The 60,948-nt window shown below is 38.2% G+C and overlaps 2 protein-coding genes across 5 annotated transcripts in view; both read left to right on the top strand.

The window, feature by feature from the left end:
• The first annotated feature begins 1,345 nt into the window (after window positions 1-1,345).
• On the top strand, window positions 1,346-39,437 carry HIPK1 (homeodomain interacting protein kinase 1). 4 transcript variants are annotated; one of them, XM_083359206.1, is made up of 16 exons: window positions 1,346-1,631; window positions 9,784-10,861; window positions 17,093-17,216; window positions 18,179-18,298; window positions 19,375-19,461; window positions 19,827-20,011; window positions 20,561-20,723; window positions 21,035-21,257; window positions 21,813-21,934; window positions 23,202-23,336; window positions 27,095-27,237; window positions 28,045-28,227; window positions 28,630-28,845; window positions 29,697-29,929; window positions 32,547-32,680; window positions 33,808-39,437. In XM_083359206.1, the coding sequence occupies exons 2-16, from the start codon at window positions 9,786-9,788 to the stop codon at window positions 34,276-34,278; spliced, it is 3,615 nt and encodes a 1,204-aa protein (XP_083215332.1). In that variant the 5' UTR covers window positions 1,346-1,631; window positions 9,784-9,785; the 3' UTR covers window positions 34,279-39,437. The 4 variants fall into 4 exon arrangements, with proteins under 4 accessions (XP_083215332.1, XP_083215334.1, XP_083215331.1 ...); XM_083359208.1 differs by having other exon boundaries at window positions 1,346-1,794; window positions 27,098-27,237; XM_083359205.1 differs by having other exon boundaries at window positions 1,346-1,794.
• A 19,651-nt stretch (window positions 39,438-59,088) lies between these two features.
• The window catches only part of OLFML3 (olfactomedin like 3), a 6,740-nt gene continuing 4,880 nt past the window's right edge, over window positions 59,089-60,948 (top strand). The window contains exons 1-2 of the mRNA XM_083357975.1: window positions 59,089-59,271; window positions 60,125-60,410. Of these exons, the coding sequence (XP_083214101.1) occupies window positions 59,167-59,271; window positions 60,125-60,410 (391 nt within the window). The 5' untranslated portion in view covers window positions 59,089-59,166. The remainder of the gene's footprint in view (window positions 59,272-60,124; window positions 60,411-60,948) is intronic.

Raw genomic sequence — 60,948 nt, 5'->3', positions numbered from 1 at the left:
ATCAAGGGTGCCTATGGGGGCCTGGGCAGGAGTGGGACAGATCTGAGGGTCTCTGGAAGGAGGAGGGTCTCTGGGCCAGGGCCAAGGCAGTGGGGGCCGTTCCCTCACTGTTTCCAGGATGGCTTTGCAGGCCACATGAAACCACTTCGTGGGCCGGATCCAGCCCCCGGGCCTTGTGTTTGACATGTCTGAGTTAGGGTAATGAAACGTTTGCAAGAAAACAAGCAAGCTCAGAGAGCACAAAGAACTCATTTCAACTCTGAGCTACAAATATTCTCCTTCATTGGTTGTTAAGTTAGTAACAAGGTCGTTAAGTGAATTTGGCTTCCCCATTGACTTGGCTTGTCAAAAGGTCACAAAAGACGATCACATGATCCCAGGACCCTGCAACCTTCATAAATATATGCCAATTGCCCCAATTTTGATCACAGGGGTGCTGCGACTGTCGTGTGAAAAATAGTCACGTCACTTCTTCCAGTGCCTTTGTAACTTTGAACGGTCACTCAACAATACATAAGTCGAGGACTACCTGTACAGTAGAGTGAATGACAGTCACAGTATGGGAAAAAAAAAAGGGCAGCAGAGGTTTCGGTTCCTTACTTCGCTGAATACAACCGAGAGCCACGTTGCTTCTGAAAAAGTTAATTAAAACGGCTTATTTGCCATGTCCTCAGAGGTAAGGAGCTTCTATTCAACAAAGAAACAAGTCTGGCGGGAACCCTGACGCCACTCGAGCCCTTTCCGATGGGTCTTAGTCCAGCGTTTCCCAACCTTAGGAACTTGAAGATGCGTGGACTTCAACTCCCAGAATTCCCCAGCCAGCTATGCTGGCTGGGGAATTCTGGGAGTTGAAGTCCACGCATCTTCAAGTTCCTAAGGTTGGAAAACGCTGTCTTAGTCCGAATAATGGGCCCAGGACAGCAGAAGGGCAGAAAGCCGCGAAACCCGACGAATCCTTTCGGCGCGGCAGGCGATCAGTTCTAGGGCGAGCTTCCTCGCTCGCCTTATCGGCCTCTGCCTTGCAGCCCCAAACCCACTTCGGCTCTTAAGAGACAAGAAAACCGAGCAGACATTCGGTTTGATATCGTGCCAGGGCGAACCGAGAACAAATTCGCATTATCACTCTACGGCTGCGGACGCTGGAGAAAACGCAGGCTCGGCTTCCCGGCTCCACAAAACTCAGCGCCGGCTCGGCAACTCCCTCCCCCGTCACGTGGGTTCCCGTCATCCTTTCCGTCTCTCCCTCGGCGCTCGGCTTCCTTCGCCTGGCAAGCCCAGAGCGTGCGGGGCAGCTTTACAGTTCCGCGCTCGGCAGGTTCAGCCTGATTTAGGCGAGGGGCGCGGAAGGGAGCGGGAGCAGCTGGGTTGAACCGAGGGGCCCTCGAGGGCGCGGCGGCTAGCAGAGCGGCGGGGCCGGGGCCGGGCTGGGCTCGCTGGCGGGCGACGGGGGCCCAAGCCTGGCGAAAGCGGAGGCCGAAGGGCTTGGGGGTTGCCTGTGGGCTGGCCGGCTCGACAGGGCCGCCGCGGCCTCACTCCCCTTCGCCCAGGGCTAGGATGCGCCCGCTTGTCCCCCGGCACCGGCAGGCAGCTCCCGGCCCGGCCCGCCGTTGAGATACCCCGAACGGTGGCGAGTAAGTACCTTCCCTCGGGGCGGCCGTGAGAGGGTTAGGGTCGAATGGGACAGGCCGCTGGGCACGCCATTTAGCCCTGACTTGATAGGTCGGTGACCGCCATATCTCTGGGCGACTGCTGAGGCCTGCTAGGAAAGACGACGAGGCAAAATCGTCGCCAGAAGTGAGTAAATTGTTGTAGGTCTACGGAAGACCCCGTGGAAGAGTTATCGTCGGTAGACGATCAGGTGTTTTTTTTTTGTTTTTCCCCTAATAATGGTGTAATCGGCCCTTTCCCCCTCCCCGGTTCCCAGCGACTTAAACTTAAATGAAGCAACTGGATTTTTCCATTCTTCGAAGTTTAGTTTTAGTTTAGTTTAGTTTTATTTAATTTGTATACCGCCCTTCTCCTTGGTAGGGACTCAGGGCGGTTCACAGGGCATATATAAAAAAGACAATACAAAAATTAAAAAAGATTAAACCCATGCCCAAGTTGTTTGTTCTCTCCTGCTTAATTCGCTTGAGCGGATTCCTCAAGCGTGTAAATTGCGTCAAACATTCCCGAAAACGTTCTTGCGTTGTGCGCAGGAGGCAATTTTGTTAAGCTGAAATACAGTTGAAGCTTACAAAAATTACACAGAATTAGCAATTAGCCGGGAGCGCTTCTTGCGGAGAAATATTTTCCCAGAAAACATTTAAACACACACAAAACAGACCCATGGAAAATCAGTGGATTTTTTTTTCCTCTCGTAGCACAATAACTTTAGAAAAGTTGCTGGATTTCTCAGTAATCTTGTGGCATTCTCTCGTTGCAATTATAATCTTTTGTCAGTTTCCCACAGTGATTGTACCTAGAGCCAAAACAGGTTTTTATTGGTATTTCCAGATAGTGCTTAAAAATGCTCTTTTAGATTAAGAAGTAACTAGAGATTTTAGATTTAGATCTGTAAGGTGCTGTATAAGTAACTCATCTTGAGGCGTTCCTCAGTTAATTTGATATGAAAATAGTAATGGTTTAAAAGTTTTCACTTAAGTTGCTAGGATTAAGTTACTACATATGAGTGTAAGATGCTAAACTTAAAATGCGGTTGGCTAGTTATTGATTGTTATTTGAACATTGTGGTTATGGTACAGAAAATTGTATGCGCATACTTAAGTTATTGGATGACAGTGTCACCTTCAACCATTGAAGCTTATTAGGTGACTTTAAGTGAATCATTCTAAGGCCAGCCTACCTCACAGATTTGTTGTGAAAAAAATGGAGGAAATACTTTTTTTAACTACATGAGTACCTGAATGAATGGTGGGATATACATTAAACAAATGGATACAATGTTTTGTAGTAGAGCTTTCTTAGAAGATAAGCAAGATGTAACTGTGTCAGCATGTAGTTCAGACTTAGATTCAAAGGCATGTTGGGTTTGATGGGGTAGATATAAACCATGTTTTCCCGAAAATAAGACCTAGCTTGATTTTTACACATTCACCCAATATAAGCCCTACCCCCAAAATAAGCCCTACTTAAAAACCTGCCCACTGCATTGCACCTGGTTGCACGAGGTGGGGCGAGGCGTACAGGTTAAAATCAAGCTAGGGCGGGGAAGGGGTGGAGCTGTCCCAGACGCCCCACACATACTTACCTTAGGACAGTTGCAGCCAACCCTCCCACGCTGCGACATCTGCCTTGCCTCGCCTGTCCTCTTCTTTTGTGGCCACTTGCTGCTGATCATGCTGATCTGGCTTCTGTTTGGCCATCGGAGGCCTTCCAGAAAGGTACCTGCAGTAAAGAAATGGCATCCGGATTGAAGTGCACGGCATCCCCTGGAAGGCCTCTGATGATGATACGGAAGCCAGGAGCCACCACAAGAGGGTGGGCGAGGCGAGGTGTGCCTAGGCAGATGGGGCATGGGAAGACTGGCTGTGGTGGTCCTAAGGTAAGACATCCTCCCAAAATAAGACCTGGTGCCTCTTTTGGAGGCAAAAAAAAATGTAAGACCGGGTCTTATTTTCAAGGAAACAAGGGTATGTATATTATGTATGTGTATGTACATATGTATAAAGTGTGTGTGTGTGTGTGTGTGTGTGTGTGTGTATGCAAACACACACACATACACGAGGGCAATTTGGAAATAAGCCTAAGTGTGATTATCAATGACAGACACAGATACAGAACTTTTATTGCACACATTACAACATTACATTACTTTAGACATAATCACCATTCAAATTGAGGCACTTGTCATAACGTCTTACAAGATTTGAAATTCCTTAGTAGTAGTCGCTCACTGCCAAATCTGGGCTATGGCAGGGTGATCAAAAACATCCCAACGGAACTGCTTTAAAAGTTCTTGGGTGCATTTAGCGGTGTGCAGGCGAGCAATATTGTGAACCAACACCACACTGGAAGTGGTGCCATAGAAAAACCCGCCAAATGTGAAGATGCCAAAGGAGTGCTGCTAGTGAAGTTCATGGAGCTTGTTCAACCATCAATTCAGAAGTCTACTGTGAAACATTACGAAAACACAGACGAGCCATCCATAACAAGCATCGGGGCATGCTGACTTCCAGTGTGGTGTTGGTTCATGATAATGGTCACCCGCACACTGTTAGATGCACCCAAAAACTTTGGAAACTGTTCCATTGGGATGTTTTTGATAACTACCCTCTATAGCCCAGATTTGGTGGCGAGAAACTACTACTAAGGAATTTCAAACCTTGTAAAAAAAATGCCTCAATTTGAATGGCAATTATGTCAAAAAGTAATGTAGTTTTTTAATGTGTATAATAAAAGTTCTGTATCTGCGAGTGTCTGTTATTGATAACCAAATGGAGGTTTATGTCTGAATTGCACATATGTGTGTGTGTGTGTGCGAATGCCCGCCATAATACTACTAACAATTTGGTAGATACATTTGTGGAAAATAAGGCTTAAATCCCCTTTTAAAATTGCCATAATTTGCAGCTATTCTAGTATAATGATGTACCTTCTACAAGTTAATGTGTATTTTGTTTTCTTTTTGACAAGATTTTCCTAATCATTTTGCTCCACTGCTCCCTTGTTCACTGGCTTTTACTTGTTAATTTGTTTGCTTATGAAGAGAATTGCTGTAAAGGATCAACATTTTACATCTACTCCAGTCTAATACTCACTGATAAGCACAATGTGTTGATATAATAATTGAGTAAATAGTTTAAAAATTAACCACTATGCAACACTGACTGAAAACTAGGTATAGGTCCCTATTTCTTCTGTTGAGATTATACCTTTAGTATAATTCTTTAGTATTAAATTCATGCTGTGAATTTCCATGTTTTAAATTATTGGAGAAGTGATAGTAGCAGCAAAACAGTGTTTTATCCTGGTAACAGTTTGCATTTAGACCAATTTTATAACACATAATTGATGCTGATGTGGCATTAGATCTAGCTTATATGCAAGCTGGAGAGGGTTTTAAGACAGTTTCCTGGATACTGATAAAAGTATTCTGCTGAAACGTGTTATGGTTGTTCTACGAAACTTGATACAATGCCTTTAGTAGAGCAGTTTTCCTTGGGCAGACTTTTGGGAATAAAAATCTGAGATTCATTTCTTGGAGCCAGATTTGATTTTCTTGCTACTGTTTTTTATTCATTGAGCTAATATGCTATAGAATTGGAATAAAACCTTTGGAATGGATGTTAGCTCTTCAAAATACTGGGTTCTCTTGGCAATCAATATTCTAGAAAAATATGTATATGATACTCCTGCTTTTCGTTTGCATGAAAAGATAACACTGGTAACTGGCATCTGATTATTGCTTAGTATATAAAAAAAGGGCAGTATAGGCTAATTTATACTGTATTATATACAAGAAGCTTGCATTTATGTTCATTATTAAAAGACAGTAGCTACAGGGGAGAGGTTCAAACTTTGCAGTAGCTTGAACAAATAGATTAATAGCTTAGCTCCTAAAAGTCCAAACATATTTATGTTGTCAGAATTGGAATATATTTTACTTGGCAAAACACTTGTCTTAAAGTCTAAGCCTTTGTTCGATCTGATATTAAAAGAGTGAAAAAAGAGTTAACATTTTGTTAGTGGATTACTAACATGTAGGAAGTTAACTCTTCCTCTGCCCCTAGAGTTGGGGATGTTTTGTTGTATAATACATTGCTATAGTTCAGGGCTTTTCAAACTGCTGGCCCGCGGGCCAGATGCATCATGCCAAACCCGCGCCCACTCCATTGCCAGCAATGGGAAAAAAGTTGCGACACATCACGTGACATTGTGAGTTTGACATCCCCGCTATAGTTAGTAGTTAAAATAGGATTTTAGTATTTAAAAATACTGGAAGTTACTAAGGAATATTTTAATTTTATGTTACGGACCATGCAAAATTAATGCAATCTAGAGATGACTCAACATTGAAACGGCATTTGAGATAGTTAATATGAGTTAAATGCACATTTTTTCAGAACTCTCTTCTACAGTTAGTGCTTGAGTTACAGCTTCATTTAGTGACCAAAGTTACAAGTACTTACAAGTGACTTATGACCGTTTTTCACATTTACGACCTTGCAGCTTCCCCTTGGTCACATGATCAAAATTCAGACTCTTGGCAATCAACTCCTATTTATGACTGTTGCAGTGTCCTGGGGTCATGTGATCATCTTTTGTCACCTTTTGACAAGCAAAATCAATGGGGAAGCCAGATTCATTTAACTTACTAACTTAACAACTGCAGTAACCCACTTAACAACTATGGTAAGAAAGGTCATAAAAGGGGCAAAACTCAATTAACAAAAGCCTCGCTTAGCCACAGTAATTTTGGGCTCAATTTTGGTCGTAGGTTGAGGACTACCTTTAGCTATTTCTCCACTGCCATTTTTTTACTGGATATATTTCTGTTGGTCTGTACGGATGGCATAAGAAAGTATTTGCACCATAGGCAGCATTTTAAAGAGTTTAATATAATATTGCTGGGAGGCAAGATAGAAAAATAGTATTAACTGGTGCAGGTAGCATCAACAGCATTGTGAGTTAATTTCTTTGTTTAAATAGGGAAGTTAGTTACAGAATGAGATTTTATTAGCATTGCAAATAAAAATGCATTTATGAATTGACTATGGAGTATTTGTACAAATATCTTGCATAAAGCATAGATTGTATAGTTGTGGACATGTGTTGTATCTTCAAAATTTAAAAAAGTTCTCATAAATTGATTTTTTTAAAAAATTGGGTAGCTCTTGAATAATCTCACCTTATATAGTTGGGGAAAGCCAAATAATTAAAAGATACTTTTTAACTATTAAAGGTTAATATACAGTTGCAAGAAAAAGTATGTGAACCCTTTGGGATTACGTGGAGTTTTGCATGAATTGGCCATAAAATGTGCTCTAAACGTCATGTAAGTCACAACAATAGAAAAACACAGTCTGCTTAAAATAATGCTACACAAACATTAGCTGTTGTCATGTTTTAATTGAACATAAGATGGAAACATTCACAGTGCAGGGTGGAAAAAGTATGTGAACCTTTGGACTTAATAACTGGTTGACCCTCCTTTGGCAGCAATAACCTCAACCAAACGTTTCCTGTAGTTGCAGATCAGACCTGCACAACGATCTGGAGTAATTTTGGACCACTCCTCTGCACAAAACTGTTTCAGTGTAGCAATATTCTTGGGATGTCTGGTGTGAATCGCTCTCTTAAGGTCATGCCACAGCATTTCAATCAGGTTGAGGTCAGGACTCTGACTGGGCCACTCCAGAATGCATATTCTGTTCCGTTGAAGCCATTGTTTTGTTGAATTACTTGTATGCTTTGGGTCATTGTCCTGTTGCATCACCCATCCTCTGCGGAGCTTCAGTTGGCGGACAGATGGTCATACATTTTCCTGCAAAATGTCCTGATAAATTCTGGAATTCATTTTCCCATCAATGACAACAATCCATCCAGGCCCTGAGGCAGCAAAGCAGCCCCAAACCATGATGCTCCCTCTGCCATGTTTTACAGTGGGGATTAGGTTTTGATGTTGGTGTGCTGTGCCTTTTTTTCTCCACACATAGTGTTGTGTGTTTTTCCCAAACAACTCAATTTTGGTTTCATCTGTTCACAGTATATTTTGCCAGTAGTGCTGTGGAACATCCAGGTGCTCTTTTGCAAACTTCAAACGTGCTGCAATATTTTTTTTGGACAGCAATGGCTTCCTCCGTGGCGTCCTCCCATGTACTCCATTCTTGTTTAATGTTTTCCTTATTGTAGATGTGTTAACAAAAATGTTGGCATGTGCGAGAGATTCCTGTAGGTCTTTAGCTGACACTCTAGGATTCTTCTTTACCTCATTAAGCATTACGCGCTGTGCTCTTGCAGTCATTTTTACAGGACAACTACGCCTAGGGAGAGTAGCAACAGTGCTAAACTTTCTCCATTTGTAGACAGTCTGTCTTACTGTGGACACATGAACATCAAGGCTTTTGGAGATACTTTTGTAACCCTTTCCAGCTTCATGCAAGTGAACAATTCTTGATCGTAGGTCTTCTGAGAGCTCTTTTCTGCGAGGCATGGTTCACATCAGACAGTGCTTCTTGAGACCAGTAAACCCAAAACAGGTGTGTGTTTTTAAAGGGCAGGACGGCTGTCAGCAACACATCCAATATCATCACACTGATTGGAGTCAAGGTTGGCTCACTCCTGGCTCCAATTAGCTCCTGGAAAAGTCATTAGGTTAGGGCAGGGGTCAGCAACCTGAAACAGTGAAAGAGCCACTCGGAACCGGTTCCCTCACAAAAGGAAAAACTGGGAGCTGCAAAAAAATGTGTGCACATGTGCATACATGCATGCATGCGCAGAACAGGGTTTGACTGAAGAGTGGAGCCAAGGCGAGATGTGCACCTACCCTGCATATTTGAATTGATTGGTTGAACTTTTTTAGTCCCACTTATTTATTTATTTTTTGGACTGCACATGGCAGAGGACTGGGAGCCGCAGGAGATGGCTGAAAGAGCCGCATGTGGCTCCGGAGCCGTGGGTTGCAGACCTGTGGGTTAGGGGTTCACATACTTTTTCACCCTGCACTGCGAATGTTTCCATCTTATGTTTAATTAAAACATGACAACAGCTAATGTTTGTGTATTATTATTTTAAGCAGACTGTGTTTTTCTATTGTTGTGACTTACATGACGTTTAGAGCGCATTTTATGGCCAATTCATGCAAAACTCCACGTAATCCCAAAGGGTTCGCATACTTTTTCTTGCAACTGTAAAGGCCAAATTAAAGGCTAATTTAAATATTAAACAAAATGAAGTTTTAGTATCCTAAGACAGAGGTCCCCATCGCTGGGCTGTGACTATTGTGGACCGGGTTGTGGCCTATTTGGAATTGGACCACATGAATGGCTGGCTGGAGCATGTGCATGCGCGTGCATAGCTCAACTTGTGCAAGTAGCAAGCTGGTCATTCAGTTAATATAACCAAGATAAGCTTTAATTAAGAGCTTATTTGATGTAGTGCTTAAAAACATCTGGCTAGAAAGTAGAAACTGAGTTCTAGTTCTGCTCTAGGCACAAATTCAACTGGGTGATTGTCTCACCCAGAAAGAAAGCAGTGGCAAACCCCTTCAGAAAATACTGCCGAGAAAGCTGTGTGGATTTGTCCATGTAATCATCAGGAATCAAGATTGACTTTATTTATCTGCCTATTTATTAAATTGTTTGCCTCCCATCTCACTGCAAAACTTGAAGACACAAATATATGCACACAAACACACAAAACCACATACGCACAACTTTAATTATGTGAAAAGTAGAATTTTGTATATAGTTATAGTAAAATTATGATCTGAGTTAGATCATCTTCCTCCAGTGTACCACTGTAACATTGACTTGGACTTTTCTAACCTTCTGAAGAAGGTGAATGAATATTCCAATTCAACTGGATTTTCCCCTCTCCACAAAGCTATCTGTTGCAACTAATTGGCTCTGTTGGCATGATTCCAGAATAATAACTATAGCTTCTTTTCCTGCTTCTAATCAGGTTTTGTAGGATAGATATCTAGAGAAATGGGATGTAATTATAATTGCTAATAGCAAATTTGGGGGAAATGAATGATGAGTTGGCTATTCTTATTCAGTTGTAAAAGATATGTGATTTCTATTTCTGCCAATGTGATGTCCAGGTCTTTGTTTCCTCTAGGTATGGCCTCACAGCTGCAGGTGTTTTCACCTCCATCAGTATCTTCGAGTGCCTTTTGCAGTGCCAAGAAACTGAAAGTGGAGCCCTCTAGCTGGGATGCTTCAGGACAGAGTAACAGTGACGAGTATTACAGTCACAGCAAAAATCTCTCTGGTGCTCAAGGGCCAGCAAGCTCTTCTCACCAGGTAGCAAACTTCAGTATCCCTGCTTATGATCAGAACCTCCTTCTCCCTGCTCCTTCAGTTGAGCACATTGTGGTTACAGCAGCAGACAGTACAGGCAGTGGCGGAACAACATCCTTTCAAAACAGCCAAGCCCTAACACACAGGGCTAACATTGCTTTACTGGAACCGTATCAAAAATGTGGCTTAAAAAGGAAAAGTGAAGAAGTTGACAGCAACGGTAGCGTGCAAATAATTGAGGAACATCCACCTCTCATGCTGCAAAACAGACCTGCGGTGGGTGCTGCGGCCACTACCACCGCTGTAACAACCAAAAGCAGTAGTTCCAGTGGCGAAGGTGATTACCAGCTAGTCCAGCATGAAATTCTTTGTTCTATGACAAATAGCTATGAAGTCTTGGAGTTCTTGGGCCGAGGAACTTTTGGACAGGTGGCAAAGTGCTGGAAGCGCAGCACAAAGGAAATTGTTGCTATCAAAATTTTGAAAAATCACCCTTCTTATGCCAGGCAAGGTCAGATTGAAGTAAGCATCCTCTCTCGACTGAGTAGTGAGAATGCTGATGAATATAACTTTGTCCGTTCATATGAGTGTTTTCAACACAAAAACCACACATGCCTGGTGTTTGAGATGCTGGAGCAAAATTTGTATGACTTCTTAAAACAAAATAAGTTTAGCCCTCTGCCTCTGAAATACATTCGACCAATATTGCAACAAGTGGCCACTGCTTTGATGAAACTGAAAAGCTTAGGTCTAATACATGCTGACCTAAAGCCTGAAAACATCATGTTGGTGGATCCTGTGCGCCAGCCATATAGGGTCAAGGTCATAGACTTTGGCTCTGCTAGTCATGTCTCAAAAGCTGTGTGTTCCACCTATTTACAGTCACGATATTATAGGTAAGTATCAGTTTTCTATGTTCAACCATATCTTTTGTATCAAATCTTGAATCAATAGAAAACTTTATAGATAAATAGATGTAATTCAACTCACTAAATTAAAGTGTGAACTGCGTTTTTTTTTAATGAAATGCATCCATATCATAGAACAGCTCAAATTAACTTGACATTATATGCCCACGACGTTAAAAAAAGAAGAAAAATTGACCTAAGAAATCCATTACAGATATACTCAAAGTTATAGGAATTTCCTTCTGGTTCCTATTTGATGTTCTGTTACTTCTTTGTTATGGTTTGAAGAACCTGAAGGATGGTTTTCCCATAACTTAAGCTCTCCAGAGGAAGATCATCCTTTTGTTCCTTAACCTGGCTAAATTTAATTATATAAACTAGACAGATCAGCTTATCTATGATAGTGCAACATCTCTAGAATGGCCTCTTCATTTCAATGCCAAGTTTAAATTATATTTTGTTTCATCTTTCAGTTCAGCAACATGTAAAACTTATTGACAGGCATTTTAAGTTGTCATACTAGATTATTTACTGTATATATGCATTTTCAATTCTAGTAATTGTAAGTTTATTTCTGCTTTTGTGCTGTAACATATTTTGATTTTCATGTCATCTGATGGCAAAAGAAAGTGATTTAAAAAAAATAGGCTAGTTTTCTTGAACTTGGATTTGAATATTAGCTTTAGAAACCATGGATTAATTGAATCTTACACAATCTGGTATTTTAGATTACAACTGTCATCTAGTACAGCATGCAAGCTGGGAATTATGATAGTTATAATCCTATTCATATAGAGAACATTAGCACATAGGATACTAACGTGGTATCTGAATTTTCATTGTAGAAATTATAATATTTGTGCCAAGCACAGCATTAACAGGTTATTGCAATAAGTAAATACTCAGTAGAACCCAATTTACTTTATTCAGGAAAGTGATTATCCATTTTTTAAAACAACTTTCCCCTTTTTTCCTTATATGCATTCACTTCATAATTGCCCATGAGTACCCCTGATTTTGAAATCATGCTATTGTCAGCAGTCCTCCTTATTATATTTCTTATACTACTTCATGGCAAGTAGTCATTTCAGGCCTTATCAGAAGATGCAGTTATCCTTTCAAACCTAATAGTAGGAAATTGACCATACATAATATAAACTAAAAGATAGTTTATCAAATCATACTCTCCCTTCAGTTGAGGCTGTTACAGTCTCAAATATTTTGGGTTTGTGAGCACATTATTAGTGTTTTCACAAAATGTCCCTGTGTCAATTTGACCAATTACAAAACAAAACAAGAGAGAGAAATCTAGCAATTCTTGCCACAGTTGCCTTATCAAAGACTTCTTATGACTGAAAAGTTGGAGGATTTCTAAACAGATCATTGGATTCCAAGCATTATTTTTTTTAAAAAAGACTGAGAGTCCCAAGCCATTTTTCTATGTACAGTTAATCTTAGAAACTGACACCTTGCTTTGTATTTATTAGTGTTATTACTACTATTAATGTTATTAAAGTCTGGTAGGATTGATAATCTACACATGAATTAAAATACTCATTTCTGTTCTAATTCTTGTGAAAAAATTCTTGTGAAAAACTGCCTTTTTAATCAAGGAAAAAATTTCAGTTACAGTACAATATTGTAGCGCCATAGTTTTCTGCCATTTATTGTTGGTAGGGTTGACAACCTATTTCCTTGTCTATGTATGCAAGAAGTGAGGATGTGGCAAAAAAGTAATGGGAAGTGTACCCTGCATCTGTGCGTACTTCCCTGGCCAAATTATAGATCTGTCAGTCCTGGAATAATAAAAAGTGTGTTATATTTTTCTAATATATTGGAGAACGCAATATGAAAAAGTGGTGAAACACTAGTACAGTTGTTTCCTATGTATAACCACAGCTTCACAAAGTGAGAAACATCTGTTGTAGGAAAGAGCAACTCTGCAAGTATTAAGTCTATTGGATAAAAAGATTCCAATATTGGATCAACATAACTGTAATTATTTGAAATGTGATTTTTGTTCCCACATATAAAACTGATTACTAATCAACAGTAACATATACTGCATCCCATATGCTAAGCAAGCATTATCTAAATAGTGTGTTTTTCTTGGCATAATTATGTTCCAAAATTATAACATTTGGAGTCTTTTTCAAATAATTAAAAATCTGCATATCACAGCAATCCACAATTGCTTAAAATTCTTTATCAGTTTTAAAATAGATTTTACTAGAAAAATCCAGTAATTTATCTGAGCTTAAGAAGAGGTTGTCTCATTTCTTTGATTTTATGCTTTTTTATTTATTACCCAGCATATATGTTCCTATCAAAAAAAATCTTGATACTTACTTGTTCCAATTAGATATTTAATTATTATGTAGTTGAGAGTTTGCCAAGCTTTTTTTATTAAAATAAGAATAGTTGTGACTGATCCTGTTGGTCATGGTGACATGGAGCAGATGAAATAACATATACTAGTACAGTCATTTTAGTCTTATTGGCTTGTCATCTCTCATATCTGCCTTATTAACATAGTTCCAAGAGTTTTGGAAGAGTCTGTAGAAAGCACATGAGTCATATGTTCAAAAGGGGATAAGTACGGTACTAATTTGTTAAACTTCCTTTTTAACCACAGTGTATAACAAATGTCTAAAGTAAAGTATTAGAAACCCCCCCACTTTTTCTGATGAAAAATATAACTATGATGTATTGTTTGTGCATCTCTCTTAAGGACGGGGAAATTACTGGTACTAAATCTAGTCTGTCACTTCCATCTTACAGAGTAATTTGCCTAGACTTATTTCAGACTTACATAATGCTAAGAATAGACATTGTACCAAAATAAATGAAAATGATAAGATCTCTTCACAACCTTCCTAGGGTTTTTAAATATTTCATGAATCTCAGGTTAGTATATTTGACTCCAGCTTTCAGTTGTATGAAAGAATTCCTTTCATTTTCACAACAGTAAGCTAGAGTTCTTTTCTTTTGCCAGAGTTAGTGGGATCCAACATAGGCTTCCTGTTGAAGTAAGATAGGACTTGTCCTTCATTAATCTCTCCCTTCCCACCTTCCTTCATTGGAGTGAAAGAGACGCTCATTGGATGGTCTTCCAGATTTTGTGAGCAGTTTTTAAGTTGACTTTGCATGTTGTAGAAAAAATAATATTTAAGATTCTAACTACCAGCAAGAATGAGTCCTTATATTTAAAGAGCACCTGTCATCTCAGATCCATCAAGCCTCTTTACTAGTGATTTAAATCATGATTTAAACCGCGATTTAAATCGACTTGATTTAAATCAAATCCACCCTGCTTTCTGTTGTTATTTTTCCCTAATAAAGTCAGCAGTAACCCAATGGAAAAATTTATTCCACTTTTGATTATCATATATTGTTGCTCATTTTAAAAAGTTCAGTTATACAAAGCAAAACAGTTTCTCTATAAGACTAACTCACTTGTACTAAACCAGGATTTTAGCCATAGCTTATTGAAAAAGCCATAATTAATGTATAAACCAACATCAAATAAAACAGTGATATCAGAACGGATTTTAGGTTAATAGGTTAATCACACATAGTTGGAAAACTACTCAAATTCTTTAATTAAAACACTTAGAGCCTCCTACAGATGCATTTCTCTTCAAACAATCATATAGTTTGTAATGTACATAGATTTGCAAAACAATGGGATAAAGGAATATTCCAGAACTTTGTTTTATGATTTATCTCATGGTTACTGTGAAATTGTGTGAATGCATCAATGCAGTGCATGTTATCTCAGCTTGCAGAGCTTGGATTCATTCAATGAGTTTACCAAAAATGTAAATATTGCAGAATATACAGCCTCATACTATATAATTAAGCTCCATTTCATGCTGAATAAACTAAACTATTAATTTATCTTAAAGCATTTTATTAAAATAAATTGGATAAAAATTAAAAAATCCAATTTGAATTTTAAAAATCTGATATTTTTTTATTTTTTTTTTAAAAAATCGATTGTTATCCACCCTGATAGAAAGTCTTTTTCAATATTGGCATAAGCGTCCTAGTGTCCCTCCTATGCTTCCATTAGCAACAAAAACATGGACACAAGTTAAGGGGTTATAAAAACTATATTATTATTTGGAGGGTATAACTTTTGCTGGTTATGGTTTTAGAAAAAAAGGCTAAATGGACACAATGTTCCTTTATTTAGAAGAAAAATTATTTATGTATCGCATTAAAATATTACCTTTTGTATTGAAAACATTTAGTTGCAGGCAATATTCCTATGCTTAATAACTTAAATGAATGTTGTAGAATCTTGTACATTTCCCTCCTTGCTAAAATTTCAAAGCTCTTTTTTTAAAATACTTTCTGGCTATAGGCTTTGTAAATTCCTTTAATATAAACATTCTTTATCCCTCATTTAAGGACATGGATAAAATAAACTGCAGCTACGGTAGTTACCTAGACAAGAGTGAGAGGAATTCAGTTTTTTCTCCTGTAGCTTGAAAGGTCAAATTAAACTTGACTGCTATTTTTTTGTTAGCATGAACCATCAGATGTTTTATTGCTACTTTCTTTGGATTGTGTTATCATCCTGTGTTTGTAACATGTATTGTTTTGAAACATTTTGCATGATTATTAAATTAATACAGGCAAAGCTGAAATTATTAGTTTTTGTTGCTCCTTCTGTGTACATTGAGCAACAATTCTGTTAAGATGTGGTAGAGCTAGGAAGGACTCCTCTATTAGATATCTGCTTTTTTTGCCTGGATTTGTCCATATGGATATACCAGAAAAAAAAATATACACTATAAAACCATATTCACATGGTACCGTGAAACACAAAATAGACAGCCACATTTTAGCCTACTACGTTAATGCTTGTCAGTTTAAATTAGGCTAATTGAGAAAAATGTTAAGTTAATCATGGGTGAGTTGTTCACATCAAGAGAGCCATTGTACTACTTAGAAAATCTTTGTTCTTCAATTTTTATCTATGCATGTCTGAAAAGGAAATGTACTCTTAAAGTTGTAAAATAGATTATATTTTCCATATGAAAAATGTTCTAAAATTCTCACCAATGTTTTCCACCTTTGCAAATTTATCAGTTCTCATTATCACACTTTCTAAACCAATATTCTGTACTAAGGTGAATCTCGAATTGGCCAATCCTGATCTAAAAGAGCTAGTGAAGCAAAAAAAAAAAAAAGAAAAGGAAAGAAAAACTTTCAGTCTCTTCTACAATTTGTCTATAAAAAGTTTTTCTTCCCTGTTTAAAATAAGTGAAAAGTTTAGGGATTGTATCATCCTCTGGTCGATGAAATTGCTGGACTATAACATAAGACTGAGGGAAAGGAGCAGCTGAGATAAGATGTAAATGAGGCAAAAATCAGTGGTTATGGTCTCTTGAAAGAGGATGAGAGTATATAGAAACTGGGTAGAGAAATAATGAATTGAGGAAAGAAGTTGGATCTGGTGCTTAATCACAACTCATATTTGCACTTTTCTCAGTGGTAGAAAATGTTGCTAATTCATTTTATCATTTTGTGTTGCTCCTAGTTATAAGTGCATAAAAAGTAAGGTTACTGTTACTACTATTTTCAGAAGTAATTCCAAATGAAGTCAGTGCGATATACTTTGAAGGGGGCATATATCACTTTACAGGAATAGGCTGATTTGGCTAGAAATTGTCTCTTCCAATTTAACAAGATGTAATCCACAATCACAGTGGTATATATGCATCTAAAAATATTTATGTCAGATGACTGTAATGGAATATCCTTAAATGCAAAATTGCTGCCAGTGTTATAGAAATTAAGTGAATCAGTATTCCTACCTAAATAAGAAAATAAGAGTTTGTAAATAACAGTATCAGTTTTGTCAAATCTCATCTATTAATCTTTTGTAACAAATATCCCAAATTTTTGTATCAATGTAAATGTTAAAAGTTAAAAATATTGGAACTCCTGATTGTCAGAACTTAGTTTATTAGAAGTTATATGTCTTACAGGTTGTCATAATGTAGTTTTCAAGGTTACAGGATAAATTTGCTATTTTTGTCAGAACCTTTATGCATTTTTCTTGGAAAAAATAATGGTTTACTATGGAAAACTCTTCTGACTATACATGTAATAATTTACAACCTTTTAATTGCCATTCAAGTTAGTGGGATTTGTGAATTCGTTGGTGAATTCTGAATAATAAATAAAATATTGCATATTTTGTAGAGCTCCTGAAATCATCTTGGGTTTGCCATTTTGTGAAGCTATTGATATGTGGTCACTGGGATGTGTGATAGCTGAATTGTTTCTTGGGTGGCCTTTGTATCCAGGAGCTTCAGAATATGATCAAGTAAGTCTTTGCTTGTATGCTGATATTCAAACAATACCAACTTTAAACTATTATGCTAGGCAATAAGTTTCCTTGAATCCAATAGGATTTGCTTTTGAGTAAATATTGATATTTGTACATGGGTTAAATGAGAGCCACTTAAGTCATTGGCACTGGACTTTTGACCTGAGAGCAATTGATTGGGGTTAATTAATCATTCTTCTCAGATTGCTACATATAACTTCTTAGTGCTTAACACATTCTTATTTTGAGACCAAATATAATCATATGAGACATGTAAATATCTGTTCATTTTGTCCTCCCCCATCCTATTCCATGGTCCTATGTTATAAGAAAAATAGAAAGAACTACACACTAGCACTTACAGGGTTACAGTATTTTATGCCCGTGGCTATACAGTACAGTTGCCTGCTCCATTCTCTGCCAAGAAAGATGATTGCCAACTATCTCTGTGCGAGCATAACTATATGCAAAGTATGCTTTGTGTGGGTATAACTATATATACATGATTTCACAAAGTCACATTTGCTCTGGGGCAGACAGGATCTTTGTGTTGTTGTTCTCCTTCCTGTGAGCAATCTAATTAACTCCTCTTCCTCTCAACAGTGCTATATGTTTAAGTGAATATTTACACTCCAAAAATTCACTAAAAAAGAAGGCCTTTCCTCATGGTCCCATTGAAAGGTTTGGTTCATAGCAGAAGCCAAAGGTTTTTCTTCATAGAAGTAACCCAGTTATGGAATTCTGCCGAGGAGAGTAAAACTTTCCCAGAAAAAGCATTTGTAGAATACTAGCTGCCTAGGACTAAACAACTTCTTTTGTAGCATACTGCGCTTGCTTTTATTCTTCTATATAACTCCGTACTCCTTTGGGTGGAATAATGATATAAAAATAAAATTACTATTATTATATGTTAACATTAATAGTTGTTTGTTGACATCAACATTATTTTTCTGTTGCAGATTCGTTACATTTCACAAACACAAGGACTACCAGCAGAGTATCTTTTGAGTGCGGGAACGAAAACAAGCAGGTTTTTTAACAGAGATCCAAACTTGGGATACCCTTTGTGGAGACTAAAGGTTTTTTTTTCCTTTTTCTTTTCTTTTATTCTTTAGAAGGCTTGTTTTCTGATAATACCACTTACTTTTAAGACATATCTTAGCTAATTATTTGGTTTTTATTGTTTCATTTCTATTTTAAAACTAGTAACTAAGTTACTAAATTAAAAATAATAAATGTAAACTAATAAGTACACTAGTAGTAATCGATATTGCATTTAGTAGCACTTTGTCCAGGGAAACATCAGCATCTGAACATCAGGAGTAGAATATTTATTAATTTGCTAATAACTGGGTAGAGTATATAACTGCAAACCCATTAGGTAAAGGAAACCTAAATAGTGAATGACTGCACATATAGTATACTATAATGTGATTTAATTTTGATTTAGGATTATGTATAAATCTATCCTTATGGTTAGTGGATTAGTCATAAATGTGAGCTACTGTAGTTTGTCCAACAAATTATGTGAATATAAATCTGGCCATTAGCTATAAAGCATCCCTCCAAAACTGGATCCTTTATGTACTAAAAACAGGAAACCATTGGTGTAAAAATGGTGATTGATAACAGGCTGAAAAAAAATATAGGCTAGGTTTTCCCCTACCTTGCCTCAGTGAGCTTCTGTAACTGTCTCTAAGAAAATGCTTCTACAGTAGATTTGTCCAGTAAAATAAATCCAATAAATAAAAAAAATATTTTAATTACTGTTGTGCATAGTTGATGCAGAAGAGTGTTTGAATTGGACTTGTTTTTTGGAAATTTACAACAGACATGTCTATAGAAAACATGTTTGTAAATGCAATGAAAAAATATCAGTAAAAGTTTCTGTAAAATTTAAGACAATCTAAATTGGTCTTAAAAAATTGTCAGATTCCAATGTGTTTGTCCATTTTCTATAAACAGACATTGTATTGCTAGTTATTTCTGCCCTGATTATAAAGCTCTTTTTCTGATTTAAAACACTGTTTTAGATCTAAGCTCTTCAGAAATTCTCTGAAACCTGCAGTATTGCAGGCTGACGTACTTTTGGTTTTATTGTACTAAAATATTAAATCTTGATATAATTCCTTGTAACTTCCATTTTATTTGACAGACTCCAGAAGAACATGAGTTGGAGACAGGAATAAAATCAAAGGAAGCTCGGAAATACATTTTTAATTGTTTGGACGACATGGCACAAGTAAGCTACCAATAAAAAATAATATTGCCTTTGAGAAGTACAGGTATTGCAATCCAAAAAACTACTAATTTACAGTTGTTTTACATAGAAGCTAATTATGTTCCCTTTCTATTATTCTCCATGGAGCTATTCAGCTGGTATCCCTAGTATACCTGAGGATAATTCTCAGTAATTTAACAATTATAAATAAATGATTTTAGGAAAATCACTTTTCTTTTAAGTTAAATATTTGTTAGAAGCAAACCAAGAGAAAATGAGAATAAATTAAACTACATTCCTCAGGAATTTAAAAGTTTCTACTTTTCCTGCTATGAAGTGTATAAGTTGAACAAAAATCTAAACAATTTTAAAAACCTTTCCACAAGGTAAATATGTCTACAGATTTGGAGGGAACAGATATGTTGGCAGAGAAGGCTGACCGAAGAGAATATATAGATTTGTTGAAGAAAATGTTGACAATTGATGCAGATAAGAGAATTACTCCGCTGAAGACTTTGAACCATCCATTTGTGACAATGAATCATCTACTGGATTTTCCACATAGCAACCAGTGAGTTTGTGGCCCAGATAAATGATACCATTAGTTCATTCAGATTTGTCACCTGCTTCTTCCTGGTTTTGGACAAGTAACAAACAAGTAACAAGTATTATCTTTGGATAATTTTATAAAGTGTTTCCTAAACAGTAGTTTTACTATCATGTTATTCAGAGACTTCTAGAAATCTTTATAATAGCTGAGCATGTTACTTCCTTTTTAAATTTTGGCTTTCCACTGCCATCTATTGATTTCTCTTAGATAGGTAAGTTTTATGTTGCTAATACAAAAGAGAGAAACCTGGTAGTAATATATAATTTGCTAGAAATATTTTGCTATATGGGTATATTTTGGAATAGGGAATATTTCATTTTGTCTGTACTGTGGAATTGTGATGGAGAAGAATAGCAGTTATAGTTACTTAGGCATGTATCAAATTAGATTTCAGAAAAAGCCCAAGCAACTTAAAAGGTTTTGATAACTATTAATTCACAGGCAATTTATTTTTAATAATCAGACATAGTCTGTATGGTGTTAGCTAAATTGCTTCACATTCTCTTCCAGTGTGAAATCCTGTTTTCAGAACATGGAAATTTGTAAACGAAGAGTTAATATGTATGACACTGTTAATCAGATAAAAAGCCCATTCACGACACATGTTGCACCAAATACAAGCACAAACCTCACCATGAGTTTCAACAATCAGCTGAGTACTGTGCATCATCAGGTAATCAGTTCCTTTTTGTTTCTTTTGATGAAGAAATCAAAATAAACTTTTTATCATTTTATGGAATGATTCTTCCTAGTAATTGACTTCTTTTTAGTACAGTAGCTTCAGTGAATTTCATTTGAAATCAGCCCAGTATTTGGTAGGCCATAGCATTTGCTCCAAAAATCTATCATGAGTGCCTATGAGTTCTAGATCCCCTTCAGGATGAGGGAATCTGCAGATGCTTTTCATCTTGTTTTCAATCGTTTAATATATATGTTAGAATATTACAGTTTCTAGTTCTAATGATAGTTTGTTTTGTTTTTCAGGCTAGTGTTTTGGCTTCCAATTCTACAGCAGCAGCTACTCTTTCTCTAGCAAATTCAGATGTTTCGCTGTTGAATTATCAGTCTGCTCTCTATCCATCCTCTGCAGCACCAGTTGCTGGTGTGGCCCAACAGAGTGTTTCGTTACAGCCTGGAACAACCCAAATTTGCACTCAAACAGACCCATTTCAACAAACATTCATTGTATGTCCTCCTGCCTTTCCAAGTAAGTGTGTTTTTATCCTGACATACTATTTATGAATATCCATGAAACTATAATTTTAATATGGTTTAAAAAAGATCGAAAAAAGTGCTGTCTGTGCATCAAAACCTACATTTTCTTACATTTTGAACTAAAAGAAATCTATGTGGAAAGAAATGTCCAGTCAACCCAAGCTGATTTTGGGGCTTCTAGGCCAAAGTTGGATTTTGTAATATATAAAGTAATATCTTAAATATGTTATGGTAGGTATGATATACATTTCATAACAGAAGGAAGCAGCATAGTTCACTTAATGGCTATTTCAAAAAGTATTTTCTTGACTGTTTCATAACTGTCTTACAAACGGAGGCCAGTATCCCCAACTTTTTTTGATCCTGTGGCATACTGGGTGCCTTGAGAACATAGTATGGGTTGTCATGGATTACTAGCTTCTGGGGTGGTTGAACCTTTCTCAGTACTGATAATTATGACCATACCTGCATCTTTTTCATGCATTATCTTTGGAAAGTAAGCTCTGAAACATATTTAGGTAGTTATTTGTGATCTTATTCCATCCAGCTGGTCTTCAGGCAACCACAAAGCACTCTGGGTTCCCTGTAAGGATGGACAATGCTGTTCCAATTGTGCCACAAGCGCCAGCAGCTCAGCCATTGCAGATCCAGTCCGGAGTTCTCACACAGGTAAAAGCAAGTAAAACAAGGTGTCATGGATATGTTTGGATAATATATGTGGTGTATTCTCAATTGAAACTGAGAACCAGAAATTCCTAAGTCTTTTAAAAATTACTAGAGAAAAACATAATAAAATATTTCTTTGTCTAATGATTTCTTTGCTTTAAAGGTTTGGCCTTTGCAAATAGACTTATTGTCTAAGACCAAAATTTTAGGCAACTTTCATTTACAGGTACAGATCTTCCACTGTGCCTAAAACTGAATATATTATTCTGTTATTCTGGGAAAAGTTAAATTTTAATTGATTTTAATTGTTTGCCCTAAAATTACAATTAATATAAGATTTAGTAGAAGGCAGAAAAAGATCTTATTTGTCACTTTTGGTTCAATTAAATTACTCTTTCCCATCAATTTTACCATTCACTTTATGAGTGCTTATTGCATTTGTTCTGTTTCTTGCTACTGAGAAAATGACAGGTTACACATAATAGCAAAGATTTAGACTTACTACTTTAATAATGATCAGTTTTCTGTTCTGCTATAAAAAACAAAGGAGTTTCTGCTCTCAGAAGCCTTTTTTATGATATGTTCATTGTTAAAATGGAATGTTTGTTCCAGAACAGAAGGTTTGAAATAAGTTACATATATTATTTGTTAACTTAATTGTATTATCTTTGCAATGCACTTTGGTTACATTATTGTAAACTCTGTTTAGGTCAGGCATGAATAACTTAAAGACAGCAACTTATCCTTTTTTATTTGTATTGCAGAAGGCATTTGGAAGCACTTAGGCTAGCATAATACAAATCCCATTTGTATTCAATATGAATACAACACAATTTTTCTTCTTTTCTAGGTTTTAAGATTTTTGTGGTGAAATATAATTATACTGACAGAGCAATTGAATTGCTGTATTTTTAAGAGAAAACCAATAGGAATTTTTATATCAAACACAAAATGCTGGTTTAACAATTGAATGCTTTTAGTAAGCCATTTTAGGAATTATTTCTGTTTCCAAGCCTTCCCTGCACTGTGTTTTATACCACCCATGATTAATTTTTGTTTTAAGTGCACTAAACACAAAAGGCTTGTTCTTGGATATGAAGAAATACTTTTATCAGTGCATACAAGTTGGCAGAAAAGCATATTGATTTTCAGTGGATACCTATGAATTCTGCAAGTCACTCAAAAGCGCCCTTTGTATCCTTGGGGGAAGCCTTTCTGGCCCTGTTACCTTAGTACATTTGTTTCACTCACTGCCTAATCTACATTTCAGGGAAGCTGTACACCACTAATGGTAGCAACTCTTCATCCTCAAGTAGCCACCATCACGCCGCAGTATGCGGTGCCCTTTACTCTGAACTGCGCAGCCGGCCGGCCAGCGCTAGTAGAACAGACGGCTGCAGTACTGGTAATTGCCTCCCTTGATTGTGTTCACTAACGGAGTTTTTGTTTTAACTTAGACTTGCAGAGGGCATGGAAGCATGTGCCATCTTGTGGCTGTGTTCTTGCTACATCTTAATGTCTTGTTGTTTTTCCTCCCCAACATTGCTGAAGCACTGTCTGACTCTGATGTTTAGTGTTGCTCTGTAAAGAATCCAGATTCATTGACTGTTGTTCTTAACTAGCTAGATTGCTGATCAAGCTCTTCTCCTAGTTTGGAAAGAGCAGTAATGTACTTCTTCTTTTCTACACTCTTTATCTCTTTTTATTTTGCTGATTGAAAACAATTGATTCAGTCATTAATACCTGGGTAGCCATTTCTTGACAAATTTAGTTTTTTTGTTTTTAGTTTCTTTTCACATACAGATTTGTTAAGCACAGAAAATGTCTAATATCATTAAATTTATGGCTTTAACAACCCAGATTTATTGACTTACACCAAACAGTTAGCAACCCAAATCTCTCTGGCCTTTCATTACCCCTGACCAGTGTGCATCACCCTTAAATAGATGCTGCAACCCATCCGTGCTTTTAATTCCTTTTACATTTCTTGGTTGAGATTAAAGGTGAGCTCTTCCTGTTTAAGCTATATCATAGGGTAGTTCTTTAATTCTCTAAGTTAAAAAAAACCACTGTACACACTTCTCAAATTTTTCTTTCTCATTCTGGATTTCTGTGATTGGAATTCATGTTTTATAGATCCCATAAAACAATCAATTAGAAACCCCAGAATCAGATCAGTGAAAAACATGGAAACATTGCAGTGCACTTGAAATGGTGATGTCCTCATGTGTCTTGCCAAGCACACTTCTATTTGTTGCATACTCATTGTCTTCTGTTACTTTAAAGTGATAATTCGCGAGCATCTTTCTCTTCCAGTGGAGAGAAAAGGGGCATTGTTGGCTTTAGTCTCACCAAGATGAGTAATTGCTCCCTCTGACATTGCTTCTGTTATTCCAAGGAATGCCATATGGGTAGACAAGATAGATTAAAAAAAAACAACAACAGTTATAACTGCATGTGTTGAACAGATCACTACAGATTTTGTAGTTCTCCATTCTGACTTGCGTTCTTCAATATAATTTCATAATTGAAACATATGGAATACATCTAATAGAACCTAAATCTTTGGTTATTTATTATCAGAAAACTATTTTGGATTTTTCAACCAATAGGCTAAACTGTCCCTCTTTGGATCTACTGCTAGGAGACTGAGATCAGAATGCTATATCCTCTGCTCAAAATTCATTGGAATGGAAAATTAAAATCTGAAACTAGTGTAAATTAATACAGATTAAGACCTATTGTCTCATAGGAAAGGGAAAATAACTACGGAACACACAGGCCATTTGAACTGCTTTTCTACTTGTATCCCCTCTTATCTTTTGAGATTTCTTAAGACATAGCCTTTGTTTTCAAACAATTTTCAGCTTCAAGGATTAAAAACTGGATTTTAATAAATCTCTAGATGACATATGTGGAATTAGAATCTGCAAAACATTCAGAACTGAAACATTTCAAGCTTGAAACAATTGTTTGGGGTTCAAATGAAATGCAGCAAACTTAGTAAAAATGCTCCCACTTTGTTTCGACCAGTCTAGAATCATTTTTTTTTAGCTTGGAATTAAGCTGTTTTGAACTCAAATATTTATGGAATGGTCAGAACAGTGTGGGAACACTGAAAAGTGGAAGCATTACGTTTGAACTTGAAACAGGATTGAAATGTTTTGAGCTTGAAATGTTTTTTGCACTTCTGCTTGGAATACTAATTGTTGTGCTTCTGTGATACGATGATATCTTCGTATCTAAATATCTTCTAGACTAAATCCACTTAATCTTATCTGAATCCTACCTTTCTCTCCATGGATTTTGGCTTCAAGGCTTTTGCCTGAAATGCTCACCTTTAGTGCTTTCAACACTTCTCCCTTTCGCCGCTTCATCTAAGTTTGCGTTAGCCATTTGCTAAGCTTTGCATATTTTTGTCCCTCCTCTGTCAAAACAGTTCGTCGCTTGGAAAGCCCGATTTCTGCCTTCTGGTGGGGACATTAGATCTCGCACTGTATTAAACTCTCTGCTTTGTCTTGTGCAGGTGTTGGCTTTTGGAAAGAGGCATGGTGTGACTTAACATTATTCTCTTTTTTTTATTATTCCGCTTATGTTGGCAGAGGGGTTAGCAGTTCTCTGCTTGAAAGCTGTTTGTTTGGAACCAGTGTGTGGAATAAGAGAATTTGTTACTTGCAGAAATATGTCATTTAAAATTTCATGTATAATGTTTTCAAACTGTATTGCAGTTTGAACTGTGTGGGATGTGATTATAAGAATTGGATTCTGGAAGTATTTTATTGCAGAACCTTTTCCTATAGATAGGTTTTTGCAAAGAGAAAACACACTTCTTGGATGGATTTTATAAATCCATTGTAAGCAATTCACACTGTAAACAGATTTTTTTTATAACTAAGGAAGGATATGAAAGCAAATACAAGAAAAGTTTGATCATCCATAGGAGTTACATGTACAAGCAACAGTAGACACAGAGGAAGTCCTTCTTTTGTTAAAAACTGATGTGCTGGGATACATACTTCATGCCCTGGAGAGAGAGAGTTATCTATATTCTACAACTTTAGTCCTGTAGAATTACAAAAAATAAATACTTTGCTTAATAATAGTTACAAAAAGAATGTGCTTAATCTGCCAAAGCAGGAAGAGCTGTTTGGTTACACAGGTCTGAGCTCCTGTCCAGTGAGAAATTGTTATAGTACTTCTTTTATCATTCAGAGTCTTTACAGTTATATAATGTGTACTAAAAATATTTAAGACTGCAGATGGGCCAGCAATTTCATTCTTCTTATCTTAATGGCTCAACGGTAACCATCTCTTTCAAGGTCAGTGATCCTAAATTTGTGGATTTCATCTGATTTATGCAAATTGGGCTATATATAAAACTTGCAAATACTAAAGTATTTGTTTTTCAAAGGGAAGAAAACATTATCAATTACTCCTGATTCCATGTGGAGGAACCACATAAAATCTAGTTTAAATTACTTTCAAATTTTTAAACTTCGAAATAATGAATGAGCCAAAAAAAGTTGTTCTCCAAACATTTGAACACAACCTTTCATTTTAAAATTATATTGCCTTCTACTTCAGTCCTGAACCAACCAATTTTCTACTAGTGAGCATGCAGAAGTAGTTACCAAAACGTGTATTCAGCAGCTGTTGTAGGCAGCTATTTGCAGACTACTATATTGAGTTAGTGAGAAAGGTATATTCATATTCTTACAAAGGGCTAGTTTCACATGGACATGTTTGTATGAGAATTAGCTTTTAAAGACAAATGCGTTATCTGCAAAACATACCCTAAAATTTTGCTGCTTTTCCTAAAGTCTCAATCTCCCATTCTATATTTGAGGAATTGTTATCTTCAAAGCCACCTCAGTCTTTTCTGCCTAGCTGTTTAAGTGCTAAATATATTTTCTGCAACACTGTATGAATATATATCTCTTATACAGTTGGTCTTATGAGATATACAATGAACAGAGTGAGAGGAAACATTTTTATTTGTATTTTTTCATTTTCATTTATAAAATTATTTGCAGAAATTCAGTCTCATATCTTTATCTCTGCAAGTTAACAATATCTCATTTCTTTTACTTTAAACAACTTTTTTTTAGTTTTTTTAACAGCTAATCTTAGTAAATCCTTGTTTTTCTTTTTGTTGTTTTGCAGCAGGCCTGGCCTGGAGGGACCCAACAGATACTTTTACCTTCTACCTGGCAACAACTTCCAGGGGTTGCATTGCACAATTCTGTCCAGCCAACAGCTGTGATTCCTGAATCAATTGGAAGTAACCAGCAGTTGGCTGATTGGAGGTGAGTCTTCAACAAAGCAGAAATATGAGTAGTACATAATATAGAAAAGAATAGAAATGATGCAGTGTTTTCAGATTATATTTTTTAGAATAGATAATCAGATGTGTAGTAATAAACTAAAAAAAATATTTTCTCCTTGACTAGTATGTACTTTTTATGTCCCTTTGGGAAAACGGGAGAATGAGAGAAAGACATGAATATAGAAATATGATTGAATTGTCAAGAATGTGTGGATAGAGATAATTTCCATAAATGCTCACAAAAAGTGGAAAGAAATCTGTTGGGCATTCTCAAGATATGCTATCAAATGTTAAATTACATTTTTTCTGCAAAAAATGTACAGTTAGTGTTTGAAGTTTTAACAGCAAGGAAAGAATACTGTAGTACAGTCATATATTTTTTGTTCAAAGAGGCAGAGAGCAAAACCTACTGCAATTTAGATAAAATAAACGTAGATCTTTCCCGTATCAGAATTCTGATTGGATATTGCACTCTAGAGTTCTTGTCTTCTGGAGTATATGTGTATGTATGAATGAATAGGTGTGGTTTCAAGTCAGTATTGACTCCTGATGCCTACTTGGGCAAGTCTCTGCAGTGCAATGTTTTTTAGAATTGGTTTGCCCTTCCTAGGGCTGAGAGAGAATGACTGGCCCAAAGTCGCTCAATTTGCTTTGTGCCTAAGGTGGGACTAAAACTCACACTTTTCCAGTTTCTAGTCTAATTCTTTAACCATTATAACAAACAGGCTCTGTCTTGTGGAGTACATAAATAATACTAGGAATCTCTGTGTTATTTTCTTTCCTTTAGAAGTGCTCATTCACATGGAAATCAGTACAGCACTATTATGCAGCAGCCATCTTTGTTGACCAATCATGTAACTCTGGCTACAACCCAACCTTTGAACGTTGGAGTGGCTCATGTTGTAAGACAGCAGCAAAGTAACGTGGTACCAGCAAAGAAGAACAAACACCCATCTCACAGTGCCACAAAGTAAGTAAATTATTTGTCCTGACTCTGAATAGGTATTGGCAGGCTGTATTTTAGTATGATAGCATTATGATTATAGCAGATAAATGCTCAAGCACATTCTAACCCAGACAGTTATAAGAACTTTCTTGTGCACTAGCCTTAATTTAGCACCTATTGGTGTTTCTGTATTGTTAAGTAAAAATATATAATTACTGAGGAAAAGTAGAGACTAAACGTTTGATTACAGAGTCTGGAACAAGCACCGATATGAGAATCTTAATATCTAAATGACATGCTTTTCTCCTGGATTGTACGTGATTATTTGAGCTGGAATAAGCTCAGAGCCATTCAAAATATATAAGCTCTGTTTTATGCCTTTGGTGGTGGAATTTTATCATAACTATACACTTACCTTTCCCATAGGCCTGCATCTACTTTGGAGGCCATTCCATCTCAAGTCTACTCTCTAATTGGAAGCAGTCCTCTGCGTGCAACATCTTCTTCCTCCAACGCTCTCCTTCCAGTGCAAGAGCAGCATCAGCCCATTGTTATTCCAGATACCCCCAGTCCTCCTGTTAGTGTAATCACCATCCGAAGTGACACTGATGAAGAGGAAGACAACAAATACAAACCTGGAAGGTAGTGTTTTAAGCTTCTTTCAATTCATTAATGCATTACAGTGAGAAAGAGTCATGAAGCTAAAAAGAAAAACAGCCCATAGTTCAATGGTTGAGTATATGATTTTTCAGCTGTAAGGTTCAAGGCTCTGTCTCTGACGTCTTTAGATAGGATTAAAGGTGTTTGCATTGATAATTCTGGTCTAGATTGATCAATAGGGTTGAAGATGCCACATTGATAATTACAGCCTAGATTGATGAATAGACTTGAAGGTATCAGCACTATAATTCTGATCTAGACTAAACAGTAGATTGGTGGGATACAATATCCTTTATTCATATGTATGTACATGTTAATGTAATGTAAATCTCATCTTATACAATGATACAGAACTGTTGGATGAGTTCATCTTTTTTAAAGCAAAGGGGATTCTTCATAGTTGTCCAACTATAACCTTTCATATCTTTAGTTTATGATCTGTGCTAGAAGTATTAGTTTTGGACTAGCTCCAAACTCTTCTCCATCATTTAAAAGGTTGCAGGCCTTGTGAGGTCAGTAACTTATAGGATAGTTGTGGAATGAAATAAGATATATTTCATATATACTACTCAAAAGCGTTTGGAAAGGTGATAGCGTGCAAATGTATTTAGTATAATTTTGTATTAAGAATAATTCAGGAGTTGTAGTTGGATGCAAAGTTCACATTCTTGTGTTCTTTGAAGCATTTTTTTTGGAAACAGTTGAGTGCATTGTGCAACTGATTGTTTCTTTTTAATCTTATTTGGGTTGCTGAATAGTTTGGATATGCATTTTAAGTATTGTAATATTAAGATAAATAAGATAACTAATAAGAAGTTATTATTTTCTCGTAGCTTGGGCATGAAGCAGAGATCCAATGTCATCAGCTACGTTACTGTTAATGATTCCCCTGATTCAGATTCTTCCCTGAATAGCCCTTATGCATCAGATGCACTTTCCACACTCAGGAGCTCTGGTGGTGCGCTGGAGCCAAGTAGAGGGGCAGCTGAAAGCTCCACCTCCCGTACCATTATTGTGCCTCTGAAAACACAGCTTAGTGACTGTACTGTAGCCACCCAGGCCTCAGGTAAGGTTCATTGCCTATAAACTACAGTGATCTATAATGTGGAATTGATTTTTTTCCCTCCCATTTTTATGGGCTTGTTCTAAAAAAATATGTGTTTTCTGTTAGTGTTTGCACAGCTTTCATAATCAATATACCAAAGAGTAATTGTCAGGAGGAGTACATGGGCGTTTCAATTATGATGACTCTTATCCATAAGGAAAAGGTTGTTTGAGTATAAATACTTTGAAAAAAAGATTCTTTATAATGGATATGTTCAGAGTATAGCAACTTTATATAAATATAATCTCCATTAAGAAATAACAGATGTATCAATGATCAGACCTGATGAGTTGCAAACTAAATGTTTCTCTTCATATGTAAGAAATATGTGTATATGTGCATTCCTGTATCTTTATTAATACTTTAAGTGTTCTGGACTAATCAGTACTTTAGTTCTACGTAATATAAAAGAATATAAAAAGTAAAAGTAAAGATGTACTCAAATTTCTGTCAGGCACAAATAACCAGGGGCATTTGTCAATTTCAAACTACAGAAGAGTTTATTATTGTTACCTATAAACAACAATCTAGTCAACTAATGGTCAAAGCTAGATTGGCACTAGATAAGGGTCAAAAAAATTCACGGGGCTGGACTTGAATCTGTTTTGGCAAGGCAATGAATCCCAACTGATGACATGTTTAACTCCGCTTTCCAGTTCAGCCTGTTCTACAGTTTCTTTCAATTCAATATAATCATTTTCCCAAGTCAATTTTTAAAAAAATTATGTAACAAGAGTCACAAGATAGTAGTTGTTTAAAAGTTAAAGCAATAAACCAATGAAAAGGATATAAGGAGAGTAAAAGTCTCTTCTTAGTGTGCTTAAATATCACTCCAAGAGGAAAGATGTTAGAAATATACCCCAAAATCTGTGAATGCTTTAAAGCAGTTTCTTAAAAATAGATTATTTTAAGAGCAGATTTTCAAACCTTAGAGCTCTTCCTTTTTAAGTACCTTCTAAATTCAGATACCAAGCAGATAAGTTAGTAGATAGTTTTGATAGTTTTTCATGGAAAAATTAACTTTCTTTTTTTCTTTTTTATACTAGTGTAGAAAACTTTGGGATGAGGCAAATATTTTGGGGCTGTGTTTTGCCATTTTAATACAGGTAGACCTCGACTTAACAACAATTAATTTAGTGATCATTCAAAGTTTCAACAGCACTTGAAAAAAGTGATTTAAAACTCTTGTTCACACTTACGACTGTTGCAACATCTCCATAGTCACATGATCAAAATTTGGACACTTGGCAACTGACTCATATTTATGACGGTTGCAGTGTTTTGGGTCATGTGATTACCTTTTGCAACCTTACAAGCAAAATCAGTGGGGAAGCCAGATTCATTTAACAACTGTGTTACTAACTTAACGACTGCAGCAATTCACTTAATAACTATGGCAAGAAAGGTCATAAAATGGGGCAAAATTCATTTAACAAATGTTTCACTTAGCAACAGAAATTTGGGGCTCAATTGTGATCACAAATTGAGATCTAGTTGTTTTATGCTGATAGGATTTTATATATTACAGGGAGTCCTTGACTTACAACAGTTGCTTTGTGACTGAAGTTACTATGGCATTGAAAAACTGACTTCATGACCATTTTTTCACACTTAAAACTGTTGCAGCATCTCCATGGTCATGTGATCAAACTTCAGATGTTTATAATGGTCCCAGTGTCCTGGGATCATGTCATCACTTTTTGCGATCTTTTGGCCGGCAGAGTCAGTGGGGAAGCCAGATTCTCTTACTAACTGTTATTAATTGAACAACTACAGTGATACACTTAACAACTGTGGCAAGAAATGTGGTAAAATGGGGCAAAACTCACCTAACAGCTATCTCGCTTAGCAGCTGAAATTTTGGGTTTAATTCTGGCCAGAAGTTGAGAAGCGGTGAATGCTCCAACATCGGAAGTTTTTAAGAAGAGACTGGACAGCCATTTGTCTAAAATGGTATAGGGTTTCCTGCCTGATCGGGGTTGGACTAGATGACCTCCGAGGTCCCTTCCAATTATTTATTATTATTATTATTATTATTATTATTATTATTATTATTATTATTATTATTACTACTACTACTACTACTACTACTACTACTACTACTACCACTACCTGTGTTTTTTTGAATATGCAGGTTTTAATTATTTGGGCATGCAATAATGTGAAGAAAATAAGACAATAGACTGGATCTTAGTTAGGTGACACATCTGTGGGGTTAATATGATCTCATCCACTAATAAAAGGGCAAGTCAATTTTAAAATATTATGTTCAAAAATGTGGTATGATTGGTTTCTTCAAAAAGTCCATAGAATACAGTTGCAAGAAAAAGTATGTGAACCCTTTGGGATTACGTGGAGTTTTGCATGAATTGGCCATAAAATGCGCTCTAAACGTCATGTAAGTCACAACACTAGAAAAACACAGTCTGCTTAAAATAATACTACACAAACATTAGTTGTTGTCATGTTTTAATTGAACGTAAGATGGAAACATTCACAGTGGATTGGATCCTGTTTCCTTTACTGTATTGAAGAGGAGGATTCTTCTATGGACTGAATTTGGTGTTTTTTATTGTAGGAGTCTTTAGCCTGAGCAAGATCAAGCCAATGGCATCTGTAAGTGGGCAGACATCAGGATGTTGTATCACACCAACTGGATATCGGCAACATCGGGTAGTGACAAATGGTGTACAACCGCTTAACCTTAGCCAGGTATGTCAAATCATGTGGCCTCCTATATCCTGCTGCAGTGTTCACATAGTAGCAGTTAGTAGTGCTGTATAGTGAAGGAACAGTTAAAAAGAAAATACTAAAAAGAATTTGTGAATGATAGAAATTTCAAAGAGCAGTAGTACTAAATTTGCATTCAGTAGTTGATTTCTGTTTCTGCTTCATAAATTATGGATTTGGACAGCACCATAAGGACCATGTAATTCAGCCTTTTGCTTTATGCAGGAAAACCTATTGAGCCATCCTCGTGCCTCTTTTTTGGAACAAGATTAGAGTAATCAGGACCATTTTGGGCTCATGAGTATGGCCACTGGCATCTCCTGCAAACCTTAATGATGAAAAGTTAATACATTGTGTGTCACAATGTACACAATATTTGTGACCCAATATCGGGTGCAAGTTGGTTCATCAAAAGGTTTGTGTTAGGAGGTAGCCACACACATTTAATCAATTGTCCTCCACCCTTCCCACCCCACCCTGATGACTATGTGCATTGCTAAAAATTTGAAGAAACAGTGCAGAATTGTTATGAGAGTCTGTGTGGCACCCAAATTTGCTTTGAAACGAGATGGGTGGCAAGCAAACAAATAAATGTAAATCAACCAAATTTCATTCCAGAATTGAGTGGAAGGTAAAGAATGGGATGCGAGCCCAAATGCTAAAGCTTATGTTTATCTTTGCAATGCACAACCCAAAGTGCTATTGTCACATAACTAAACTAAAAAGTGTGGTACCCTCTCCCAACTACATTAATGTTCTCCCTCCCTTCCAAAAAATCAAAGAAGCAACATATTCCTCCTCACCAAGAATATTTTATAGAATGTTCTCTGATACAAGGAAAGGAAACGTAAGGTACAGAATATTTCCTCTACTATGCAGATGTACATGTTATTTTTTCCAAAGAATTAAAACTAAGAAGAATAAGGGAGCTGGCTAGATGTCTGGAAGGTTGTTTAGGGAGTTGCAGTATCTACTATATTGTAAGCTCCAGAAGGTAGATTCTCTTTGGGTGGAAAAAGTTTTGCTTTCCTCTCTGTCTCCTATTAGATTTTTTTTTGTATAATAGTGTTCCGGATGCTTTCTTTCTAAGCTTGTTCCTTACTTTATAGAACCAGCAAGCAACTGTACTGGCCTCCCAAGAGAGAAGTGGAAATCCAGCTCCCCGCAGGCAGCAGGCCTATGTTGCTCCCCTGCCAACAACAATTGCTCAGGCTCCGTATACATTCCAGCATAGCAGCCCAGTCCACCCTCACTTGGCAGCAGCCACAGCAAGCCAGCCTCACATGTACACCTATGCGCCTACTACTGCTGCCACCTTGGGCTCCACCAATTCAATTGCTCATCTCTTTTCCCCTCAGGGCTCCTCCAGGCATACCACATATACAACCCACCCAAGCACTCTTGTGCACCAGGTCCCAGTCAGTGTGGGACCCAGCTTGTTAACCTCTGCCAACGTAGCACCTGCTCAGTATCAACATCAGTTTGCTGCCCAGTCCTACATTGGTGCATCCAGAGGATCTGCAATTTACACTGGATACCCACTAAGTCCTACCAAGATTAATCAGTATTCTTACTTGTAATTTGGGGGCAAAAACTGTCTTGAAGTCAGGAACAATCATAGAGGTGAAGGGATCTGCAGTAGGTTTTGCAGTATTCTAACAGTTCCACAACAGGAACCTCTGTGGAATCCAAGGAAAATAATGGGGAATCCACCCCTTGTTGACAATTCTGCTTATGCTCTCCAGAATCAGGTGGTACTGTTGGTGGAGCCCTGCTGTTCAGGGGAAACATAGGTGATGACTGGGTAGAATCTTTTGAATCAAATTCTCATTTAATATTTTACATTTAATTTTTATTCGTGCTTTAAAAAGAAACTAAGGCCTGAACCCCATTTATTTAAAGCTATTATGTTAATCAGAAGCAAATCAGTGACTTTTTTAAAAAAACCTGTTCTTTAAAAAATGTATTAGAATTAAATAGTACTTGTTTAAATTATTTTAGCAGCTTGCACAAACTCATATTGCCACTAAAATGCACATTTAACTCTAGGTTGCTAGGGCTGTTTTATAAACTTGAGTTAGTATTTTAATTTTAATTTTGTAATTCATATTCTTGAAAGGCAAGAGCTGAATTCTAGAAAAGCAGTTATTTCCTCTCTTTAGCTTCTCTTTATCTGTGTACATAGACATATGTATATTGCTTTTCAACTCCCTGATTTTAATTATATCTGTTGAAGGATAGTGTAGCATTTTTGTATACAGCTTTCTTTTAAACCATAGATTATTTTTAATGTGTGAATTTTCAGAATGAAAATGAGAGGGATTTTTTTCAGAAAAATGCAGAAAGATGAATTTGCTTTCTGTTGTGAGATCACAATCTGTAATGTTATAATGACTGCATTATTCTCAGAAGCTCTTGCATTTAGCTGAACATATTTAGGATTGCATTACTGTTTCAGGGCAGAAACCACTGGGAAATACTTCCTGTAAGGTTCACTAAACTGAATAGATGTGCAGTTTCTGGAGAGATTTATCTGAGGTTTAGGCCATTAGAATTCTAAAAAATAACATTAAGAGCTGGATTCTTTTCTCTTACCCATCTTGTATTTCTTTGCCTGGTTCATTTAGTTGAAGAATCCAAAATTCACCTTAACATCAACTTACTGAAATGTAAACTTTTTATACTTCTGCTAGCACCTCCTCCTAGGAATTTGTTGGCAGGAAACATTAAAGCGCTCTTATTAAGACTTGTATACAATACATGCATGTAGGAATTGCAAAAACATGACACAAAATTGCAGATTTTAAATGTTTATTACTGAATTTAAAACTATTTTAGAAGTTTTGTAATGGTGATGTTTTAATATTTTACAGAAAATGAAATATGTACATATTGATTAGAATTAAATACAACAAGCAAAATTTCCTGCTAATCCCAAATGTTCTGTCTTTGTAATCAAAATGTGTAGTGATTATACTTGAACTCTGTACTTAAGTGTTTGTCTAACTCTTAAATGTTTCTGGGGATGAAATTGATATATTCCTTTGTATTTAAACCAAAATGAGTTGTTAATACATGTTGGAATGTATGTGAAATAATGCAGTTGCCTAGAGCTCATCACTGTAGCACTGAGAGAGAAAGAGAGAAAAGGGGAAAAAGCTGCATGAGAGACAAGGATATCTTCTGATTTGCTTTGCACAGGTATGTGTGACTGGTGTGTAAACCCCCCCCCCCAATATTGTAGTGCCTTAAATGATTATGTAGTGTGACTAGAGTTTACAGTGAGCTTGCCTTATGATGGACCAGCAAGCCCTCCACTCTCCGTCAAATTGAAGCAATTCATCAAATATGTCCCACTAAGGATAGATATAGGTGACAAAACCATTTGCTTTAAGTTTCAGTGCCAACATAAATGGAACAATGGGCATCATTCAGCCAAAGCTGAGTATTCCTTTAGTCTTGCTTACTTCAGCTGGAAAGCTAAGAATGTTCACCATTTGATCCCCCTGAAACTGCCAAGTGAGTTCAGACATCAAGCCAAGCCATGCATTTGTTAACCACAATATAAAATACAGACTATGCTTTGAGTTTCCAGTCATATGGCAGCCAAGCCATGGTGTAGGATAGTCTTCTCTCGAAAGCGTTGGTTTACTAACCTGTTACCCTCTAAACAGACTATTCCTTCGAGATATGCCAAACAGCCTGTCATGCTAATTGGGGCATAATGGGAATTGGCGACCAGCTTGGGGAAAACATTGTATGGCATGGTTTGATCATGGTGTGTATACCTGGAGGCAGAATAATTTGGTTTGCCAGATCAAACAAGTTTGTAATCAAGTTCAAATTACAGCTTAGTGTGGTGTCTGAAATGCTTCAGTTTAGATGGATTATGACCTAAGTATTTTATTTTGAGTGACCCTTTCTTCCCCTCAAAATTTAACTAGTCTAGCTGTTGATGCGTCTTTAAGAGTATTATGCTAGGAATGCATTGGAAAGCATATTTGGTATTTCAGAGGTGTTTAAGCATGTGCAATTTCTTTCCCTTAGGGTATACTGTAACATTGTTACCCATGTGTGTAGCAGAAATTGCTTATAAAATATTTCTAGTTTGGTGTTACAATTAGAACTTTTATACCAAAGAGAGCTTACTGGAAAGCACATAATCTAAGTTTTATTTAACACCGCTAGTAATTTGGCGCTTTTGGAAAGCTTTGAAAACTGTAGCACTTGCTGTAAGGAAATAACACATGACCTGGCCTGCTAGTGGTGAGCTTCTAAATCTCATTTGGTTTCCCAAATTCTTTCACAATTGTTTCTTTCACCACTGCCATTATGCAAAGACTGTTCTTGGCCAAATGGAGAATTAACTGTCTTGGAGAGTGGTATTGCTACAGCAATAAAATGCATTAACAGCCTTGGAACCCAGTTTATTTCCCATCCAGTCTACATTAAATGGCTAGATTTTGTACTTTACAAAAAAAATACTAAGTATATTAAACCAATTTCTGGAGCATGCATGTTCACACGTTTTAATAGTCCAAATGTGAACAATTTTTGAAATGGTAACCGGCAATAACTCTGATCCATTAGTCAGGAATTGGGGAGGGGGGAGGGAGTCGTGATTTCAGTGAGGCCAAGATTCTGGAGGTCTTAAAGCCACTTATTCCAATAGCTCTAAATAGTCTGTGGACCACAAGCCTTACAGTTTCCTTTCTAGTGAGGAATCTGTTGTCTCTGGCAATAGAGGAGAGTGGTTAACAGTGTGTCTAGCTGAACATTTGTTTACTGTACTCTTGTTCTGTTGTATTTTTTTTCTTCTGTATTGATGTGAAGATAAGCAAGGAATTTCAGTTCTTTACATCACTGGTGTCAACAACAATTTCTGTTGCTGTAATATTCTCAGAATAGTTTTCTGCTTAGTGCCATGATCTGTATCTCAATCCGCCTTATAGAAAATCTGAAAGTGGATTGTTTTACCAGTTAAACATTAATATTAAAATATCAATACTAAAATATTAAAATTAAAATATTACTATAATATTTTCAGTGCAGCAAGGATTTTCAGTAAATCTGCTTGGAAAATGTAAAGTACAGGTCTTAAAAACAACCTATCCTTGAATGGGTTAATCATATTTTTACCTCAAGTCAGTTCTGAGTGAACAAAAGAACTGGCTTTTTAAGACAAAAAAAAGTTTAAAGTGTAATTCTACATAATCAGAATTAAGCAATTACGAATTATTAAAAAAGACGGTCTCCCAAGTTTTTGATTCTGACTTCCTCAGTAATTTGCTCCAGCGACCAGACACTTCATAACTGGAAGCAAACATATATTAAGGGTTTTCTCTAAAAGGCCTTCTTCTCACAAAGCAGGTGAGATAGCAAGTTACACACATAGCATACTACTGCCTCTAAGCTCTTTTAAAATCTCTCAGTGTGCACCTGGAATGTTTGTCCAGATGGACACCATCCCAGGAAAGGGGACATAACTCCAGTTGCTTTGGTTTGGGAACTCTACCCTTCCCCTTCACTTTTTCTCCAGCTACAGGAGTCAATAGCAGGAAAGTTTTCATCAGCTTTGGCACCTGTATTGGGTTCAGGATTCTTCCTGGCTGAAAATGTGGGGAGGATTTTTGAAACTAATCCCTCATATGATTTGTGAGAACTAGGCTGCAGGGGCATCTTTTTCTCCCAGTGCATTTCCAGGTTGCCTCACAATGAAAGACCAGATAGTAGTAGCCTCACAGTTGTGCAGCCTACAAGTAAATGCACCTATTTTATGCACAAAAATCAATGTTTCAAAAATTTAGTCTCCTTTGCTGGGGGAATTGGAATACCCCCATAATATTATGGCTGCATTTTCCTGCAAGTTCTGAAATCTGTAGGATTTCTGTGAGTAAGCTGTGCTTTTCTCTGCAACCTGAGCTCATTTGTAAGTAAATTTATTTTTAGTAATAGCAAGACAAATTATGCTTTACTTAGTCACTTATGTGATTAAACCTATTATTTAACATTCTTGACAGCTGAACTTTCACCTCATTGTTCTTGATACTCCACTGCAAAGGCAGCTTCTGAGCTTTACTGCTTGCACATAGTTAAAACAGTGCAGTACCATACCTCTGATTTCAATATATTTTTAAACATGAAATTCAATTGCTTCTAGGTGACTGGGATTGGCACAGCCCTGCTTTCTTGTTTTAATTTTTAACTTATGAATGGTGCCGCATGTTGACATAGTTGTTTGTTGCTAAACTTTATATAATGTGTGATTTCAGATTCAGCTTGAACTATTATCTAATTCACTACATGTAGCAGTGCATTATATGTAATGTTAGTATTTCTGCTTGATTCCTTGATATTGCAATGGAATTCCTACTTTATTAAATGTATTTGATATGCTAGTTTACTGTGTAGAATTTAACTTTTTTCTGGTTGTGCTCTTCCTTTTTACAAGCCGCTAGATAAAGGTAGTTTCTGACAATTATTGATCTATGTTTGTATTGCCAATGTACCTAGGGGATAATGTAAAAATCATTTTAACAAGAGGAAATACAGATATTTAAAAATTTAATACTAACTATATGGGAAAAGGGTCCATTGTGAAAACACGGTTTATCTTTGGATTCAATGTTTGTCTTTGGTTTTACAAAGTAGCTTGTATTTTAAGTATTTTCTACATAATATGGTAAAAATGTAGAACAATTGCAATGCATCAATAAAAAAGTTACTTTTCTGTATTCTATTAATTTGTTGATTTCTGACTGAAAAGCCCTTGTGGTTTAACTCTCTTTTTAACTCCCAATTGTACTTCAAAATAAAATGAAAGAAAAAATCTTGTGCCAAGTCCCATATTTATGTAAAGGATACCAGAGAACAGGGAATTTGTCAGCAGTAGTGTATGTGATAGTTAAGCACTTGAGAGTGGGGCACAATTTGATGCCAGGTTCCAAAGGATTTTTGTTGAGTGGAGATGGTCTGAGGATGGAGTATCTACTATCCAGGCAGACTAGATGTTTAATTTTCCTTTGGTTCCATCTGGGCTGAGACAGTGATCTGCATCCATATGCTCCTCAGGGAACGGAGACGAAAGAAAATGGTACTTTAGCAATGATACAGAAAGCAGGTTTTTTTCACTGCAGGGCAGAGTAGCTTCAGAAAGCTCTACAGGAAATGGTTATATTTCATCTTGTTCTGTGCTCACTCTTCGAACTATCTCCCATTTTCCAGTCCTTTTTGTTCTTGGTAGGCATTCATTTTTTCACTGGAGCTGTTCCATAGGATCATGGTATATACTGAAAAGTTGCAAGGAGAGCCTTCAATTGCAATATGAACCAAGTGAGCCATAGACTCAGCATGCAAGCATGATAAACTTCCTACATGTCATTCACATTTCTAACATATATTGAAACTGCCTTTATACATTGTGTATAGTTTCTCTGGTGTCACATACCAACAAATTGTTTTATAAACAATTCTTTTAAAGTTCACAACGTAAATTTCAACCTTTTTGACTGTGTAGTTTTCTCATTGGTAAATTATAACCAGTGTATCATACATTCTTTAACCCATTCTTCCTCCATTTCAAATATCAGGAAAAGTTTAAAACATTTCGGCAATTTCATGTTCACCATCAGTGCATATTTTTACTTTAATTCTGTCTTATTTTGCTCCATAAATCTATCCATTTTGAATCTTTGAGAACTGTAAATGGAGAAAACATTCACAAATATATCCTTATATTTACTCTCTTGATTTAATTTTAAATTCCTCTTGAGGGTTTTCCAACAGTTTGCAATATGTCAAACATTTGTTCTTGTCTGTGGTTTCTCTTGTATGATATGCTTCTTGAGCTGAGATCCACAAGGATCCACACTCTCAGGTACTTATGCCCACTGGCAAAACCATGTTTTCAGAGCTTTGTGAAATGTCAGCAGTCAAGGGCACTCTTAATTTCAGGGAGATGATGCTCCACAGAGCAAAAGTCACAACAACAAAAAAGACTCTCCTATTGGGCACCACAAGATAATACTTAATGGGAATTGGAGCATGCCCCTCTGCCCCTCCTGCTGGATCTAACTAGATGTAATTGGAGAGAAATGTCCCATCCCATCAAGGGCTTTATAAGTTATGTCCAGGATCTTGAAATGCATCCAGAAACAAATTGTCAATCAATGTAGCCCATAAAACACAAGTGTAGTGTGTGCTGATTGAGGGGTGCTCATAATTGCCCACATAGCTACATTTTGTAACAGCGAATTGCAATAATACAAGTGGCCAAGGTGTGAGTGACTGAGCAGAACCTCCCGGTCTAGGGATGGGCACAATCAGTATACAATATTTAATTGATCAAAGGGCCTCCTGGCAATAGCTTCCACCTGTTACTTGAACAGGAGCTATGAATCTCCTTTATTGCACATAGATTGTTTGGGGGCAATGCAACTCCATCCAGAGCAAGAGATGGAAAGTCCCCAGAATCAAGGATCCTTAGAGTCTAAAGCCACTAAGTTTTGCTGAAGCCTGTTGTTCCCTATCAAATACTCACAGCCTCTAGATATTGAGGTAGGACACCCACAGCATGACTTAATTGGTTTGGGATGGATGTAACACTGTATATCATCACCTCACTTTGTGCTATCAGATAACCTCACTCAGTGGGAGAAAGCACCAAACTGTAGCACTCCACAACGAGGGGCTGAGGGCTGGGACCTCTTCTCCCTGATTAACACTAACTGGAACTGGCCATAGAGGAAGGAATAAAACCAATACAACATAATGCCCCACACTCCCAACCCTTGAGACATTTTAGCCATTAACATAGTAGATGGCCACTGGGAGCTCCTGAGAAGTCAAGAAGAGCAAGAATGGATGCACCACCTCTATCCTGTTCCCACCAGAGGTCATCCAAAAATGTATGACCAATGCTGTTTCCACCCCATATTCATGCCTGAATCCTGACTGAAAGGGGTAAGGGGTCCAGATAATCTGTTTCCTCCAGGATCCTCATAAACTGCTCCATGACCTGAATAAGTTTTTCTACTTTCCCTGATTCTATCTAATCAAGTTTTCCTATCTATCTATTGTAGATAGCATATTTTTTTCTTCTTCCCTACTTATAATATGTAGCTGATAACAATTTGTTCTTGCAATAATCAGTAGACAGATACATAAGGTTTTAAGCTGAAAATTATTTCTTGGAATACATTCAGTGAAACATTATCTTCTACATTTTTAAATTAGATTTGGCAGAATTTAATCTTATATTAGAAACTCAAATTCTTGATTCAACTTAATAAAACATTCCAATCATTTTTCACTCTACATGTTTGCACTTATTATTTCTGATGCACACCTAGCAATTGGTTGTACTGTATGTTGCAATGCTTATCCTATCTCAGTTAATTTTGGAAGTTAAGAAGTGTCTGCCCTGGTTGGACTTGAGTGGGGGAACGGTCTGGGAATTCCAGGTCCATGGGCCAGACTGCAAAATTGAAAAAAATATTGAAGAAATATTGGCATGAAAACCACTGAGAAAACTACTTGGATGTGGTCAGCAAAAATTGAGCTCAACTCAACAGCATCTTTGTCTTTTATTAGATTCTTTTGTTGTTGATGTTTAAAAGAACACCAAGATGATTACTGTTAAAAAATACATAGATAGAAAAATGTAGAGAATAGAAAAACTAAATGAATGAAAACTAAAATCATTGGGAGAGAGAAATGTATTGGCTGCTCTGCTAAGGGGCACAGAGTCAGACCAAAGTGAGTAGTAATACTTTTTCTCCATTTTCTTCTATAAATAATAGAAGCATGACCTGTTGAAGGATGATCTTCTACCATATGCTTTGTACTCATGCTCATTTACACTAGAAGAAGTGCAGAGTGGAATGAATTCTTTACAAAATGGTAAAGCTGCAGGATTTGATGGCATGTAACCAGAACTACTGAAGTACTGTGGACCAACAACTAAAAGTTGCCTTCTCTCCTGTTTTAGTTCCATACTATACGTACATAGGATGGCTGCCTTCTATATTTAAAAAGACCCAAATTATTATAATTTTGAAACCAGGAAATGATCCAATCTTCTGCAAAGTTACAGCCAACTGGTCTTCTCTGTGTCACCTACAAACGTTTAGAACGATTTGTGTTAAACAGAATAGCACTAGCAGTAGAATCTGTAATCCAGACAGAGCAAATTGGATTTCACCCCAAACCTGATTGTAGCAATTAAATCCTTCCACTAACTTCCTACCTTGAGAATGGATTCAAAAGGAAAATGAAAAATGTCTGTTTTTCTTGTCCTACAATGTTGTCTGAAGAGAAAGACTTCTCCTCAAATTAATTGTGCTTATCGTAACACCATTGCCTTGATTATATCATGTTGAGTAGTAGGTTATTTCATGTTTTCACAGAATTCAATTGAAGCAGATATCATAAGATGAATAATAGTCTACTACAAGGATCACTGCTACCCCCTTCTCTTTTTAACTTGGACACCCATGACCTGCCAGAGACTATTTCTCATAAATTAATTTATGCTGATGATATCAATCTCACAGCCCAAAGAACCAATGCCGAGGTCATCCTTACTCAAAATCTTCAGAATTTGGATGACTATTTCTGGGGGGGTCGTCGGAGTTAGCTCGGGAGTTCATGGCTTCCATGACAGCCATGGGCCTGACCCAGGTTATTGAGGGCCCTACTCACGGGGGGGATCATACTCTCGACCTGGTGTTCCTGTCTGGACAGTGGTTGGATGATCTGGGAGGGGGTTCTCCATCCATCACCCCTCTGTCATGGTCAGTTCACCACCTCCTGAGGCTGGTCTTCCGTCATGCCATCCCCCGCCGCTGGGCGGCGGAACCGACCAGGTGGTTCCGCCCCAGGCGCCTAATGGACCCGGACCGGTTCCAGAGGGCGCTTGGGCCGATACCTATCACCCTCACCCACAGCCCAGTCGATGCTCTGGTGGAGGCCTGGGAAACGGCTGCCACCAGGGCACTCGACTGCGTTGTACCCACGCGACCTCTGACTCGGCGCAGATCCCGTTGGGCCCCATGGTTCTCTGTGGAGCTCCGGGAGATGAAGCGTCGGAGACGAGGTCTAGAGAGCGGTTGGAGATCCAGCCGATCCGAATCCGACCGATTGCAGTTAAGAACCTTTATAAGGTCTTATCTTGCGGCGATAAGGACGGCAAGGTCTAACTACTTTGCCTCCCTTATCGCGTCCGCAGATAATCGCCCGGCCGCCCTGTTTAGGGTGACTCGCTCCCTCCTTAACCAGGAGGTGAGAGAGGATCCCTTGCAGGGACGAGCCGAGGAGTTTAGTCATCATCTGGCGGACAAAATCGCTCTGATCCGGACCGGCCTGGACTCTGACTGGGCAGAGTCTGACGTGGAGGAATCAGGCGGTCTTGAGCACGTTATCTGGACTGAGTTCGACCCTGTTTCCCCTGATGATGTGGACAGGATCATGGGGAGACTGAGCACCACCACCTGTTTGTTGGATCCGTGCCCCTCCTGGCTAGCTTATGCGGCTCGGGAGGGAACACGAGGCTGGTTCCATGCAGTAATAACTGCTTCTTTGAAGGAGGGTGTCTTCCCTGCCGCCTTGAAGGAGGCGGTGGTGAGGCCCCTTCTCAAGAAGCCTGCTTTGGACCCGGCTGTTTTAAACAACTATCGTCCAGTCTCCAACCTTCGCTTTCTGGCGAAGGTTGTTGAGAGTGTGGTGGCGCATCAGCTCCCTCTGTTCCTGGAGGAAACTGATTATCTGGACCCGTACCAATCGGGCTTCAGGCCCGGATACAGCACGGAGACGGCATTGGTCGTGCTGGTGAATGATCTCTGGAGGGCTAGGGACAGGGGTTGCTCCTCTGTCCTGGTCCTATTAGATCTCTCAGCGGCTTTCGATACCATCGACCATGGTATCCTGCTGCGGCGTCTCAGGGGGTTGGGAGTGGGAGGCACCGTTTTACGGTGGTTCTCCTACCTCCAGGGCCGCTCGCAGTCGGTGTTGACAGGAGGGCAGAGATCCACCCCGAGGTCTCTCATTTGTGGAGTTCCTCAGGGGTCGGTCCTCTCGCCTCTCCTGTTCAACATCTATATGAAGCCGCTGGGCGAGATCATTCGTGGTTTCGGTGTGGGGTATCACCAGTACGCTGATGATACCCAACTTTTTCTTTCCACCCCGAACCAACCCAGCGATGCCCTCTCCGTGATGTCCCGGTGGCTGGAGGCGGTTCAGGTCTGGATGGGGAGAAACAGGCTTCGTCTCAATCCCGCCAAGACTGAGTGGCTGTGCATATCGGCATCTCGGGTTAACCAAGTTATTCCACCTCTAACGATGGGGGGTGAGGTGTTACCCCCCGTTGATAGGGCTCGCAACCTGGGCGTCCTCCTGGATTCACGGCTCAATTTTGAAGACCACATAGGAGCCGTGACCAGGGGGGCTTTTGCACAGGTTCGCCTGGTGCGCCAGTTGCGTCCCTATCTGGACCGAGACGCCCTACGCACAGTTACTCATGCGCTTGTGACCTCCCGTTTGGACTACTGTAACGCTCTCTACATGGGGCTGCCCTTGAAGACCACTTGGAGGCTTCAACTGGTGCAGAATGCGGCCGCACGAGTTGTAATGGGGGTCTCCCGATACTCCCATGTAACACCTCTACTCCGCGAGCTGCATTGGCTTCCGGTTGCCCTCTGGGTGAAATTCAAGGTGCTGGTTATTACCTATAAAGCCCTACATGGCCTGGGTCCGGGCTATTTGAGGGAACACCTGCTGCCGGCATCAAACGCCCTTCGCCCAGTGCGCTCCCACAGGGAGGGTCTGCTCAGGGTGCCGCCGGTGAGAGATTGCCGGCGGGTGACACCCAGGGATAGGGCCTTCTCGGTGGGAGCGCCTGCCCTCTGGAACCAGCTGCTGGTGGAACTGAGGACTGCCCCCGACCTCCGATCATTCCGCCGGGGCCTGAAGACCTGGCTCTTTGAGCTCTCAGGCCCAGGCTGAGGAGAAATTTTTAATTGGGGTTTTAATGTATACAGGGTAATTTAATATTTTTTAATTGGTTTTTTAACTTTTGTATGGTGGATTTTTAATTCCCTGTAAACCGCCCTGAGTCCTCAGGGAATAGGGCGGTATATAAATGTAACTAAATAAATAAATAAATAAATAAATAAATATTTCAAAAAATGGTTTCCTCCAACCAAACCTAACAAAACAAAAATTGCCACAATCCAACTCAGCAATAAATATGCAAATTACCAGCCTTCAGTGAAATTCTGGAACCATGTTTTACAATGTAATAACTCTCTGAGGTACCCAGAGATAACAGGATATATCACTAACCTTCTGATAACTTCTGAAAAAAACTGCAAAATTGAAAAGCTGCAACAATTTACTGAACAGACTGGCTGGAACAACCTGGGCTTGCACCCTATGAACAACAGCCTTTGCTTTGGTTTATTCAACAGCTGAATATTATGCCAGCATGTGGCATAACAGTTTGCACAATCAAATGGTCACTGTCCAACTCTGCCTGACAACACGTATCATCTCTGACATATTGCATCCCATTCCTGTGCATTGGTTACCAATATTTAGCAATATCATACCATCCCACATTAGAAGACAACAAGCTCACGTCTGGCTATGTTCAAGGATGCTGAACAACAAGGCTCTCCCTGTTCCCCAGGATATTTCATTGTCCATCACAAGTTTGAAATCCCATAGGCCAGCATGGAAAATAGCTATTCACTTAACATCTACCCATTTTAACCCTGAGAATGCCTGGAGAGAGGAATGGTCCAAAGTAGCTTTTTGTAGCCTTACCATTAGCGATTCCTCTACCAAACCAGTGGTCCAGTGGTTTGTTAGAAACAGGTCCCTCCAGATGGTTAAGGCTACCTGGAAAGTGGCCCATTTAGTGCTTGCCTACTTCTCTGTGGAAAGGGGTGTCCTTCCGTCTTAAAGAAAACTATAGTCTCCTTAAGAGACTATAGCTGGATCCAGCCATCATGATAAATTTTTGTCCAATCTCCAATCTCTCCACTCTAGAGAAGGTGTTGGAGATGGTGATTGGGTTTCAGCTATAGAAATTGTGTAAGAAGTGGATTATCTAGACTTGTTTCAGCCATGGTTCAGTATGATGGTAATATCTTATCTATGATGGTTCCAATTGTTGTTGACTAGGTGAGAAGGATGCTTGTGACTCCTAACTCGTTGACAGTTACGATTCAAATTCTCATTCCTCTTTTGTTTAACATCTACATGAAATCATGTGATGAGGTCATCTGTTTGTTTGGGATCAGCTACATCAATATTCTGATGATACTCAGAATTTTACACTTCCACCCAGGTTGACCCAGTGTTGAAGACTTGACCCAATGCATTGTCCTCTGAGATGGCCCCTTTAAAATTCAATTTTGACCATTTTGGAGAACCCTTGGAGATACATATCTATATGTATGGATAGATGGAAGTGTTGATAATTAAGCTGGAATAAAGCAGGAGAAGACAATATGGTACCCAGGGTCATCGTTGGCACCTATTGAGTTCCTGTCCTATTCAATTTCCCCCCCCCCCAAAATTAGTTTAATTCAATTAAATGGAAGCCTAAGATAATGAGAAACAAAGCCTCAACTTCTAACATATTTGTTTACAAAGATGCTGATGGTGACTAATGGAAATAATTCTGTCTAGAAAAAAATGATAAGGCACTATTGTGAAAAGAGGAATATTTATTCAGAGCTAACTTATATTCTGATAAATGGATGTTAGTGACAGCCATTTGGTAAACGGGCAATTTCCCCCACAGTAGCCATTTTGTGAGAATGTTCATGTTATAGTGCCTATGTGCCACTTTCCTCAGAAGATGCATATGCCTGCTAAAATATAAGGTTGTGACTCAGATTCAGCACTATTTTATACTATTTTTTTCCCCACAAGGCAACTTGCTGATGTTTCAGTGCAAAATCTGCAGCACTAGAGACAATTTTGTTAATCCCACAAAATTTTTAAATGAAGAGCTCCTTTGAATCTATTCCTTGAAGTCATGATGCAGCTATTACTACCTCAAGATTTGTCATTGCACCTGTCAGGCCTTCCTGCAGTTTCTCTATGGAATTATTTGCACAATCCTAAAAAAAGTATTCTTTTTCTTTCAACAGATAGGTAATTAGTATCCCCAATATATTTTGGACTGCACCTTCTATCAGCCACAGTGGTATTTATACTCCAGGAATAAGATAATATCACTGAAATTTAAAGTTTCCTTGAAAAAGCATTTTTAAAATCTCTATTAAAGCCTGTAGTTATAGTTATGCTAACATGATTGTAAGCAAAGCCTCTAGATGGCAGCATATGGCTTTGAGTTGAAGAAATCTTGAACAAAAAAAATCAGATTCTTTGTTTTCACAAATCAGTCTTAAATTCAATTCTCATAGTGCTTTAAAGGCTGCTAAATTGTGATCTACGAAGAAATATTAAAGTATCTGCTTGTTGTATTTATGGTGGTGAAAAAATATTTGTAATGCATATCTCAGAATTTAAATATATGAATTATTTTACTTTCTTATTGTTGTACAACTTAATATTAATATCTGGAAAAATGTCTTGTTCATGGAAGGGACTCCAGAAGATGGTAGAAGACAGGAAGGCCTGGAGGAATGTTGTGTCCCGCGATGGGTTGGACACAACTTTTCAACTAACAACAACAATTGTGTGGGGAAATAGGTTGTATAATCAGTCTTTTTTTTCCCAATCTTTAATTTCTCTTTCAGTCATGAATAGTTGTTTATTGTAGAGAAGGCATGTCAAACTGTTTTTTTTTTAATCCCATTTATATCCCGCCCTTCTCCGAAGACTCAGGGCGGCTTACAATCTAAAGCACAAATCAATGTGCTTAGCAGTAGCCTTCATTCTATGTATACGCCTGCTTATTAGGGCTTTCGCCCCCCCCCCCCAAGCGGCATTATTACAAAGTCAGCTTAATTGCCCCCAAAAATCTGGGTCCTCATTTTACCTACCTCGGAAGGATGGAAGGCTGAGTCAACCTTGAGCCTGGTGGGACTTGAACCTGCACTAATTGCAGGCAGCTGGTGTTACTTAAGGAAGCATTAGCCCACTGCTCCACCAAGGCTCTTGTTGACGTCATGTGATGTCGTGTGATGTATCGCAACTTTTTCCCTATTGCCGGCAATGGGGTGGGTGTGGTTTCAGTATGATGCATCCGGCCCATGGGCTGGCAGTTTGATATGCCTGTTGTACAGCATATACATTGGTCCCCATTATTATCTCTGCATAATTTTAGGAATACTTTTATTTATTTATCACATTTCTATACTGCCCATCTCAATCTATGTGACTCTATCATCTCTATTAGAATATAATGAAATAAATAAAATTCCATAATACAGACCAGTTGCATAATGAAAGGAATTTTATTGACAGTCCACATGATGTCCCACTTGTAGTTCTCCCATGTTTTCCTACTCATTCTTCCAACTTTCACCAACTAGCACTAGAAACAAAAAGAACAAAAGACAGCAACAAACGCCCAGCTACCCATCCATTAAGAGCTAAAGGGACATGTTAATTGCATAATGTGTATCACCTGGTAGCACTGGAAATCATCCAGCTGGAAATAACTGCAATGCAAGGTGATGCCTTGGTTCATAACGGAAAGGCAAATCAATGGTTCCAAAAACACAATGGACCTATTCTGTTCTGCCAGTGGCAATAAACGTGATCTTGAAGCATCAGGAAAAGAAACGTGTAATTAATTCTAAACTATTGGCATTCTTCAGTACTGTAGCCCGTCACACAGATATTGATCTAGTTATCTGCTGAAAACCTGATTGTTTTGCTAATTCAGATGAATGGTAGTTCATTTTTAACTGATTTTGATAATGAAGGATTTTTCCTGCTCTCCTTCAGTGACTTATAAAGGTAACATATTGAAGCTTCTAAGCATCTGAGAACTCTATATTTGTTACTATTTGGAGTCAGTTAATGTTACTGAGTAATGGGGGACTTCCGGTGGCTGCGCGGCGCCGGAGACAGCCTTCCCGGGCTGCCCGCGGCTCAGCTGAGTGATTTTCGCCCGAAACAGCGCCGATCAGCTGTTCGGGCGAATTTGAAGCCCCCTCCTCGGGAGAAGAGGAGGGGGTGAGGCCCCAGGTAGGGGTCGAGTTCTCCGGGGCTGCCTGAGCTTGGAGCTTGGGCGGCTGAAGGATTGAACTCCCCCGAAGCCTGGGTCGCTCCCAGCTGGCCAGCATCTCTGCTCCGGATTTCTTGGAGCAGAGCCAGGCGTCTGCGATCACCCCTGCCTGAAGGAAGGACTATGGAGTAATAAGAGCAGGCAGAGCGGTACAAGAGGAAAAGGTGAAGAGGATTATTTTATTTTACTCTCGAGCTTGATGGACTTTTTTAAACTTAAAGTGAAAGTGCATCACAATTGAAAGTAAAAGATGGCGGCTAAACCTCCCCCTAAAACTCTTCGGAGTGGTGGAACTTCTCCGGTGCAACAATCATCATTGCAGGCGTTGCATCCTCCTGATGTATTGACACCGAAGGACTTACGAGAGGCTCTTGAAAAACATGCCCAGGTAATTTTGGAATCAATGGGTGATAAATTTGCACAGATGGAGGAGAAATTGGAGAAATTGGAGGAGAGAATGGAAGAGAAGATGGAACAGAAGTTCAGCATGATGAAGGTAGACATTTTGTCTTCAGTGCATAAAGTGGCGGAATGTGTGGAAGATTTGGATGAAAAAGTGGATGATTTGACTCAAAAGAATGCCATATTAGAAGCAAAAGTACTGGAGAATGAAGATTTAAGAGACAAAATGGAAAGAGAATTAAGTCTTGCTCAATATTACCAGATGCAGTTTGCTGTTAGAATCAGAGGCTTAAAAGAGAATATTAAGGAAGATTTAAAGCAGCTGGTTTCTGAGGCTCTCGAAGTGGTATTGAATCAGCCAGCATCTGAAATAAGAGGAGGTATGGATAAAGTGTTCCGTGTGAATTCATGGATTGCTAGACAGAGAAAGTTGCCTAGAGATGTGGTGGTTTATTTTGCAAAAAGGGAAATTAGAGATGAAGTTATACAAGCTGCCTATGATGCTAAAGTTGTGATTGCTGATCAAGAAGTCTTGGTTCTAAAAGAAATTCCTCCAAAGATTTTAAGGAGAAGGAAGGATTTTACATTTCTTGTGCAAGAGCTCAAGCAACGAGATATGAGGTTCAGATGGGAGATTCCAGTTGGGTTGATGGTGATGCATGAAGGTAAAAGGTACCGGCTGGTTACTGTGAAGCAAGCGCGTGATTTTTACAATAACGTTTTAAAAGCAACCCCATTAACACTTCTGGAAGCTGCAAAGGGATCTGGAGAAGGAGAACATCAAGAGGCTGAAGCAGAGGAAAACGGTGCTGGAGGAGATCAAGCTATAACTTCTTTGGATGATCCTAGAGAGCAAAGGGTAACGCGTGCTGCTTTAAAACGATCAAAAAAAATAAAAGAACAAGACCAGCAAAAGTCTTTGGAACTTCCACAACGTACTTACAGCCAAGCAGTGGGAGGAGCACGGCCTAAAGAAGATAGTCCTATCAAAGCAGTGCTCCAAGAGCTTTGGGAGGATATGCATGGCAACTAAATTTTTAACTTGGAACGTTAATGGACTAAATTCACCACAGAAGAGGAAGAAAGTTTTTCAATATTTAAAACAATTCAAGAGATGTTATATGTTTGCAAGAAACACATATTAGAGTTGTGGATCAAAAGTATTTATCGAACTCAAGGTTGGGTACGCAATTTGTTGCTTCTGCAATGAATAAGAAAAATGGAGTGGTTGTTTATGTTAAAAGTGCCTTAACAGCAGACTTAATTGAAGCAGATAAGCATGGAAGATACGTTATGATAGAGCTGCTGTTAGAAGGTAAAAAGACGCTTTTAGTTGGATTATATGCTCCTAATCAACAACAAGCTGACTTTTAGTTTACTTCACACAAAGCTTACCCAGTTGGATTATAAATCTTTTATTTTTATGGGGGACTGGAATGGTGTTTTGGATGTACAGATGGACAAGGCTGGAGCTTTTAAGCGCATCCCAAGTCATGCTAGACTGCCTAAATCTTTTTTTGAAATGAAGGATGACTTGGAACTGCGAGATATTTGGCGTGAGAGACATTTGCAGGAAAAGGATTATACTTTTTATTCTGATAGACATCAATCTTTTTCTAGGATTGATTTTATTTTGTTGACTAATGATTTTTTTTGAGGACTAAAAAGGTGAAGATTTGTGCAAGAATTATCTCTGATCATAGTCCAGTTTGGTTAGAGATTGATAAGGAGAATAGAGACAGGCGCTCGTGGCGCGTAAATGAGAATTTGTTTAGAAATCAGAGAAATGTGGAAGAATGCAAACAGCGGATGAAGGATTTTTTTGAAATTAATATGAATAAGGGCACCTCTATGGATATGGTTTGGGATGCTAGCAAGGCCTACATGAGAGGGGTGTTGATATATATGAATAATAAACATAGACGTGCTGTGGAAGCTAGGAGGAAAGAACTGGAGAATGAAATAAAGGAAAAAGAAAAGGCTTTGATTTTGAATTCAGAGGATGTGAAGACTAAGGAGGCTATTAAACTGTTAAGAGGACAATTTGATAAATTAATGGCTGACCAAGTGGCAACCAATTTGCGGTTTGCCAGGCATAATACCTTTTGCAACGCTAACAAACCAGGTAGATGGTTAGCTTATAGATTGAGGAAAAAACAAAGGGCTTCTAATATAGACAAAATTGAGCATAAAGGAAGGGTTGTGTTTCAACAGGACCTTATCAAGGATGCTTTTGTGGATTTTTATTCTAAATTATATGCTAAGGAGAAGATTAATGAAAAAGACATTGATATATATTTGGAGAATGCTAGCATCCCGGTTCTTACGCAAGTACAAAAAGAGGGGATTAATCAATTGATTACAGAAGAAGAAATTTTTACAGCAATTAAGGAACTGAAGGTGGATAAAGCACCAGGTACGGATGGTTTGACTGCGGCTTACTACAAAAATCTACAATTAGAGATGATAAAACCGTTAAAGGAACTGTTCCAGACAATCCAGAGGGGGGGAAAGGTGCCACCGTCTTGGAGAACAGCTTTTATTTCCTTGATCCCGAAGGAAGACCAAGATGCTACTCAAGTTAAAAATTATAGACCGATATCGCTTTTAAATACAGATTACAAGATATTTGCTAAGGTTTTGGCTAATAGACTGATGAGGGTTCTGCAACAGGTGATTCATGGGGACCAAACGGGGTTTATTAGTGCTAGGCAAATGAAAAATAATGTGAGGCATATAGTTGATGTGTTAGAGTTTTTGGAAAGGAACAACCAGATCCCTGCGGCGCTAATTTTTCTAGATGCTGAAAAAGCTTTTGATCAATTGAATTGGCAATTTTTGTTGAAAGTTTTAGACAAAATGGATTTTGGGGAAAATTTTTTGCAACCGATTAGGGCATTATACCAAAAACAAACTGCCCGAATCATAGTTAATAATAGTCTGACAGAAGCATGTAATATTGAGAAGAGCACAAGGCAAGGGTGTCCGTTATCGCCCTTGTTATTTGTGTTAACATTAGAGATATTATTGGTTAAAATACGGAATTCGGAAAAAATTAAGGGGATACAAATTAGAGATCAGGATTATAGATTGAGAGCATTCGCAGATGATCTGGTTGTTACAGTGACCCAGCCAGAGAACTCTGTTGTGGACCTGATGGAGATAATAACACAATATGGGAAGGTTTCTGGATTTAAAGTTAATATACAGAAAACCAAAATTCTGGCCAAAAATATGACAGTTTCGCAAAAGGCTCTCTTAGAAGGATTAACTGGATTTGAGATTGTTAAAAGGGTTAAATATTTGGGGGTGCTTTTGTCACCCTCTAATACAAAGTTATATAAAAATAATTATGAAAAACTATGGGGGAAAATTCAAAAAGAATTGGAGAGTTGGGAAAAATTGCAATTGTCTTTGTTGGGACGGATCGCAGCAGTGAAAATGAATGTCCTGCCTAAATTTTTATTCTTATTTCAAATGATACCGATTCTTAAGAAAGATTCTAATTTGGAGGAATGGCAGTGAGGTATCAATAAATTTGTTTGGGCAGGGAAAAAGCCACGAGTTAAACTTAAGATTATGCAGGATACTCGTGAGAGAGGTGGTCTTAAAATGCCCAATTTTAAACTATATTATGAAGCTGCTGCATTAGTAGGAATAAGTGATTGGATTAATTTGACACAAGAGAGATTATTAAATCTTGAGGGCCACGATTTGTTGTTTGGCTGGCATGCATATTTGTTGTATGACAAGAAGGTAGACAATGTGTTTAGAGTGCATATTTTAAGACAGGCATTGTTGAGAGTTTGGAAGAAGTATAGACATAAGCTAGATTGCAAGATACCACTGTGGGCAATTCCAAAACACGCAATAGAAAATATACATGCTGGTTTCAAACATGATGTGACTACGTACAAGGAGATCCTAAGCTTGGAAAGAAATGTCTGGTGTTTGAAATCATATAGCCTCTTGCGAGAAGAGGAGGTTGTTCAAAACTGGTTTCAATATACTCAGTTACGGGCCAGGTGGAAAGAAGACCAGAAAAATGGTTTTACAATGACTGATGAAAATTTGATAAAGCAAATTAGAAATCAGGGACCAGCACATATTAAACGGATATATCTTGCGTTGATAGAGATTGATTCAGAAACAGAACTTGTTAAGGATTGTATGATAAAATGGGCCCAAAACATCCAGGAAGTTATCACAATGGACACGTGGGAAAAGATTTGGGTGAGGAATGTAAAATTTACACAAGCTCAAAATCTAAGAGAGAATTTTTACAAAATGTTTTATAGATGGCATTTAGATCCTAAAAAGCTTGCAAATATGTATCCGAATTATCAGCCTAAATGTTGGAGATGCGGTGATGAAGACGCAACATATTTTCACATATGGTGGACTTGTAAAAAGGTTAAGGCTTTTTGGATAAAAGTCTGGTGGAATATGCAGAAGATTTTTAAACAGAGGATAAAGTTTTGTCCGCAACTTTTTTTGTTGGGAATAATTACAGATGTTACAGTTGTGGACACCAAGTTGATGTTGAATTTAATTACGGCAGCAAGACTTTTGATAGGTCAGTTTTGGAAGAAAGAGGAACTGCCGACCATAGAAGAGTGGAATTTAAAGGTTTCCGACCTGGCAGAGATGGCGAAGATTTCGGCCTATTTGAAAGATCACTCGCAAGAACGCTATATTATGGAATGGAGAAAATGGATTGAGTTTATCCAGAACAAGTATAGGGTTAAGAAGTTTCATGTAGCATTTGAATAAGTCTTCTTTCTTTTTTTCTTTTTCTATTTTAGTTTTTTTATATATATTTAATATTACTAAGGTTTGTTTTATCCTATATAAGCTAGAGAGTGATAGATTTTAGAGTTTATGGTTGTTAGTATATGGTTGTTTATGATTGTTTTTTTATATATACCTTGTATTTAGCTCTGGGAAGTCGGGGGGGAGGGGGGGAGGGGGGAGAGGTAGGGGGGGAGGGAGAAGGGAAGGGGAGGGGGGATTTTTAAAGAAAAATTGTATGTTAAAACTTTTCAATAAATGTTACTGAGTAATGGCTTTTCTTAGAGCAGGAGTCCTTTCTTCCCTCCAAAAATACATTTAAGGATCATCTGCACATCACCGGTCTTGGGCCAGTGACCAGGTATGCTGGACTTTATGCAAGTGTACAGTCATTATTTACCACATTTCTTGCAAAAGAGAACATTAGCACTGGCAGTGGTGGGAATCTTAATCTATTACTGACTCCAATAAACTATCAAAAAACTGGTCATGAAGTTTCTACAGAATTGTATGACTACAAATGTAACTGCATCTTGAGAGGCTTTGCATTCTGACTCATGTCTAAAAAAAAAAAAAAAAAAAAAACCAGGCTCCCTACCCTTCAGAAGTATACCAGAATCCTGTTCCACATATAAACAGATGAAAGCAATCTCTTTCCCCTAATTTCATTTCATGTTTGAAATGAAGTTTAATTGGAAACTGCCCTATACTGAATTAGACTACTGGCCCATCTAGTCTGGTATTGTCAGCACTGATTGCATTCCTTTGTCACAGTAAGCCATGATTTATCTGTACTTGATTGACTAAACTACTACTAGCTGGATCCACATAATGCACTAAGCCAAGACCAAAATTATATGGATTGGGACAGAAATGGCAACTATAAGCCCCCATTTGTGCCCTACAAATATCCAAGATTGTCCTGCTGAAAGTGTGAATGTTAATAAAAACTCAACTTTAGTTTTGCTAAGTTAACAAAATTAAAATTAAAAAAATACTGTATTATGCCCCTGTGAGGTGAAATGCAGCTATTTTACTTACTTCAGAGATGCCCAGAGCACCCTGTGATAACACCACCAAAATCTGGCTGCAAAATTATCCACCCATTTTTTAAAGTATGCATAATTGAAGGAAAGAGGTGAAATAAGGGTGGAAATGGATATATCAAACATTGTGATGTGAAAACACCCATTCCCATCCCATAAAAAATTCCAAAATAGCCTCTGTCCCTCAAAATGTGCTGATATCAGCTATGTTGTACACAATCCTCAAACAGAGAAGCATGTTGAAATGTGAAAGAAGCTGCTCAATCTAACTTGGGAATGATGTGCAAACTCCACAGCTCTGTAGTATTTCTGGTAGGGAAGGAAGATTTCTGCATACAAAGCATGTGCTTAACCACTTATCTATGGCTTCCTTATTTAGAATAAGTGGTATTTCTATAGGTTCAATTCCTATCCGGTACTGTCATAGAACCCAGGCAGTATCTGAGCAGTCAGTACTCTTTACAGAATAAATGTTGCTACTATGTTTTGTACTGTGAATTTTTAGAAACAGTTGTTTGCTTAGCTCTTCAGGAAGTCTTAGCTTCCATAATAATTTAGCCTTTGCTTTTCAGCTAAGTATTTCAACATCTCATTCTCCATTACTTCTTTTATTCAGTGAAATCCATACTTGATGGATTAGCCTGCAGTCTAATCCTCAGGATTTTGAGCGGAACGCCTTTCCCAAGAGACAAATATATAAAGTTTGCCACTTTACTCACTAGCTGTCACTGCTTGATACAATACACACATACTTAGTATCTGATTCCCCTGTAAAATAAAATTCATATGTGTACCTTATTTATGAAGTGGGTACTCATGTATAAATTGTGGTTTTGTTTCCTTCCAAACAATATTAGCGTTCAAGTCATTGCACTTGCTAAACAGATGTATTTTGTATGCAAATGCCAAGATCTATATTTACACAGACACCCTTCTAAAATTATGCTATATACATTTATTTTTACTTGGGAATTGGACTGTAAGCAAATTTTCCAGCTCAACTTACCATTCATTTAGTGACATAGGATGCAGATAAAGTACTCTAACCAAACGAGTACAAAAGCTTATAGGATAATCTGGTCACATTGCTTTGTGCCTTTACGGCCATTTCTCCGTTGACTATCAGGAAGAACATAGGATTACTTGGTAGTATTTCTTTTTGCTGTTTTCTTTTGATAGGAATATTGACCTTTGGATAGTTATTACAAAGGGTTGATATTGCTACTGATAACCTCTGCCACTTCCTATCTTGGCACTCCTTGCCCCTACCTAAGTGCAAACCTAAGAGCAGGATTACAGTGGGGGAGGTCTATGATGGGATGCTTTCATCTAAAAAACCTTAGATGAAAGAAATTCAGGGATCATACTGCAAGTAGGGCTGCAACTTCCAGCTATAACTAGAAGGTCCTTGTTGAAGAAGGCTATTCTAGAACCACAGTTCATTTATTAAGATCATTTTGGAAATAATCACCATTACTACATTTTGAAGTAAAAATATAATCATGAAACAAGACAAAGAAGTTGAATAAGTCAAGTCAATATGAAGCTTGTTCACATAGTTTAGTGACAGTGTGGTTGTGGCTTAGAATCCTGCATGAATTCTGTCAGGCACAAGAAACCAGGAACAGGAATAGAGTTCAAAGCACCAAAAGTTTATTTCATGCTAGGAAACTGTTCTTCTAATGGTCAATTCAAATTGACCCCAGATAAAGTTTAACTGAATTCATGGAAGCTGGACTTAGGTTTCTTGCGGCAACATAATGACTCAAAACTGATGATGTGTTTGAACTTGCCCACAGGCTCCACCTGGTCACCTCCTACAAATTCAACCCCTGCAATAGGTTTGTTGCTTAATGAACTGTGCATGCCCAGTCAGTTATAATTTGTTCAGTAAATGATAGTTAAGCAAGACATGTGTCAGCATCCTTACCAACCCCTGGGTCCCAGAGAAAGAAAAGGGGAAAAATGTGGTAGACATCAAGGTAGTTGGGAAAAATCTGGAACGGTCTGACAAGCCTTGAATGACAGCAAAACAAAGTTAGCACTGGGAGTGGTTTCCTCCCAGGGCCTTACATACCGTCCTCCCTACCAGCCCCACCCCCAACCACCTAACCAGCATCTGGTGGCTAGTGGTCAAAATGGGGACGCAGGCCTCTGGCTCTCTTTCCCATTCAGCCTTTCAGTCCACACTACTGGGTGACGCTCCTGCGCCAATCAGCTGTTCGTCGGACTTGCAGCTGCTCAGCGGCTCCACAATTGGTACCTGTCCAGGTAAGGCTGCCCCTGACTCATTCCCTGGCGTTGTCCTTGTTGCTGGCCTTCATTGCCTCCCTCCTAATGCTTCCCTTCTGGCTTTCTCTGGCTTTCCTCTGGCCATCCCTGCCGCTGTACTCCCCCAGGCCTTCTTGCGCCAAACAGCTGTTTGGCAGCTCAGTGGAGACACTGCTCAGCCATTTGTCATCCTCTCCCCTCCCGTCAATGTCGAGCCCACGGGGCTTGACAACATGGTTCATATAATATGTGCACAATCATATTTACAAATGAAATATTTATATGAACACACAATAAAAAAGTAGGTGAGTCTGCCATATACAAACTATAGACAGGTAAACACAAAGACGTTTGAAATATTCCCAGAAGGTCTAAATGCCATTTGAAAGTTATTCTCATCCATCTCCCAGGACAGAAGGCTTTCTGTATTATTTTTATACTTTGTTGACAACATGATCACAAAGTTACAGTATATAAGTACAGTATTGTTTCCTATCCACTCACTACTGAATTCCAGTAGTTGTAAGATTCTGGTAATAAAGGAGTTAAGATTCAAAGCTGTCTTCTTTTGGAATGGGCCAGCCTCTCCTCTACAACTAGACATCTGGATTTAATAAAATCTAGCAAATGAGAGTGTGCTCTCTCCCTCCCTTCTTTTACAGAGAAACTGTCAAAACATTCCAGTGGTGTGAAGTAGACTCTGGTACAGAAATCTCTGGCTGGCAAAGCACAAGGCAACCAGCACAATCATGGCTCCTCAACATATCTTGCTTCTGCTGGTTATCCTGGTCAGTGCTGTCGATGGGCAACAGCAGTTAATGGAATACATGGAGAGAAGGCTGGCTGGCTTAGAGGTGAGCACATAGAGATGGCAACTGACACATTCTTCTTTGAACTTGGTAGGCACACAGCATTAGGACTACAGTTGTATAGTTTTCTTATGGAATAGTTTGAAGTGCTAGCTGAGAAGAAACCATCCTCTCTCAAGCAGGAACTCGCTACATGTTCAGTTCGAAAGAGAGTGCTGTTCATGATTGTAGATGATGGTATGGAAGCTTGAACGAATGTGAAAATTTCAGGCTGCTTAGTTTGTATTTGTCACGAGAGCTTTGCAACATTCTGAAAACAACGTTTGTTCCCGATTGTAAAGTCTTGTTCCATATTTTAAAATGCTACAGTTATTTGGAAGACCAGGAGCATCTTGTTTAAACATAACAAGTCTAAAGCACTTCAGCGATAAATTCAAGAATTCTCTACCCAGCTATTCTGAGTGTTAGCAGCTGGATGCATGCTGCTGACTGGGAGACAGAACCATAAAATAACAGTTCTAAAGTCTAAATTGCAACTTGGTAATTTTAAAAGCAAAACTAAATGGCAGAAAATCTTAAAAATGAAAATATGGGTACATAGGGATGCCTGCAAATCCAGAAGGTAGATGAAAATATCTCAGGGTTAGCTGATATTCTAACATGACAGGATTTTAAGTTCATGATTCAGTATTTAGACTACAATAACAAAGACTCTGTAATATGTCAAATCAAATATAACCTGATTTTTATAGAGTGAATGCTGTTTGAGTTTGAGTTCATTTTTTTATCCGGTTATGAGCTTTTTAAATTTCTTCTGCAATTGTTCGGACATAGCATGCTTGCTAAAGAGTTTCCCCTACATTCCCCTTAAAGCTTCTAATTCCCTTTGTACCATCAGGAACGCATTTCCCAGTGGCATGATCAGAGTAGCCGTTATTCCACTGAACTGAGAGATTTCAAGAATAAGGTGGTGTCCATGTTGGAGACAGTAGAAAAAGATAAGGAAATACTCCGTGCAGAGGTGGAAAATACTGCAATACGGGTGGACCGACTGGAGCGAGAGGTGGACTATCTTGAGACCCAAAATCCTGCCCCACCCTGTGTGGAAGTAGATGATAAGCTAATGGAGAATCAGGCTTCTACTGGCAAGAAGCGTAAGAATGAGAAATATGACAAACTGACAGGTAAGCAGAATCCTCCAGGTAAGGGGTCCTCAACCTTGGCAACTTTAAGACTTGTGGTCTTCAACTCTCAGAAGTTGAAGTCCACAAGTCTTAAAGTTGCCAAGGTTGAGGACCCCTGCTCCAGGTCATGTGCTCGCACTAGAAGCCAGTCCCAATGATCCTCTCACATATCTTTTCATATGGTTCCCAATTGTTACCATCACCTATTAAGATATATTTGGCAGTGTTCGCATGTTGGGCAAAGCTGTAATGTGGGTTGTTGGGTTTGGATTAGCATGCTGTGCTAATCCAGCCATTTTGGTGTGTAAACGATGGTTTATTGATTAATGTAATGTGTGAATTGAGCCAATTATTCACAAAACCATAGCTCAGAAAGCCTCAGCTCAGTGATAAATGTCAGCCTAGCCACTAAATAAAGTAATATTAAGATAGGCATTTGTAAATGTTTATCACCATGTGGGGATTAGATATACAGTTCAACTCTATTTCATATCTTACAATTCAAAATTCTGCCAGAGGGAAGAAGGACTTCAGTATT

Source organism: Vipera ursinii (genome assembly GCF_947247035.1).
Source record: "Vipera ursinii genome assembly, chromosome: 3".
In the NCBI taxonomy this organism is placed as follows: Eukaryota; Metazoa; Chordata; class Lepidosauria; order Squamata; family Viperidae; genus Vipera; species Vipera ursinii.
This window is presented reverse-complemented; position numbering and strand designations above follow the sequence as displayed.

Bases quoted from the DNA above. Each gene is read 5' to 3' on its own strand.
- HIPK1 (XM_083359206.1), top strand. From the start codon at position 9,786: ATGGCCTCACAGCTGCAGGTGTTTTCACCTCCATCAGTATCTTCGAGT. The intron at 19,462-19,826 runs GTAAGCTACCAA...CCTTTCCACAAG, and splicing joins GTTTGGACGACATGGCACAA to GTAAATATGTCTACAGATTT. The intron at 21,258-21,812 runs GTAAGTGTGTTT...TATTCCATCCAG, and splicing joins ATGTCCTCCTGCCTTTCCAA to CTGGTCTTCAGGCAACCACA.